A 72,089-nucleotide genomic window follows, 5' to 3' on the forward strand; every position below is an offset into this window, starting at 1 on the left:
CATTTGCCCTTACCTGGCTTTACCACTCCCTCCTTATCCTCTACAACACAGCAACTTGCAGTCCTCATGGATCATCCTTGTCTCCATGGCTGCTCATACTTAGAACATCAAACTCTCCTCCCCAGCCTACCCCCTGCTCCCCAGCACACCACCAGTTTGCCTGGCCAACTTTTACTAACACTCTGTGCCTCCATTCAGACACATCCTCCAGGAAGCCTCTCAGGAACATCTCTCTCTGTTGCCACAGTCCCTCTCTAGCCTGTGAGTAACTTGAGAGTACGGTTTACGTTTTATTCCTATCCCTGGCTTCTTTCACACATTTTTGCCAAGTAAATGAATCAATCAGTGTCCGTATCTAGTAGATTCTATCTTAGCAGAATCTTTTATATCCATTTCCACAGTGCTATCTTGTAGGAAGTCCTTATATATGTCTGAAGGAATATAGTTCCTGATTACCTGCAATCACAGCTGTCCCAAAGTTCTCCTCATCTGTGTCCCTGTAGTTCAGGGACAACATACAGATGGCAAAATTCTGCCCTTCTCTATTTCTTTACCCATGGCCAAAACCACTCATCACAGGGTTGGGTCCATCCTCAGCCTCAGATTCCTTCGCAACACAGCTAACTGGTTAGGCAAATACTGCTAACACTGCTGCCACATTTTCCTGGAATGTAATTATGGTTAGATGCCTTGTCTGCTCAAAACCTTTGGCTCCTCACTTCCCTCCAGAGTAGGCACAGACTCTACAAGGTGCCCTCTGGCATCACTCCATCCTCATCTGCCACCATTTCTTTATGTGGATTCCTTGCCTTTTCCCGGCACATCCCCTCATGATTCTTTCCAGACCTTTGTTCATAACTTCAACTCTGCTGCCTTCACTTACCTATCTGCCAAATTTTAATCCTTTAATCCAAAACGCATTTTACCTTTTTTTTTTTTTTCACCTTCTAGCTCAACTCAAACAAGACTTCCCCTAAGTTAGTGGTTCTCCGTCAGTCCCAGACCAGACCAGCAGCATCAGCATCACCTGGGATGTTAAAGATGTAAATTCTCAGGCCCCATGCCAGGCCTACTGAATCCCAGACTCTGGAGTGGGGCCTTCCAGGTGATTGTGATGTGGGCTCACTTCTGAGAACCACCACCCTAAGAGGCACTTCCTGTTCTCCACAGCCCACTGTGTTCTTTACTTCCCACGGCCATTAGGGCTGCTCATGGCACTCTTCACATGCCGTTTTGGCACTGTCTTTTGTGACCTTGTCTGACTTGCCCCCTGCTCCCACCTGAGTTGGACTCTGAGCTCATGGAAAGGAAAAACTACATCCTGACTCAAGTCTGTGTCCTCTGCCACACCTAGCTCAGATTCTGGCACCAAGGACGTTCACAGTCAGTGTTGGCCAGACCCCGAGTTCTTGTTTCTGCTCTCACCAGGGTAGAAGGAACAAATTTAAGGTCATCTCACTTCACCATTAATGACTTCCTGAGAATTTCCTGGGGAAGCATGATTGTTGCAGGCCACGTCCTTGGAATTCAGATTAAAATAATCTTTTCTCTCCTAAACTATGCTACTGTTTCCATACAGTTTCTACCCTAGGCCTTAGTCCACATTTTTGTATAATAGCATTAAAGCCACCTGGTTGATAATAGCAAGGACAGGGGCAATGATTGGACACCTCCTTCATTAGAGCAAACCCGAGAGGCTTCCTAGTTAGTCAACTGGGCATACGCGGCTTTGTGTGCCTGGTTATGCTTCCCAGATCTGTAGTTGTGCAGAGGAAGTATTTGGGCCTAATAATGGACGCACAGAAAGGGGATTTTAAAAGTTGTTCTTTTTGTCTTTTTATCCCCAAGCCTGTGTTTCAAAGACGCAGTAATAACCATTAGGGCCAGGTTTTTAATAAAAATGTTTTCAAAAGGAAACAAAGTAGCAAACCAGAGGAATAACTTAGCACAAGATACTTCCTATGCTAGAACTCAATTCTGAGTGAAGACACCTACCTTAAGAGCAAGCTTTGTGATATTAACAGGCATATGTAATGCCAAAGCATGAAATTTAGAGAATTTCTAAGACATTTTCTGTAAGAGCTTACATGCCAAAGGTGCCAGGATGGATCACTAAACTGAGTGGAATCGAAAATACTAGAATTTTGCCATGCACAGTCAGCCTTCTACTTTCATGAGACATACAAATTATGGGAACGTAAATAAGGGGTTGTTTTCAAACTGATCTAACGCGGTACTGGGTTCAGTATACACATGACCAGAGTTTTTACACTTTCTCCACCTACAGTCCTCCAGTAAGATTTGGTACTTAATGACATAACGCTGTAGCTAAATTGTCCATCGTAAAAGTAACAGCAGGGAGAGTGAAGAGCAAACCTAAGGCATTAGGACATTCACTGAAACTCTTGTCTCCATCAATCAGAACGTTCAATGAATCAGAACCCTAATGAATCAGAACCTCTGACCACACCAGACACATGATTGCTAAATTTAGCTTTGCCTCAGCAAACGCTGAAGCTCAGAATAGTTTACAGAGCTCTCATCTTACCCTTAGACAGTGATTCTTCTAAGACTGTTTTTCCATGGCAGGCCAAGGCAAGGCAAGGGGCATTGCACATGCTCTCTCTCAATGGCCACTGTTCAAGAGACTGGCCCAAGGTTAAAGGAATCTGACAAGCCATGGCAAAAATGTTGATCTCCACCTCTCCACAGTGGCAGCAAGAAATTAGCCATATATCACATTTCACGTGTTAGGAGCAGTTTGCAGGAATGGCCTGACATGCTCTACGGCCCTTGAACCACATCCCATATTACTCAACCATCTAAGTCTAGCTTCCCTGAATCTCTAGCTTCTCTGAATGAGATGCGGCCAAGTTCTATAAATAGAGAGCAAGCAAACTGCTTCTGTCAGTCTACTCACACACTGGTAGGATGGCTTATTTTAAAATTATAAAAATATCTATGTCTTCATCACTCTAAAATTATTATATAACACATGTTTTCTCTGGGGCAAAATGTTTATTCTTCTCTTTACCTTCCAGCACTTATGTATGGATCTTCAAAATTGGCCATCATATTCATCAAACACAAACCATACTTTACAACCAAAATTAACAGCCTACTATATGCCAAACACTGTGTTATGCAAATACAGAAATGCTTCAGGAAAAAAACCACCAAAAACCCAGTCTCTTACTTTAAATTCCAGGTGGCAAGTCTGTAACAACTTGTGGTGGCGTGAACACAGGTCACTTTAGATAGACTGCAGCCATTACTGCAGTGTTAGCTCATGATCACTCTTCTAACATGGGCCTTTAGTAGATTTCACTAGAGACCTTCATCCCATGTGTTCCCTACAAGAGGCCAATATCCCTAGATAGCTGAGGTCTTAAAAACGTAATGACATTACATATGCAGGGTAAATTCCAAAATAGTGAGCTTGACAAACTCTTCCACTATTCACTATACGTGTCTAATCCAACAAAGGACATACAGCTTCCCTCGCCCCTAAGGAAAAATCACAAAATCATAATAATAACTATTAGTACCCTTTATAACTACATCACATTTTAATCATCTGGCTTTGTTTCATCTACAAAATCAACTTCACAGCTTTTTCTAGTCTGGTCTGTTTTTTCTAACCAGATGGCTAAAACCTTCCATGTTTTAAGGAAAAACATGTTCCACCTTTTTTTTTTTTGCAACCCCAGAGCCAACTTCCCTAATGCAATCACCTCAAAGAAACACTGATGGGATGGTGGTGAACCACAGACTCAAAGTCCTTCAGAAAAGTAAAAAAAATAAAAATAAAAATAAAAATAAAGGAAGGAACAAAAAAGGTCACTAAGCAATGTCCAGTGTTCCCTGGAAAGCCTCTTCCTGAATGCTCCAGTCACCGAGCTGTCTCCTCCCTGTGGTGACTTCGGCTGGCCGCTGCAGCATTCCATTCCTTCTGCCACGTTTCAGGTTCTGCAGTGCTTGTAAGGTGGTGTCTGGAGGGGTGTGAGCCTTATTTCTTTCTGCTCCTGAACCAACCTGTTTCTTTCATGCTGTGTAAATGGTTCTAGAGCCTACCTAGGCCAGAACCAGTTCTCAGCTGGTGTGTGGGCACCTTCCATCCAATGTACTGAGTGGCAGTTCAGAGCCAAGCCAGTCATGATCAGAATGAGGGCTAACGACAAGCATGACAAAGTCTACAAAAACAAATAAGGATTTTTATTTGCTGTACTTTCCACCCTTCCTTTAAAAACCTGCCATTTTCTTATCAGTTCCTCTGGGATTGACCCACTCAAAAAAGACAAAGGATAAAGAACAAAAGATAGTCCCCCAAGGTTACAGGCTTGGAAGGGCAGAGAGCAGCTATGAACCTGAGAAGTAGCTAATTTTCTCAAGACAGCTTAGGAATTCACTGCCTAACACTTCACTTCCCCACCCACCTCTTAGTGTTCCCACCTTAGCAGTGATCTCTGTTTGGCTTTAAAGAGACGGGGAAATGTCCCTTGTTTTGTGGGTATAAAGTATGACAACACACCTCTGGCATCTCAAGCAGAAGGGGAGAACTCTAAGGTAGAAGAGTTTCTTCATGAAAATCACAGTATATTATCACATACTGTCCATGGCCCATACAGGGCCTCCTTAAGGCTCTCTCTAACATACAACATATCCTTCACAACTCAGCAGAGGTTTTATTCCCACTGGAATAGAAATCCTTTGCCTTATTTATTACAGTCGAAAAATCCACACTGGCTTTTCGATTCTTTCTAGCATGAGCTCAGACACTATACTTCAAATGAATGCCCAGAGGCATTTTCTTAGGTAGAGGCTAAGCTGCAGGCTATAACTTTGGCTCCACCTTGATTATAGCTCACATCAGTTCTGCAGCTGCCTCCTTTCCTCCCAATAAAAGCATCGTACCTCAGAGCCACAAGCTCCTTGAATGCAGAAAATCCAAATCACCCAGGAAAGATGATATAACTCCTGATGTGCAGTATCAAATGTGAACGCTGGGAATGCTACTTAAAAGGGTGACCAGGAATGGCCTGGAGGTTGTCTTCAACTTGAGTAAATCACACAGACCTCTGAGGTTTATCCTACCCTCATTCCTAGAACAACAAAAAAAGTGTATTTAAGCAATCCTCACTCATTATCATCACTGTATTCCTCACTCTCTTACAATATACTGAGGGAGAAAAGATTTCTCCTTAACCTCCTATTAAAACTAAAATAAAGGGGACCCTACAAACAAGTCAGGCAGCTAACATGATAATGGCAATTTTGGCAAAACATGACTGGGCTGAGTAGAGAGGTATCTCAGACAGAGCTAGCATCTTTGTTAGTCAGACTCTAGTATGAATAATTTAGTGCTCTTCATCAGATGAAAGACCTTCAATTTCATCTCTGTCTCCCCCAATTGCCATCCAGAATGCTTTGGCCACCTGTAGAGAGAAGCATACAACAAATTTTAGGCAAGAACTACATTTCAGCTTATTTCATATGTCCTACCTTCAACTGACCGAGGCCTAAAATTCTGCACTTTTGCTCTCCAGTCCTCTGGCAACACATTATCAAAACCCTTGAATACCCTTTGACCCATGACTGCCACATCTAGAAATTTATACCACGGATATATTTAGAGTTGTATACAAAGGTGATGTTTAAGGATATGCACAGCTTCATTATTTATAGAAGCAAAAAATGCACGTGACCTAAATGTCCGAGAGGGAACAGGATGATGACACATTCCTGTCATGGATCACCATCAACCATACAAGTTTCCTGCCAACAACATGTGTTGTGTTGGTAATAACAAAACAACTAAGAGTTTTCTGGCCCAACAGTGAGAAAGGCAAACATTCTGAGTCTCAATGAAGGTTCCACGTCACCATACAGGTGGAATATCTTGGTTTGACTATGACTGTATAAATATTTAATTAGTTAGAATATTCAGCAAAAAGCTCACATTAAGACCCTTCAGAAGTACACAAGTATGATACATCATTAGAGTAGCACTGGACCTTTTATAGGTACCCAATAAATACCTGTCTCACCTTTTCTGCATGCAACTTTCTTTGCTCGTGAGGAAGTGTCGCAGCCTTGTCTAGGGGGAAAATACATCTTAAGAAGTTTTTCTAATAGCACAGGATAATCTAGAGTACACGAATATTCTAACATTAGAAGATGGGAGATAGGTTTCAAAGACATTTGTTTATGACGTAGTCATTCCAGCTATTAGGAAGTTTAAGTCTTCCAAATTTTCCAGATGGGAATGATGTGAGTAAATTGGTAGGGCTCTTACGGATCCCACCTTATCACGGAAAGAAACGGAGGAAGGCAAAAGCAGAAAAAGTAAAAGGAAAGATAATGAAGAAGGAAAACTTTTCCCCAGGGATTTTTTTTTTTTCTCCAACAGAGGGTGACACAGTCCCTCAAGTAGCTAAGTTTCTCAAAACAGCTGAGACCAAAACAAGGAATTCAATCCAGCAGTTAACGAAATCAAATGCTACTACATAAAATAGATGAGCATCAATATGGGAATGTGTTAGACACAAGGAATCTGATTACCTTTCATTTCCTTTAACTTTGAAAACAGTCTTTCAAAATTCTCCACATCTCCTCCTCCAGTAGTAAGACTGGCTAATTCTTGAATATCCAGATCTAACATGGGATCTGAAATAGGGAGTTGTCACGTTATCCGTCACATTATTTGCATATGCGCTACACTCAGAGAATTACAAGGCAAATAAATGCTGGCCTTGATGAAGTCACCAATAATCGAATGCCCAGTATATACCATCTTTCCAGCTCATGGTCCCTCACCCTGCTTGGCTGATAGTGGGCCCTCACAAATGAAGAGTCACTATTTATCCTCACAATATTGTAATGAAGTAAGGCATACTATTTCCATTTTAAAGATAAAAAAAAAAAAAAAACCACAGCTCAGAGCTGAAGTGACTTGCTAAAGTCACAGCTAGTAAGTGGATTCAGACATAGGTGTTTCCAGCTCCGAAAGCATACTCACTCCAAGGTACACTGATTCACCAATAAATGACTAAAGTTTATACCATATTTTACTGTACAACAAGTATTTTCACATCTATTACAAGAACTATACAAGGTGATCAGGGCAGATATCATTATCTAAGAATAACAGATAATGATATGGAAAAAAACCCTGTATTTAAAAATGAACTCATCTAAAATTATAGCTATTCAGAGGTAGAGCTGATTTAAATTCATATTTTCTTATTAGAAATCTTCTACTGTTTCTACCTCAGCATGCTGCTTCTTTATTAAAGTTTGTTTTTAATCAGAATTTTAACTCCTTCTCTACTCCAGGCCCACTACCTTTAAAATGTCTTCTCTCCCAGCCCAGTTCATAGGTTTCCTTTCTTGGAATTCTTTCTACACTTAATGTTTCTAGAACTGTCTTAGCACTTGCAAGCCACCTTGTATTCTAACATTGCTCCACCGCTACTTTAATAACTACTACCACCATACGAGAGAGAATGTGCTTTTTGTCTGTACCACTGAATGCTTTAACTTATCTGGTTCCATTTCATCTTTACAGCCCTACAAGGAAAGATTTGCCATCCTTATTTTACAGAAGAGGAAACCAACGCCAACAGAGGTTAATTTACTCAAGGTCAGGCCATTACTAGTGATAAAGCCATGATCTGAAGCCAGCTGTACAGGACTCCAATGCCTATAACTTTAACTATTACAGTAAAAGTCCTGATTGTATTTTTTAGGTTAAGCTCCATGAAGATAGGATAATGACTTATAATTATTTGCATCTATCACAATGCCATATAGACAATTTGAAGTAAAAAATGCATGTTGCTTAACATATTGCTTTCATTCAATGGACATGTCATGTAGGAAGTCGGTATACAGGGCTGAACATAAAAGTCTGCCATTTATCTGTGTATACATAGTAATTGCACTGTTAATGTAGATAGAATCACTCCAAGCCTAAATATAGATTTGGAAGAGGGTTTAAATGAAGCACTGAAGAAGGACAATATTTAAAGACTGGATAAAAGAGGGTAATCTACCAAAGAAAGAGAAGGAATAATCAGAGAAGTAGGAAGAAAACCAGAAGACACTGTTGGGTGAGGCAAGGGAAGATTTCAAAGAGGAACTGATCGTTAACACTGAATGCCACCACAAGGTCACAATGAGGACTGGATAATATCTACTAGATTTAGTGGCATGGAGGTCATTGTTGGCCTTTTCACAGAGCTGCTGTAGTGGCATACCAGGTGCAAAAATAGACGGAAGAGAACTGAGGAGCAAATGGGAGGAATGAAAACAAGTTTAGTAAAGAGATACGGAGGAAGACATGGGGTTGAGGAAGTGTTTCGTTTTTATTGGTTTGGTTTTGTTTTAAATTTTTTTTTTTTTTTTTTTTTTTTTTTTTGTTTAGTCTAAAAAAAAAACAAAAAACTTGCAAAAATAGAATACAGAGTTCCTATATGCTCTTCACCCACTTTCCCCTAGTGTTAACATCTTATATGACCATGGTACAATTATAAAAATCAAGAAGTTAATCTTGGTATAATGCCATTAACCACACCATAGACTTCATTGGTTTTTCTACTAATATCCTTTTTCTGTTCCAAGATCCTACATGTAATTTAGTTGTCAAATCTCCCCAGTCTTTGATCGTCTTTCATGGCTTTGACACTTTTTAGAAGAGTATGGTCAGTTGTTTTGTGTATGTCCCTTAACTGGGTTTGTCAGATGTTTTCTTAGGAGATTGCAGTTACACATTTTTGGTGAGACTACCTTCTCAGTGCATCCTATCGGGAGGGATATTATGTCAATATGTCTTATTACTGTGATGTTAACCTTCATTACATAATTAAAGTGGCTGGTATCTGATGGATTTCTCCAGTGTAAAGTTACTATTTTCCCCTTTGTGATAAATAAGTATCTTGGGAGAGATACTTTTTGGCTATGCAGATATACTACTTCTCCTCAAACTTTCTCCACTACTTTTTCACATTCACGAGTGGATCTTGCCTGCTACAACTATTACTGTTTGGTGCCTACGGGTGGTTTTCTATTTTCCTCGTGCCTTCTTCATTGATTAATTGGGATTCTTCTGTAAGAGATGCTGTCCTTTCCTTCTTATTTGTTTATTCAATTATTTATTTATATTAGTATGAATTCATGGATACTTAGCTTATTCTATGGGCTATAACCTAATACTATATTCATCTATTTTGCTGGTCAAATTGTTCCAGATTTAGCCACTAGAAGCTCTTTCAGGTTGGTCCCTATGCCCTTTCAACATGTCCCATTGTTTGAGAATTTTCTTAATTTCTGGTACCATGAGATGCTCCAGGGTCATGCTATATTTTTCCTGCCCAAACCCTGGAATCAACCCCTTCTCCAAGGAGCCCTAGTTCCTTTTATTGGAGAATGGTATTTAGAAAGCAAGATCTGGGTGCTAAGTGTATCCACTGCTATGGTTGTATTGCTGCTTCTAGGCCCTCTTCATGGACAGAAATAGGAAAAATATGTGTGTATACTAATACATGCATACACACACATCTGCATCTATTTTCTAACTGTAAATATATTTTTAAAACCATGCGTTCCTATCAATATTAGATTCCACTCCAGTACCAAAGGGTACATCTCAGCCTTCTCTTTTCCTTATTTGTAACCTTTTCCCTCTGGCACTGAAAAACCTAGCTCTCACTATGTATATTTTCTTATTTTCCATGTCAGTATATGTGTGGTATATAAAATATCTATATCTAAAAAAATTTATTAAGTAGAGTCCAGTATTTGTGTTCAATTCTTTTTGTTTTTTGCCTTATGGTATCTAGTCCAATTACTGTATTCTAAAGTTACTTAGGTTCGTGCTTGACTTCCCCACCCAGTGTAATTACTAGTTTGTTTTAATGGCAGAGACTTTGGCCGGTTAAAAGCTAATGGGAAGGAATCAATTGAGAAGATAAGGTTGAATAAACTGGAGAGAAAAAATATATATACATAATTTCTTCTTAATATATTTCTATAACCAATCACTTGAGTCTTCTACATGAATTATCTTATACTAAGAAAAAAATCTTTTAAAAAATTTATAATTGCACATAAGCCCTCTGTAGCATAAAGATAAAGTAGGAATATCAGTAGTTCCCCAGCAAAAGAAGACTTATAGTTATGTCAAGTAAGCGCCTTGGTTTTCTGGCTTTTGGACGGCATATTGGATTCCACTTTCAGCTCCAAGCCCTTCTTGCTAGATGTCCTTGAACAAGTTATTAAACTTCTCTGTGCTTTAGCTTCATCTCCATAAAATAACTTCTCTGCAGAACTTCATTACCAAATGGGAAAGGGCACATAAAATCATTTTAAAGGACGTGAAGCGGCTTATAAATACAAAGCTGTATTGTCTGCGTCACCATCAGTTCTGACTACTGCTCAATACTATGAAAACACTATGTGATACGGAGCTAGCTGTCTCGCCACCTGGTTCTGTCTGCCTTAGCTAAGGGTATCTGAATCAAGATCCTGCTAAGGGAATTACAGAGAAAATGGTGCCCACATATTGTTATGTATTTACTATTCTTCCTTTTTCTGATAGTCATTGGCAAGGCTCACATTCACGTGTGGTACACTATCAATTTTTTTCCCTTCTCTGTGTTTAAAGTCAATTTCCCTCTCAATGATTTCTGCCCAGATACCTATTCCAAGTTGCACAAAATTCTCCTGGTAGCCAAAGGAGGAACTTACCCACAATGCTATCAACCTGGGCATCTGCTGTGTTAGATGCGCCACCCAGATGGTCCGAGAGGGATGCAGTCCTATCTGCTGCTGGCAAGTGGGGTTGCTGTTGAGGAAAATACACACAAGCAACTATTTCTGAACTAAATCCAAAAAAGCTCACACTTTCAGTCCTTGGATGGCTTTAAAAACTAGTAATAGGAGCTAGAGGCAAGAAAAGAAGAGCAAGGTCACATTAAAAAATAAAAGGCTAAAAATTCACTAACCCAGGAGTACGTCCCCCAAGGAAGAACTAGAAAGCATTGGCTTTACTTTAGGCCATTAAAACATGTTTTTTGTTTGTCTAATTTAAGATCCATTTATCTCATTTAAGATTCAAAATGTGAAATGTAACACAAATAGCTCAGGGGCTGATGAAAAAGATCCCTGGAAAGATAATGTGGCACTGTGTAATTTGCTCTTGGCTCTAGCCGCTGACCAAGGTAAACTGGGAACGAAGTTCTTGAGGACACAGGGTTGAAGCTGGACTACAAGCTCACAGAGGGTAGGGACCTTGCCTCAGATTTGCCAAGGTCTTTCACACAGACAGTACTAAAAAAAAAAAGCACCATCAATTTTATTTTCTATTTAAAGATCTGGAGGCAAATTAATGCCTCAGGGAAATCCTAGCATATTTTAGAAAGCACCCTAGTAAAAATAAAACCCAAGCTGTAAACTTCTTGAAAGGGCTTACTGCTTTAGCAAGGGCTGTTTTAGACTCTCCTTTCCTCTATTTTTAACATTCTCTGTCACCTTTTAAATGGAAAGGAAAAAAAAATATGAATGTGTAAAGATTCATAATGACAAGGAGAAATTAAAGCCAAAGAGAAAAAAAGATCCAAGAAAAGCCTTTACCTCTGGGTGACAGGGATCTGCTGACCCAATGCTATGGTTTGTTCCAGTCAATGAGTTGAGAAGGCTAAAGCCTTGGTGCCTATCTGAAAAGGAAAAATAGAATCACTGAAATTTATCATTTACATTTTAAATTGTTCAAATGACTATGATAATGAAACAAAGGCTACTTCTTTGTTATCAAAGTTCTAACTACATATATATATATATTGAAACAGGGTCTCACTCTATTGGCCAGGCTGGAGTACAGTGGCACAATCACAACTCATTGCAACCTAGAACTCCTGGGCTCAAGTTGATCCTCCTGGCTCAGCCTCCTGAGTAGGTGGGAATATAGGTGTCATCCACTGCATATGGCTATTTTTGTCTGTTTTTTGTTGAGACAGTCTCTCACTATGTTGCCCAGGCTGGTCTTCAACTCCTGGCCTCAAGCAATCTCCTGAATCAGCCTCCCAAACTGCCAGAATTACAGGCCTGGACCACACCGCTGGTCCTGAACACATTTTAATTTTTATTTTACTTTTTTTTGAGACAGAGTCTCACTCTTGTTGCCCAGGCTGGAGTGCAATGGTGCCATCTCGGCTTACCACAACCTCCGCCTCCCAGGTTCAAGCAATTATCCTGTCTCAGCCTCCCAAGTAGCTAGGATTACAGGCATGCGCCACCTCACCCAGCTAATTTTTTATTTTTTGTAGAGATGGGGTTTCTCCAGGTTGGTCAGGCTGGTCTTGAACTCCTGACCTCAGGTGATCCATCTGCCTGACTCCCAAAGTGCTGGAATTATAGGCATGAGCCACCGAGCCCGGCCGAATACACTTTTTATAAGTACATTTAAAAAAAAAAAAAAAATCACAGACTATTAGTCCAGGTGGAAAATAATGGCAGGGCCATTATGACAAACAAAAGGCCAGTGGTTCTATTTGCAAAGATTAACAACACTAATGCTTTCATAGACACTATGAACTAATATTCCATTGTTAAATAATCAAAAACATTTTAAAAATTAACAAGGCATTCATATCAGGTGAAAAGGAATATGAATGCTTTCTGAAAAAAGCTCTAATTTAGATATGAGTAAGGCTTCTGCAGTTAAGGCTCCCAGTATGCTGTTTGTATTTACAATGGAGGACAAATCTGGAGCAAAACATCTAGAACTGCAGAAAGTATAAGGGCCTGCCTTGATGCAGCAGTGTTCCCCAGAATGACCTGGAACACTTAAACTATCCTAGTATTTTATTCAAGGACTCTGAGGTTCACTGAGTCAACATCTTTAGGACAGAGACCCTAGAATCTCAACTTTTAGCAAGTACTCCAGGAGGGTCTTATGCTCAAAGTAGTTGAAAAACACTGCCTTAGAGTAAAACATGAGACTATAATCCAAGAGTAACAATACAGAGACAAAGAATTTCTCTCTCAAAAAGACAACTTTCTCCCACCTTGCCTTTCCTCTCCCCATCTCTTCCCTCACCCACTGTCATCTCTCTTTCTCTAAACCACCTATAAACTTCCTACACCCTTTCCCCTGCCAGATAGTTGGTCACACAGAGATAACAAAAAAGAGAAACTCCGCAGTGTCCTTCCTTCTTCCTTTCACTTGGGAAAATCTGCCTTTTAAACTGCGATGAAGCCTCAAATCGGGCCTGCTAGGCTGTAGCCTGCAGCTTTTTGGAGCCTGACTGTGGCCACGGAGGGAGTCACATGCAGCTATCAACCCAGCACCTCTGCATTAAAGGCTACCATGGTTTGGGCAAAACTATAAGGCTGCCCTACACTTTTCATTCTGTACAACCTTAACAGCGGCGGCATGGTCAGAGGTTCATGTGTGTACTGCCGGAACCCCTTTACCTCCTCATCCAAATGCCTGGGTGCACCCAATCAAAGACAGGGGACTAAGCTTTCATCAGGGTAGGACATGGAGGCTCAGAGGCCTGAGAGAAGCAGATCCATGCAGTGTCCTACAATGACAGTTTCAGAGCCTAACGATGTTTATTCAAACATCAGCATGGTTCTTTGTTTTGGCCAATGTGCTACTGATTTTAAAGTAGTTGTATGCAGTTATGTGATACTCAGACAGGGATTTTTACCTGTCATGAAAATACATGAGCGCGCTTATAATATGCTTTAAGCTATTTGTACAAAAAGCAGTATCTGAGTAATAAACTACTTCTGTAAGAGAGCCCTCACTTCTATTACTGGAAATAACCTGGACCTTGGGTAACTTCCAAATCCAGTTCATAAATCTCTCCATATTCTAATTCAACAGCTTGTATTTTTTCTCTGTTAGGCATCCCCTCAACTCGGTAAGCCAGACTGCAACTCATACAGAATAATGCAATACAATGTCAGTTTATGCACATTATTAAATCAAAGCAGTCTATTTTAAATGCCTCATTCTTTACAGTGGCTGCCTACAAGGAGGGGAACTGGAATGGACAAGAGTTAGGAGTAGGGGCTAGACCCGCCACTGTATACTATGCGCCTTTAATTTTTGTTACATGTTCATGTATTATTTACCTACTCAAAGAGTTTTTTTTTAATTTAATAATTTAAGCTGTGTATTTTATTGCAATAAAAAAATTTAATGCCCTAATTCGAATGGATAAAATTATGAAAAAGTGAAAATAGTACGAAGAAAATTCAGCTAGTGATCAGAAAACCTGGCTTTCATTCTTGGCTCTGCCTCCCTGTATGATCTCAGACAAATTAATCAGGTTCACAATTGACTCAGGAGTTTATAATCAGGTTTCAGGTTAATTACAATAAGCTGGAAGGACTTTTGCTCATATTATAAACAATAGAGAACTTAGTCAACTAACAAGAGAGTTCATTATGTTCCGCTGCTTATATTTTAAGGAATTTAGAAACATACAAATTGACACGAGAAAAACAATTCATTTTTGTTTATCCAAAGTAGACTGCTTGCACATTAACACTAGTCAAAAAAATTAGATGGTATTTTATATACCTATGGCTTTTTTTAAAAAACTGTTTTTCCTGGTTCAATGTTTATTAAAATTCTGTCCGTATGCACTCACTGTACAACTATTCTTCTCATAAAAAAAGAATTACATAAATCTTTTCTTGCTTGCTACATTTTTCTCCCCAGGATTCAGAGCATGGAAATATCATCCCTATTAAGAAGGATTTATTCCTTTAGCAGGTAGTTGCTGAAACTGGCTCTAACATCTATGGTTTTATTGATGCCACAAAACTCTAGGAAGGAATAAATTAATTTACCTCCTCAGCTGATTCTGATGGAACTTGCAGAAAGGGGAAGCTGTTAAGTGATGTAAAATAAATTATTTTGGAAGGCATAATAAGTATATTAAACTCTGGTCCTAAAAACATCTGATTCAGTTTTAGTAGTCTAGTACATTGACACCAGCGGATGTGTGGATAAAAATGAAAATATCATGACAAAATCTGACAGTGTTGGTCATTAGCATGGAGTCTTCCAGAAAGTGTCGGAAACTTTAGTCTCTAGAATAAAGATTTTTAAAATAAAAATGGAAAATTCTTAAGCCTTGGGATGATTTAAAAAAAAAAATAATAAGGTTAAGAAAACTTGAAATACGTGACGTTGTTTGGCTACCTCTTTATAAATCTAAGGGCACATTGTTATTTCAGAAGTATAAAATGCACTTCTCATAGCAATTTTGACTTACATGAAACATTTCGAGAATTTAAAACCTAGGCAAAGGGGGAGATTTCAGTATGGGGGAAGGGGAAAAGTCGCTTTTTAGAAAGTATTTTTTTTTTCCATTTAATTTTTCTGATCTTTTCCCTTCTCCATTATTTATCAAGGCAATATGACAAGCACATAAATTTGAAGATAAAGGCATGGATATGAATCCTACTTCTACTATGTACTGTGTGGTTTTATACAAGCTATGCCTTCTCTGTACCTCAGCTGCTGCATTTATGCAGTGGGTGTAACAGTATTTACCTTGCAAAATTTTCCTAAGGGTTTAGTAATAGATAACATTTACCAAGTGCTAAATATATACAAGGTAATATTTTAGGTACTTACAATGTTTCTTTAATCCTTACAACAATCAAAGTATGCCTTCTACACACAATAAACATATATCTTCTTTATTGTATTATCCTCTCTTACAGAAGATTTATTTTATTATTCTCTTTTATAGAACAAACTATAACTCAGACAGGTTAGGTAACATATCCAAAGTCACATAGCTGGAACCAGAACTTGAAATCTCGGATTCTAAAGTCTATACTTTTTCCATTCAGGCCAAAGGTCTTGATAACATGTAAAAAGCTGAGATGTAGATGATGTCTTATATAATATCTTGATGCACAACTACCAGCTTACTGAATACAATACAAATTTAGGTCAAGTGCAAAAAGATGATTTTTATTTACATATAGTTCTGTCAGTAATCCTTCATTAAATCCCTGGTTTAGACTGAGATTTTCACTGAAGTAAGCTGAGTAACTCAGGACTGAATAATCCAAGGCCACTTACTAACTGTATCACAGCCCAGCCCAATAACTCCTTGAGGCATTGGTCATATAAAGCATGGGAGACAGGTGGCTAGGCCCCATTATCTCTTCAATGTCCCTCAAGCAGATGTAGACCAGGGGTTTTCAATCTCACTATTATTGACATTTCCAGCTGGAGAATTCTTTGGTGTGTGGGCAGGTGTGAAAGAGGGGTGTCCTGTGCATCCCCTGCCTTTACCCACCAGATGCCTATTAAGACGGCCACATGTCCACTGGCGGACAAAATCACTTCCAATTGAGAACCACTGATACAGGTCTAATTAGAACAAGAAAATTCTGGCTAAAAAACTTCAGGTTTTTAAGTCCTTACTTAAAAGTAAGGACCGTAACAAACATTTTCAATGAAAAAAAAAATATTTAAAAGATTCAATCATTCCCTCTTGTTAGCACTGAAAATATCCTCCCTCTACTCTGAGAAAGTTCTCTAGATGATTTCAGCCCCTAATTACCTCTCCCTCTGTGCCATCTGCCCTTGTTGTCCTTAGTAATCAAGTGACCCCTGGGAGAACCTGCTAGTATTAATACTTATCTCGAGTCAAAATGCCATCCTCAACTATACTATAAACTCTTTCCAGATGTGGACAATCACTAATGGTTCTTCTACACTACTCCACAGCCTCCAGTATAGTGCTAAGTGTACAGGAGAGATGCTGAAACAGCCATGAACGCCTAACAGAACTGTCAGGCAGCGGCTGCAAGCATTAGCCATATAAAGAAGTTTTTATTTTACATTTTTAGATACAACTCAAATATCAAGAATTTCCAGGCCAGGCGCGGTGGCTCAAGCCTGTAATCCCAGCACTTTGGGAGGCCGAGGCGGGTGGATCACGAGGTCAAGAGATCGAGACCATCCTGGTCAACATGGTGAAACCCTGTCTCTACTAAAAATACAAAAACATTAGCTGGGCATGGTGGCGCATGCCTGTAATCCCAGCTACTCAGGAGGCTGAGGCAGGAGAATTGCCTGAACCCAGGAGGCGGAGGTTGCGGTGAGCCGAGATCGCGCCACTGCACTCCAGCCTGGGTAACGAGAGTGAAACTCCGTCTCAAAAAAAAAAAAAAAGAATTTCCATCACACCTCTCAACATGCCTTACAGACCTCCTAAATATTTTGTGTTCATATTTCAATTTTTATTTCCTTAATGTGGCAATTGCTTGGCATCATCTTAAGTTTTTTTCCATATTTAAAGTTGTCTTTACATCCCCTTCCTCTGCACAAAATATTTTTCCTTTATTATAAACATGTTCTTTTCCATCTGAGTGATAAACATGACCAAGCTTACTATAACTAAGATATTTTAATCTGCATAGAGAAGTTGTACCTATTTTTGACTGATAAACCACACCGTTTGAATAAAAAATTCTTTTAAGAAAGAAATGATTTCACTAGCACCAGAGAAATCAACTTACACTTTGATATTACAATCCACTTCTTGGCAAATTGAAATAAAATGTTTTTTGAAATCATAAAATATTGACAAGAATCAACTTATTCTTTTTTACCAAACGACTGCTTGAAAAGGGCAAACTTTGAAATCCATTATTAAAAACAGTACTTATTAGGGAGACGGGCCTAAGCACCACACCTGGTTGTACCTGGTTCTACCACCTGACTTTAGATTCAGGAAAGTGAATCTGCTCTCCCTATGACACCTGGGACACCTGCTCACATGTCAAGAACAGTTTCTACTAATACTTGAACATATAATGAACATGACCAGAAAGTAATAATACTATTTTTTTCTCTTTTTCCTGGTCATAAATATGTTCATTGTAGAAAATTTGGAAAAAAGAGAAAAGTATAAAGAAGAAAATTAAATCACCAAAGATACCAGTGAAAACTTTCACATTATGTCTTCCTTTTTTTTTTTTTTTTTGCTATGTACACATACACACAAATTCTAAATAAACTGAACTAAACATCAGAGTGACTACTAACTTTTCCAAAGTTGTAATGGAAAGCTTTAGTCTAATTCCAATAATGGAATTTCCATTGTAAAGTACCATCTCCAGAACCTGAAGCACATTCCTGAAAACCCTAAAAAGAATGTTCAGAATCAAGTAAAACATCATTCACAACCGATACAAGACTTTACCATGACAAAAAAGTAAAGAGGACTTAAGTGGTTCATACCCACCCCTAAAAATAATTCCAAAGAAAGCACTAAAAATATTTTTGCAAGGTGGTAGCAGAAGAGCAGTGCCTCCAGAGTAACTAATTTGAAGAGATTTCCCATGATTCATTTGCTTACAGTTAATTTTAAGGGTCAACTTTTAAAACAAAGTCTCATCAATTTTACTCATTTACTTATTCCCTCTTATTTTTCTCTTCCCCTTTTTTGCTTACAATACAATCTCCATCAAATTATGCCTTCTACACACACACACACACACACACACACACACACACACACAAATCAACATATATTTAATTTTTGACCACAACATTCACATTTAGACAACTGTCAGAGAATATCCAATTCATTTTTTGTGGCTGCACAATATTAGATGCTGAGTTAAAAAGAGAAGCAACTAAGTCTGACTTAAGGAATTCAATTTCATAGAAAGTGATGTTAATATAATTCTACATTATCCTAGCATTCTAAACATACTAAAGGTTAGGAAACTGGGATCCAGAGACAAGAAACCATTTTCCAAGAGCACACAGGCAAAGACAGACCTGACTAGAACTGTCTTAATTAACCATCCTTCCTCCAACTAATTCGATACGGTTTTATTTTCTGTAACATTAGAGTCAAATTTGTATTTAATCATCAGTTACTTTAGAAAAATAATTTTATTTAAGGGATTAGCCATCTATTTTCTCAGGAGAGCAGCCCAGGTATCACAGATAGACCTTGTGTTTTGGTACACATTTCTTACCCGTGCTCTGTACAACATTGCGAATGATTCCTTGAACCGGAATCTGCGATTTCTGCCATGGAATCTTGTTACAAGTAAATTCAGGGGATACACATTAATAAATGATCAATTCTTTACATTTATAATGGGAAAACAGAAAACTGCCATATGAAAGAATTGTTGTTTCTACTATTAAAATTCCACTAATCCTCCTCCACCTGCATTACTGGGGATTCAACTATAATAGATTGAAAGTAAATTCTCAGGACTTTTGAAATCCAGTCTCTACAATTATTGCTTACCACTGGGGGGATCAAAGTCACAACTCTGTAACATTTGTTTAATCCCTCTTTCACTAATTAGAAACCGGGAAAGATCACAGCATTTCTCTTCCTTGCCCTCTATTCCATGGTGGTAATTGTTAAAAGACCCAAGAATACTCAAGAGTTACCAGTGCAGACTAAACTCCACACAGCACTTGTTAGTGCTCAGGTGGCAAAGCTGGGGCAGGGCCTTAGTTGTAACATTAAACTGACACTTTAAACAAGGATACTGTACATAATGCTACCTTCTCATGTGAAACAGCGACAACCTAGTCTGAAACAAACAAAAAACAACTCATCAGGCTTCTACTTACCATCTTCTTTTCCTTGCCCTTAAAACCAACTCTTACCAGCTGCCTCTCAATTTAAGGCACGGTACTGAGCATGCTGCCTAGATCACCTAGGCTTGCAATTATGTTATTTGATGTACCAGACAAATTGAGAGAAGACAATCTCACTGGAGACCAAGGAGGGGGTGTGGCAGGAGCAATCAACCTTTTTTTTTTTTTTTGAGATGGAGTTTTGCTCTTGTTGCCCAGGCTGGAGTGCAATGGCGCCATCTCAGCTCACTGCAACCTCCACCACCTCCTGGGTACAAGCAATTCTCTTGTCTCAACCTCCTGAGTAGATGGGATTACAGGCGTTATAGGCGCGTGCCACCATGCCTGGCTAATTTTGTATTTTTAGTAGAGATGGGGTTTTTCCATGTTGGTCAGGCTGATCTCGAACTCTCAACCTCAGGTGATCTGCCCGCCTCGGCCTCCCAAAGTGCTGTGATTATAGGCATAAGCCACTGCGCCGGGCCTAGGAGCAATTAACTTTTAAAATTTGTCACATTTGGCAAAAAGCACTGACCCATGGTTTCTCCTTTCATGATGACAATAAAACAACATTATCAAATTATAAATGACAGATCCAAATGGCTGATTTCCATAGCCACAAACCAGACTCTGACAGAACTATAGGTAATACAACTAAGCAGCTGAGACTTTTATCTACATCCCTTTCCTTGAGCTACAGCCAAACTTTGAGGTTAAGGAAATTTAAGAAAAGACAGTATAGAAAAGGAAAATTTATATGACTGGAGATATCTAAAAAGCACTGCCCAAATATAAAGGCAATCCTAACTACTTCATTTCCTGGCCCATGAGAAGTCGTCCCTTTAACCCATAGTGGAAACTCTGACTTCCCTAAAAGTCGGACCTTCACAATGAATCCAATGGTATCTGGGAATTTCCTCTAAGGTAGAGCCTAGCACATGCAACCAGATCCTTCAACTCAGTGTTTCTCAATCATTTTCATTATGGCCACCCCCACCAGGAACATTTTAAGACATTTTCCCCCTAATTTTGACACACCCTCCCACTGAAATATTAACACCACAAATACACTGTATATGTGTTTATGTATTGCACATTTATCGGTGCTTCATAGATAAAATGAGTACAGAGTTTTGCCCCTCAAGAATCAATTATTGCTTTGGAGCAATAATGCTCCTGTTAAGAATGCATGCTTTGCACCACTCACAAAAACAAAGCTGGGGAATCAACGCAGGTGCCTATCAACGGTGGATGGACAAAGAAAATGTGGTAAATGTACACCATGGAATACTACAGAGCCATAAAAAGAACAAAATCATGTCCTTTACAGCACCATGGGTGCAGTGGGAGGCCATTATCCTAAGTGAATTGAGGTATGAACAGAAAACCAAACACTGTATGTTCTCACTTACAAGTGGGAACTAAACACTGAGTGCACATGGACAAGAAGATGGGAACAGCAGACACTGGAGACTCCAAGTGGGAGGGAGGGGGCAGGGTCTGAAACATTACCTATTGGGAATTATGTTCACTACCTGGGCAACGGAATAATCAGAATTCTTGTACATGTACCCCCTGATTCTAAAATAAAAAAAAAATTTTAATGCACGCTTTGGCTAATGAAACAAGACACTGGTGGAACTTGTTTGCTCTTAAATCTGATATTATGCAACAAAAGACGTTAACAGCACTTACTATATACAAATAAGAATTACAGCTCACACCGAAGAGAATAACCTGTTGTGACTCTAAGTAAAATAATTAAAAATAAACTATCCTTCACTTACAAGAAACGCATGAGTATTAAATTAACTATCCTTAGCTGTACTTTGGATTAAGTACAAAGACAGTAGGACAAAGCATCTCCATCATTCCAGACAGCCTACTTAAAAGGATCTATTTAAAAGAAATAAGCCAAAAAGCCCAAAATCTCGGCTATCATCATTTCCACTCAGTCTCATTAAAATCTTACTCATGTCAGAGAGCACCTAGGCTAAGGGAGTTCTGTAGCCTATGAACTCGTGGCTTGGCTAGTGATTTCCCATGCCACTTAGGTAAATTATTTAACTACTCTGTGATCATTTCTCCAACTGCCCAATAACATAAACACATTGTCATGGAAAAACATGTAATACTCTTAATCAGGAGACCTGCCACGTGGTCTCATGCTGGCTACGAACTCACTGTGAATATGAGTATGTCACCCTTCTCCCTGGGCCCTGTTTTTCCCTACCTGTAAAAGGAAGAAGCCATATCAGATGCATGCATGGAGATTCTATGTTCTAAATGCTTTCATCAGGCTAACTCACATACACTATCATGCAAAAAGAAACAATGCTCCTTATGAGGTTTCATAAAACACAAGAACATGTAATCTGGGTGAACCTAATTAGTAGAGGCCCTAGTAAAAAAAAATATTGCATACATAAATATTGGGAAGAAAAACATGATTGCTCTTCAAGACGACAGCCTCAAAAGTTCAGGCCAAGTACTTCTCAACTTGAATTAGGTACACCTGTCATTCATGAGAATTCACTGTGGGCTCTTTTTGAACCATATCTACTTTTTGCCTAGATCATCTCTTAATACAAAGAGCTCCATAAATTACTGCCTGCTGTGTTCCAGGAAGGCCTTCATTTTATTTGTAATTGGTAAACCATTTTAAGATTTAGGGAAGGTCCCTGCATTACAGCAATCTGGAATTTGGGAAATCAAGTCTGTATCTGCCTTATATATGTCCTATAATACAGATTCCAATTAAAAATGTCTTCTCAGCTTTGGTTTATCCACACATTATATTAAACAATTCCCATTCTTCCCATCTCCTTGGTCAGTTCGGTCTCCCTGAGTTAAATCTTTTCCAATTCTGTTGGCACCTTCTTCGCCTCCCAAGGAGACTAGGAAAAAGAGTCATCAAAATGAAAGCTAGTAACAAGGTAGAAGCAAGGGAAAATACATCATTGACAGATAAAATTTTCACCACTGTTCTCAGCATTATGACACAAAGTAAAATACATATCCTTTCCTTGCTTAAGTGCTTAGGCTACCAGCATAAAAAGATATTCTATCTGCTGAGAATAAACAAAACAGTTCTTGGATTTCTCTACGCAATTAATTGCTTTTAGGACTGCTTCACAAGGTGCTGTTATTTATGATCCTGGCAAGGATGCTACAGAAGCCATTCCTGTACTGGATGAACAGACTAGCTCAAAAGTTCCGAACAGTTTCTACCCAATGCAGTTAAGGGCATAACCTATCGACCACTTAGTAATAGCGCTTAATAGTTAAGTGATTCTCAATGGGAGTCAGGCAATCAACATCTTCAGAGGGCTTGTGTAGTATGTGATATGTATTTCCATACCCCCACTGGGTCTCAGTGGAGAATCACTGGATTAAATCATTCCTAAAATCTCTGAATAGAGAAGCCTACTGAGATTCTCACATAGACTCTTTGAAGGCAAGTGTCTTAATTTTTAGTAAGTTCAATATATAGACAATCATTCCAGCCATCTGAGTCTGTTTATTGAATTCCTCCATTTCATGGATGTTGTCCTCTACACTACTGCAGCCATGTATTCCCAGGCTCATACCCAATACCTTATTATTACCAATAACTACAACCCCTCCATAATCTCAACTTCATGCATCACCTATTTTTCCAGGTCCCTCCTTCTCCCTATAGTACCTTAACCCAATTATCCTTCAACTGCACCAGGACTCAAAACTACTATCTTTTCACTGACCCACTCCAATTGATTTCCACTCTTTCCTTCTTAAATTCCACAATCAATCATCATAATTAATCTCTTATATATACACTACTAAATCCCTCACCTCTCTCTTGCTGTGATACATTTGCTTAGCAGAACTGATTACTGCATGCACACATACACACACATGTATACACACATGCACATACACACCCATGCTGCCTGACTTTAGTTTTATAATATCAAATTTCAAGTTGGGTCCCTTAATGCTGCCTGACAAATCATACTTCACATCCCTAGGTTCATTTACTCTCTCAATCTCCCAAATGACTATTTCACATTTTCTCCTCTCTCTTCAAATCCTAATGCTACCTCCTCCCTTCCGCCCTCTTAAATGATAACCTGGCCACCTACTTCCCTGAGAAAACTGATGCAATCGAAGAAAATTCCAGATTCTCATGCCACATCTCCCCACCGAGCCACATTTGCATCCACATAACCCCTTTCCCATGTCTTTCTAGATTTACTTTCCTCTTCCTGTGCAAAGCCAGTCCCTCCACTTGTACACTGGAGCTCCTCCCTTCTACCTCCTCAAGAACATCACTCCAGCAAGTCTCCCTTCTCTCTCCTACTTCATCCATTTTTTTCACCTCTATTAGATCTTTTCCATCAGCGTATGAATACGCTGCGCTTGTTCTCATCTCAAAAATTAAAAACCTCAACCACATTTTTCTCTCCCGCTCTCACCTATTTCTTTGCTCCCCTTTCCTGCAAAAATTTTCAAGAGTCTTTTAGAGTCACTATCTCCAATTTTTCTCCTTTAACCTATCTGACCAAAACTGCTCTTCAAGGTCACTAATGCTAAATAGCCAAGTGTCAGCTCTCTGTTCTCATCCTACTTGACCTATTAGCAGCATTTGGTCTCCACCTTGAAACACTCTTCACTTTTGCTTCCAGAGTAAGACTCCACTCTCTTGGTTTTCCTACCTCACTGACCATTTTTCCCCAGTCTCCTTTACTGGTTCGTCTTCTCCCTATCTCTTGATGTTGCAATGTCCCTGGGCTAAGTCCTTGGTCTTCTTTTATGTACTTCATTCACTCCCTTGGTGATCTCATCAAGGCTCAAGGTTTTTTGTTTTTGCTCAAGGTTTTAAATGCCTTTCTCCCCAAACTCCACACATCTCTCTCCAGCTGGCTACCGGATATCTCCACTTGGAGGTCTAGCAGCAGGTCAAACTCAACATGTCCAAAACTGAACTACTGACCTGTGACCCTGTTTGCTTCATCTTGCAGCGGACTCATTTCAGTGGATGGCAACTAATGTTTAAAATTGTTCAGGCCCAAATTCTGTCATCTTCCTTGACTGCTCTCTTTCTCTCATACCTCATATCTAAACCATCAGGAAAGCATGCTGGCTCTACCTCACAATATATCCAGAATTTGACCTTTTCTTGTACCTTTCATTGCTACAGCCCCAATCTGAGTCATCCCTCTCTCTCATTTGGAACGCTGCAATAGTCCCCTAAGAGATCTTGGTTGCTTCTCACCCACAGAGCAGCCAGCATGATCTTTTTAGACCTTGTCAGATCATGTCAATCTCCAACTCAACACCTGGCAACAGCCTCCTAGTTTACTCTGAGTAAATGTCAAAGTTACTATGGTGGCCTTCAAAGCCCCAGATAATCTAGCCATTCATTACCTCTCTGACCTTCCTGCTTAGCCAGTGAGCGTCCTGCTATCTTTCAAACACACCAGGCATGCTCTCACCTTAGGGCTTTTGCTATAGCTGTTCCTTGTCCCTGGTATGTTCTTCTCCCAGATATCCATATGGTGAAACACCTCATCTCCTTGCTCAAATCTCAAGAAGACCTACCTTGAACCACCTTATTTAATATTGCAATCTACACAGCAATCTCAATGTCCCTAACTCTGCTGTATTATTTTCCCCCATCCCTTATCTAATATACTAATTGCTTGTATTGTTTATTGACTGTAGCCTCCTACCAGAATGAAAGCTTCTAACGGCAGATATTTTTAATTTGCTCACTGATATATCCCAAACACACAGACCAATGCTTGGCATGCAGCAAGTACTCAATAAATGTTCTTTGTATGAATGAATGAACACTTGAAACCAGTCTAAATTATAGACTAGAGAGGTCTGAGGCCAGCAGAAGAAAACTCAAATGGCCCAGATATCCTCAGTGCCTAAAGTATGCTCTCAGACAATTAGCTTCTTATAAAAGCTGTTATTTCTTCATATCTCAAAAAGGACTGTCACAGCACTGGTGTCCGGTGAATGATACTTAACCATACTAGAAACAAGTACAGAGGAAGTACGAAAGGAATGTCCTCTATTTCCACCTTTCCCTATAGATGACTCCATATGAAACACAGTCCTGTCTTCCTTCTCTGACTTGAAAAGTCACTTTTTTTTTTTTTTTTTTTTTTTTTTGAGCAGTCTCACTCTGGTGAGATCTCGTCTCACTGCAACTTCTGCCTCCCAAGTTGAAGTGACTCTCGTGCTTCGGCCTCCCAAGCAGCTAGCATTACGCGCACGTGTCTCCACGCCTGGCTAACTTTTGTATTTTTTGCAGAGGTGTTTCACCATGTTGGCCAGGCTGGTCTCGAACTCCTGGCCTCAACTGATCTGCCTGCCTTGGCCTCCCGAAGTGCTGGGATTATATACATGAGCCACCGCGCCTGGCCAAAAGTCACTTTTCAATACTACATAATTCAGGAATTAGAGAACGCAGGTCAGGCAAGGAGCTCATGTGGCTTTCAAAATGCTGAATTTATTCCCATGGATTAAGTACAGACTCTTACAAGTTAGAACTAGACGACTATCATTTATGTCAGCGGTTCTCAACTATGGCTGCATATTTGAGTCCTGGAGGCAGTTAAAAAACACTGCAACTGCACCTCCCTTGGGTGAGGCTCAGACAGCATACGTTTTAAAAGATTCCCAGGTGATTAAAGTTCCCAGGTGATTCCAAAGTGCAAACAAGTCTGAGAAGTGATGAGCTCTATGACCTTGGGGAAATTTCTTGGCTTCTCAGAGCCTAACACATATAGCTATTGTGAGGATCAAATAAGAGTTTGCATCAGCTGCTATTAATTAGTATCACTGCCACTTCTTTTTCTAACATCACCACCTTTCTACTATTACATTATCATTGGTAGCATCATTTCCTTCTTTCTATTGAGATTTAATTTACATATCATTAAATCCAGCCTTTTAAAAATATATGATTCAATGGTTTTCAGTATATTCATAAAGTTATGCAACCATCATCACCATTTAATTCTGGAACATTTTCATCACCCCAGAAAGAAATTCCATACCCATGAGCAACCTCTTCTCCCAGCCCCCGGGAACCACCAATCTACTTTCTATCTTTATGAATTTAACTACTCTGGATACTTCATGTAAATGAAATCCTATAACATGTAGCCTTTTGTGTCGGGCTTTTTTCACTTAGCATAATGTTTTTGAAGTTCACTCACATTGTAGCATATATTCATGCTTCATTTTTATAATTGAATAACAGTCTGTTGTATGGATATGCCACGTTTTGTTTTCAGCAGTTTTTCTCACTTTTTGGCAATTATGAATAATACTGCTATGAACACTCATTCACACTATTTTGTGTGCCCACGTTTCCAGTTCTCTTGGGTAAATAACCAGGAGTGGAACTGTTGGGTCATATCGTATTCTATGTTTAACTTTTTGAGCAACTACTACAAGCACCATTTTATATTTCCACCGTCAGTGTCTAAGGGTTCTAATTTCTCCACATCCTAACATCTGTTGTTATCTTTCTGACCCTAGCCATCCTAGTAAGTGCGAAGTGGTATTTCACTGTTGTGATTTGCATTTTCCTGATGACTAATAATGTTAAGCTTTTTTTTTTTTCTTCCAATACTGAACTGGGGTCTCTAGCTCTGTTGCCCAGGCTGGAGTACAGTGGCACAATCTTAGCTCACCACAGCACTGAACTCTAGGTTCAAGTGATCCTTCCTGCCTCAGCCTCTGCGGTAGCTGGGACTACAGATGCATGCCACCATGCCTGGCTGATTTTAAAATTTTTTTTGTAGAGACAAAGTTCTCACAATGTTGCCCAGGCTGGTCTTGAACGTCTGACCTCATGCAATCCTCCTGCCTCAACCTTAAGTGCTGGGATTTCAGGCATGACTCACCATCGCCAGCTGACGTTAAGCATCTTTTCATGTTCTTACTGACCATTTGTATATCTTCTTGCCTATCCAAATTCTTTGCCATTTTTATACTGGATTAGCTGTCTTTTTATTATTGAGTTGTAAGAGTTCTTTATACATTCAGACATATTCTGCTGATTCTTGTTAAGATATATGTTTTACAAATATTTTCTCTCATTTTGAGAGTTCTGTTTCACTTTCCTGACAGTGTCCTTTGAAGTATAAACATTTTAAATTTTGATGAAGTCCAATTTATGTATTTTTTCTTTGGTTGCTGTGTATTAGTAACTTTTAAGAAGAGACTAAAGGAAAAAGTTATGAAGAGATCCCATAACCAAGTAAATTGTTCAGACTTATAATAATCACTCATTAAATCATGAATTCCCATATAGAAAGCACATCTACTTTATCTGAATGGAGGGCAGGAAGGAATGCACTTCATCTCTTAGGCTTTTAATTAACTAGATTTTCAGATTAAATATTTGACCTTTGAATGTCAAATGTCCAAGAAACTGCAAAGAAATAAAAACTAAGTTAGATTTGTGTGTTTTCAGGGCTATTTGTTGCAACAGCTAGATGTTCATAATCCTTACACTAACTGGAATTGTTTTTTGAAATTAAGCATATTTAAATGATATTTTTAAGAGTTTCAAACAAATATTTTTTCTGCAACTGTACAAAACTAGTGGCATGGCATAACCTAAAACATTCTATTACTGCTCAATAAATATTAAATAGACAATATAATCCCAAATAATCAATTAGCATTATGTAATTTTCCAGTGTAATAATCCCAAAGTATCAATTGTGACTATAGTAATTTTTCTAACCAAAACGACAAAAATTGGTCATTATTAATCACTTGAAAAAGGTAACCAATACCTCTATTATGCTTTTTTACTTTGACAATCAACTTTTTTATTTAAAAAACTTTTTGGTTTAAAATTGTTAGTGGCACTAGTTGTATAACAATGTGAATGCACTTACTGCCACCGAAATGCACATTTCAAATGCTAAATCTTATGTACATTTAACCACAATTTTTTTTTTTTTTTTTTTTTTTTGAGATGGAGTCTCACTCTGTTGCCCAGGCTGGAGTGCAGTAGCACTACCTCGGCTCACTGCAACCTCCGCCTCCCAGGATCAAGCGATTCTCCTGCCTAGCCTCCTGGGTAGCTGGGATTACAGGCGTGCACAACCACACCCGGCTAATTTTTGTGTTTTTTGCAGAGATGGAGTTTCACCATGTTGGTCAGGCTGGTCTCAAACTCCTGACCTTGAGATCCGCCTGCCTCAGCTTCCCAAAGTTCTGGGATTACAGGTGTGAGCCACCGTGCCCAGTCTTAACCACAATTGAAAAAAGAGAAAAGGGAGGAAAATGAATGAGAAAAAAAAGAATAGGAAAAGCAGAGACCCCCTAAAACAAACCAGTCTGAGCACCTGCTGGCAGATAACACTTGGACATTCAAGAAAAGCAGGCTGAGGAAGGCACAGTTCACTGGGCACACAGACAGATCCCCAGCAAAGCAGGCTCTACAAACAACACGGAGGTAGGCTGCCCCTGAAAAGTAATATGACCGACCATATATCCACAGAGAACTTTGTCTCTAAAGTAAGATGCAGGGCTCTAGAAGGATGTCCTTCACACTTCCTAAGACCTGGATTGCATCAAAATGTCATTTACCATATCTTCATATTCAGGGATTCTCTAGAGAGAAGATAGTTAAGTTTCCTTCATACCACATACGACAGGATCCTCTTAAACAGGGAATTAAGTTAATTAATGGCAATATTTTGGCCTTTGGTTAACAGGAAACTAATATACTAGTATTGTCAAGGAAAAAAAAAAGCGATGAAACTTCAGGGCAAAGAACCATGAAAAATCCACAATGTACCTCTTTGTTTTGCATTTCTTTTAAGAACATTGTTTAGTGTCTAAAACAAGTAAAATGGCATTTTTTCAGAAAATACCTTTGACCATACTTCCAAAGTAATAAAGCATGTTAGTCCAGCTTCTCAATTTATAGCCACACGTGTACATTACAAGGCAATAGTTCTTTAATATATGAACTTGGGACACAGATTTTTCAAAAGGTAAAGGAAGCCAATGAAGATTTTGTGAAAATAGTTCTCATAAATATAGCAAGCACAACTGAATATAATTTTATTCTAAATTGATCCAATTATGTTCTAAATCTTAAACTTATTTTTATAGCGTAAATAGTCATGCCTTCCTATGGTAAATGCTCAACAAAGATCTGCTGAATAGATGAATGAGAAGGACCAAATCTTAATTTGAATTTGTTCTGGTAACAGAGAGAGACCCACATACATGAAAATCTCATTATTCTGGCTATTTAAAAATCAGAAAATAACAGATGTTGGTGATGTTGCAGAGGAAAGAGAAGTATGTATACACTGCTGGTGGGACTGTAAATTAGTTCAGCCACTGAGGAAAGCAATTTGGAGATTTCTCAAAGAACTTAAAACAGAATTACCATTCAACCCAGCAATCCCATTACTGAGTATACCCCCAAAGGAATGTAAATCATTCTACTAAAAAGGCACATGAATGTGTAGGTTCATCACAGCACGATTCACAATAGCAAAGACAGAATCAACCTAGATGCCCAACAGCAGTGGACTGAATTTAAAAAATGTGGCACACATACACCATGGAATACTACACAGCCATAAAAACGAAGAAAGTCATGGCCTTTGCAGCAACATGGACAGAGCTGGAGGCCATAATCCTAAGTGAATTAAAAGCAGCAACAACAACAAAAAAATAAATACCTCATGTTCCCATGTATAAGTGGGAGCTAAACATTGAATACACGTGGAGATAAAAAAGAGGACCAACAGACACTGGGGCTTACCTGAGGGTAGAGAGTAAGTGGGTGAGGGCTGAAAAACTACATGTCAGGTACTATGCTCACTACCTGTGACCTGGGTGACAAAATCATTTGCACACCAAACCCCAGCAACACACAATTTGCCCATGTAACAAACTTGCACATGTATTCCTTGAACCTAAAATAAAAGATGGAGAAGGAAAAAAAAAAAAACAAAAAACTGCTTAATCTTTCTAGGTCTATCTAGATTGCTTTAGTAATAAAATAGAATCTAGTATCCTTGCAATTCAATGTAACAGACACTTAAGATTCCTCCTAGAAAAAGGAGGAAGGAAGATGGAGAGAGGGGAAGAAATGGGGAGGAAGGAGTACCTTATTATGCTAAAGGAGCTTCTCTAATGATGACAAGGGTTAGATCAGACCTCAGGAAAGCTAAAGGGTGCCAATCTCACTTGACACTGAAGAATCTACCAAAAATTGAAGTGAAATATTCTATTTTCATAAAACTGGTCTTCTACTTGACCTTTATTGGGGAAGATGGGGTAAGCTCACCGTAAAATATGATTTTTCTCACTCCCTTCTGTAGTGTCTCATTCAGCATACTTGTTGAGGTAGCCAAGAGCTGTTAAGACAGAAAAACCCTACACAGGTAGCAAGTGTTAAAAGGCTATGTTATGGACTGAATTGTATCCCCCACCAAATTCTTATGCTGAAGTCCTAGCCTCCAGTATCTCAGAATGTGGCCCTACTTGGAGACAGGTCGACTGCAGAAACAGTAAGAGGAGGTCATACTGCAGTAGGTAGACCCCTACTCGACGTCACTGTTTTGCTTATACAAAGGGGAAATGGCACACAGGGAAAATGCCATGCGAAGGCCGGAGTTATGCTGCCCCAAGCTAAGGAACCACGGGAAGCTGGAAGAGAGGCCTGAAACAGCCCCTTCCTCAACACCTTCAGAGGGAGCACGGCCCTGCCAATACCCTGATTTTGGACTTCTGGCTTCCAGAACGATGAGACAATGCATTCATGCTGTTCTATGTCATATGGTTTGTGGTACTTTGTTACCATCACCCTAGGGAACTAATGCAGACCGTAAGAGGCCAGTGTGCCCTAGCCTACCCTTTTCAGATTGCACTTCAGATCCAGCCTTCTGCCTCACAGCCACTGCACTACACTATCCCCAGAACCAGTACCTCACTCTGTGAACTGCTGCAAAAGCACTGGTCTCCCTTATTTCAGACTTTATCTTGACTTTCTTCAACTGCCAAACCTCCCTGCACACCACTATGACATTAACAAAGATGCCTACTTCTTTGCATCAACCCCTTATTTAAAAACCTCGAGTGACTCACCAATTGTTATAGGAAAAAGACAAAATTCTCCTGACTGGCATTCAGGCCTCTCTCTAAGCGAGCTCCAAATGTTAGGTGATATTCTCTTAGTAACCCTGGAACGTACAACAGTGAAAGACCCTGTCTTCCTCTGTTGCCCAGGCTGGTGTGCCATGGCGTGACCATAGCTCACTGCAGCCTTGACTTCTTGGGCTCGAGTGATTCTCCCACCTCAGCTTCCCAAGTAGCAGGGACCACAGGCGCATGCCACCACAGCCTGCTGGTTTGTAACATTTCTGCAGAGATGGGTTCTCAACATGTTGCCTGGGCTGGTCAGAACACACAACTATTATTCTCTATGCTGTGCTTCCTTCTCCACTTGCCGCCCTCCCCTTTCAACAGTCCAAATCTTGACCTTGCTGTGAAAACTACTGTCAGGACACATTTTCTCCTTGAAGCTCTCTCTCTGTACTTAAGCATAATACCACAGCCATATTTCTGATTCTATGTACTTTACTGCCTGCATCGGTCATCTGTACTCATCACAGACTGCCTTGTGTACCCGGCATTTGAAAAGTACATGCAGGCCGGGCGCGGTGGCTCACGCCTGTAATCCCAGCACTTTGGGAGGTTGAGGCGGGTGGATCATGAGGTCAAGAGATCGAGACCATCCTGGTCAACATGGTGAAACCCCGTCTCTACTAAAAATACAAAAAATTAGCTGGGCATGGTGGCACGTGCCTGTAATCCCAGCTACTCAGGAGGCTGAGGCAGGAGAATTGCCTGAACCCAGGAGGCGGAGGTTGCGGTGAGCCGAGATCGCGCCATTGCACTCCAGCCTGGGTAACAAGAGCGAAACTCCGTCTCAAAAAAAAAAAAAAAAAAAAAAAAAGAAAAGTACATGCTTGGATTTCACAGCTGGACTAGGAGTTCCTTAATAATAGGGTCTATGTCTTATAATTTTGGAGATACTTCTCAAAGACAAAGACAATGCTGGGCCTGTTATAGGCAACCTCTAAATTCTTACTGAATTAACTATTAAACGTACATGAAAAATTCCTAGAAATGCTACTTTTGGCTTTTCTATCAATCAGGGAATTGAAATTGGAACACATCTACAGATTTCACATAATACTAATGGTTCCACATATATCTGAATAATTTAAAACTTAAAAGGAACAAGGTGGGAAAAATGAGTTTAGTCCCAAGTTACTTACCATTCTTCATCACTACATTGGACCACACATTGGCATTCAGGGCTTGGACAATTCGCTTTACTCCTGTAGATTCTGGGAAGTCATCTAATCAGGGAGAGGAAATATATATATATTTATATACAACACTGACACATATATACATATACATTCATAAAAATGCCTGTATATATCCCCTGAGCTATATTTTCAAATGATTGTGGTTTTGTTATCTTGTTTAGCTGTATGTTCACATCATACAAGGAAAAAAATAAAACAAATACAGAGCTTGGAGCTCGTGATAAGAATATTCTAGAAAAACTCTTTTCCCCTCTGGCTGTCTGAGGACTGACCACCATCCTGAACGACACGGTAACTGTTCAAACTGGAAAGTTCATGACCAACCAACTACATCAGAGAAAACAAATGGTCATTGATGTCCTTCACCCCGGGAAGGCAACACTACCTAACACAGAAATTTGGGAAAAAGTAGACACTGTGTACAAGACCACACCAGACGTCATCTTTGTATTTGAATTCAGAACTCATTTTGGTGGTGGCAAGACAACTGGCTTTGGCATAATTTATGATTCCTTGGACTGTGCAAACGAAAGCGAACACAAACATAGATTTACAAGACATGGCCTATGTAAGAAGAAAAAGAGCTCAAGAAGGCAATGAAAGGAACGCAAGAACGGCATGAGGAAAGTCAGGCGGGCTGCAAAGGCCAGTGTTAGTGCTGGCAAAAAGCCCAAGGAGTAAAGGTGCCGCAATGATGTTATCTGAGGCCGTTACAGATTTTTTTTATGAGAAGATTAGTGAGCTAAAAACGTTCCTGTGGAAAAAAAAGAATGTTCTAGAAACTAAAACAGATAAACATAAAATATAAGGCAGTTATATAATGAAGTTATCCCCACCAATGGAATCTATTTATATTCTGAAAATGTAAGATTCCACTTGTTACACACATTCCTAGCATAGTACTAGAGATACCAATCTATACAGAATGAGTCTCCTGAAGGCAAGAAGAGTCTTCGTGTTAATAGCAAGCCATAAAATCATGTAAATGCACTATCCTCTGCCTGAAGCCACAGAATAATAAGTGTTATTTGTGATCAAGAAAGGTAGATTGAGTGAGAAGTGAAATGACTACAAGTGTACGAGACAGGCAAAGGGTCATTACAACAACTCAGTTTAGTTTATTATTAGTATCATCCTGCTTCTGGAATTTGACTGACACTACTCAAAATAACAGGGTTGTAATCCCATAGTGTACCAAAAAGGTGGTATTCTTAGCCACAACATAGGAATGTTTGTGTAAAAATGAAATGGAGACCTTGCAGATGTTGAGGATTATAAGGCTGCATCTGCAAAATAATGACAGAAATAGCTTTCATGTGGTTAAAAAAGAAAAGTCTCCTAAGAGTTTACAGAACATATCCACACAGAACCTGCCTCTAGGGGCCAGCCTTGCCCTGGGTGGTTTAACAAGAAGAACACAGTTAGATGTCAGAATATCTGAATCTGAACCCAGGCTCAGCCACTTATTAGCTATTTGATCAAGGGCTCACTTGTCCCATTCTCAAAGACAGTGGAAACACCACCACACTACGCACATCTCTCCTACAGGAAAGATGCACTGGAAGTGATGAGTTACTGGTGTAACCTTCCCCCTGCACTGTGACCGCAGGAATCTTGTCTAACTGAGCTCATATGCCCATTGCCTAGCAGTGCCTGAAAAACAGTAAGCACTCGGCAACTGTAATGGGCTGATGAGCCATTTAAAGAATATCAACCCATCAACCTAACAGAAATATAGTCATTAAATTGAAAATACTCTACCAAGGTAAGTTTATCACCACCAATGTTTGGATGAAGACCTAAAAATCATGTTTATCTTAACTGTGAATGACTTAATTCTCAAAAGAATAATATTTTAGATGATATAACCAGGAATCAAAAATGTGGTCTGAAATGAAGAGCTAGTACCAATAAGATGAAAATTAATACAAACTACCATAAAGTCCTATATTCACATTTGAATAATACATGCAAGCAAAAGATGAGGAAGTATGGCTTAGGAATAGTTTGTATTTTAAAAGTCTAGGAAGGTTTTCATTACCTTACCTGAAGACGACATATCAAAACACCCATTTTAAGATTAAGCTGAATTGGGCCAGATGCAGTGGCTCACGCCTGTAATCCCAACACTTGGGGAGGCTGAGGTGGGCAGATCACGAGGTTAGGAGATCGAGACCATCCTGGCTAACACAGTGGAACCCATCTCTACTAGAAATACAAAAAATTAGCCAGATGGCCGGGCGCGGTGGCTCAAGCCTGTAATCCCAGCACTTTGGGAGGCCAAGGCGGGTGGATCACGACGTCAAGAGATCGAGACCATCCTGGTCAACATGGTGAAACCCCGTCTCTACTAAAAATACAAAAAATTAGCTGGGCATGGTGGCGCGTGCCTGTAATCCCAGCTACTCAGGAGGCTGAGGCAGGAGAATTGCCTGAACCCAGGAGGCGGAGGTTGCGGTGAGCCGAGATCGCGCCATTGCACTCCAGCCTGGGTAACATGAGTGAAACTCCGTCCAAAAAAAAAAAAAAAAAAGCCAGGCATTGTGGCACATGCCTATAGTCCCAGCTACTTGGGAGACTGAGGCAGGAAAATTGCTTGAACCTGGGAGGCGGAGGTTGCAGTGAGCTGAGATCACACCACTGCACTCCAGCCTGGGCGACAGAGCAAGGCTCCATCTCAAAAATAAAAAAGATTAAGCTGAATTAATACAAGAACATTATTCAGACAAAGGGCTATGAGAAACACAATGGTATGAAGGAGCAGAGATTCCAAAATGGTAATAGTCAAATACAGACTCGCAAGGACAAGACAAAGTAAATTCCAGTGCCAGAAATCACACAGGCTCACATACACAAAACAGGGCCTAAGTTTCAGGTGATCTAGAAAAACAAAGAAGAAGAAGATGTACTCGCTTATTTTCCACATTCTTTAAAATAGGCAAAGAGAAAAACCAACCTTTTTATTTCGGTTTTGTTCTCTTCTAGCAGGTTTTATTCTCAAACGTAATATTTTGGAAAAATTGTAAATAAAACCAGAATATAGAAAGATATTTCCTAATTCCTTAAAAAAAACAGGTTTCATGAAATGACTGCTTATGTCTTATCTATGTATTGTAATTCACGTTGGTTGCCCCTGCCCAGAATGCCTTTTGGAACAACTGGTATCTTCACAATGCCACCTCTACACGGGTCCTCTCACTAAAAGCCGAGGATTTTTTTCTAACTTCTTCCCCATGGAGCAGCTGACATGTGACAGTTCACAATGCTAACACCATCTCTGCACTTTTAAACACAAATAAGCTCTCCTGTCTCTAAAATACCACACCACCACTATTTCTTCTATAATATTTATGACATTCCACTTGGTAATTGAATTATCTGCATGTAAGTTTCATCTCTTGTACCAGATTATAATGTTTTGGTGAACCAAAAACTGTCTTATCCTGGTAGATCCCACAACAGGTGTACTTCAAACGAAAAGGATGAGAAAAGAAACGGGGAAGGGAAGTAGAAGAGGGGAAGAAATAGAAGGTCCAGCAATAGCGCTGGACAGCAATTGCAGAGCTACATGGGGTGGAAGTAGGGAGTCAAATGTGGGTCTGTTTTTGGCTTCGAATGTCCCAAAACCATTCAAAGAGATCTGAAATGTCCCCTGGGATTCCTGGGAATTCAGCCTTAGGTTACTGTGAATTCAAAATAAGAAACATCAACTTTAACTACCAAGAAGGTCTAACCCTCCTTCTTGGTTAGGAAAGGATAAAGAATTGCGGAAATGACAAAGATTTTAGAGAGCAGCCCTATACCTTTATCCGTAAGAAAAACAGACATTTTCAAAAGTCCTAAAATAGGTGGTAAAACCAAATAAATGAATTATTATACTAAGTGTAATACTACGTCGATGGATTTTGCTTAAATCTTTCAAACAGCTAGGGGAAAAAAGTTTCTTAAATTTTGCTGTGATTCTTCTTCTCTGAATTAAAATCATCTCTCATATCTGAATCTAAGTGCCATGTTTTCTGCTAACACATAAACACTTACCATCCTCCTCAGGCAACTCCTCTGGACTAAGTTCTACCAATTCAAAGCCATGTTTGATGCACCATTCTTGAGCTTTTTGTCGGTTTACACCTAAAATAATATGCAACAGAATCTTCATAAGTAAAAAGAAAATAAAATGTGACTACTCCTGCAATATTCTTCACAAATCTCAATGTGTTTCCCTTAATGTCAATGTTATTCTAAAGGCATCTAAAATAATAAAATGATTTCTCAGCCCTGAAGTATCCACTCTTTAAAGAAAAAAACTAAATATTACAAGATTCCAAAGAAAAATAGCTGAAAATACTTTCATAAAGCAATAAAGTCACATGGAATGTACTGTCCTAAGTTAAGGAAACAGATGTACTCTGTCTACCAAGGAATGGCAAATGCATGTACCAACTACTATCCCATCCATATGCCTTACCATCTTCTGACACTCTATCACAGACCAAGATCATCACCTCAGGTAACCATGCTTCTGCCAGTGGAAGCCATGAGGAGACACTATCAAGACCTGATTTCTAGAGGGAACAAAAAATATAAACAAAAACAGAAAAGAGATAGTAAGATAAATTGTAGGGGGGCTGGAAAATGAATGCAATAATTTATTATTCAAGTCTTCATAGAAAACAAATTCTTACTTGTGTGCTGTCAAAGTAAACCACAAATGCTTGGACAGATTCTGCAATCTCTGCAGTAACAAGAAATTTGTTTGGTACCACACATAGATTGATGTCCGCTGAATAGTATTTATTATCAATGGTCCAGGGATAGAATCTCACAGCATCATTGGAAGTCACTTCCACAGTAAGATCTTCTGTTCCAAGGATATCTAAAAATAAATGACAAAATTATCGATGCATATTGGTTTTGTAAAGTGCTGGTACTTTTGCTGTTTCCTTTTATGTGAGGATTTCAAAGGACCCTGCATTTCTTAGCTTTAATCCTATCTTCTCTGATCATCTGATTATAAAAGTTATGGTGATATAATTTAAGTCATTGACTTTTTCTCTTTAAGAACACAAAAATCATTGTGAACTAGGTTAGACAGCAGTAGAGGAAAAAACAGTCATAACTAAATATCCAGAAAAAAGCAAGTAGAAGACAAAGAATGACAACAGTATTAATTGTATTGCTTAAGTACTTCATGGGAGGTAGATTATAACGATCTTCCAGAGTTTGTAACTATTTTGTACTTATTGCAAACTAAAAGGAAGATAGGATTAAGGCTAAATCATTATTAAAATAGAAGAGCTAAATATATTTCTTATACTGAATGCTTACACATTAATGCAGCTAATGAAATAAAAGAATGGATACTGATATATGACCCCAATTCTATTTATATTCAGCCCTGCTCACATTCTTTGAAAGCCAACCCAAATTCTTTTTTGATCAAGACAATTCTGGTAAATTTTAAATGTGTAATAGCCAAGCAAATTACTGTAAATATTCTAGATTATAACTAAATCTTTCAGAAATCTATGTGCAGCATATATACACTAGGAAATTCTCATAGTATGAGACAAATCAATGATGAACAACTAAATAGAGACATGGTTATGTAGCCATGGAAGCATTTTGCTTCCATTATGTTATATAATATTTACAACTGAAAGAGAAATTAGAAATTGTTCTAACCTAAACTCCCATCTCTCACACCCATAACCACAACCTTTACTTTATACAAACGTGGAAAATGAGCTTACAGAAGTAAAATGACATGCCATTCATTGACTTATCAGAAGACTACAGTCACAAACTCCTCATCAATGCAACCTAAGATGAACGTATAATGAAATGTGCCTCAAACTCATAATTAGCAAGACACTGAAAACTAGAAATTAAATTTTAAATCCCAGAGCTAACATTATATGTTTGAAAAGCTGCCATCATTTTTGCTCAACATAAAGATAATGGGGAAATTATTTAGTCCAAAAGACTGCTAGGAATTATGTATCAAGTATGTGTGTATACACACATGCATTCTTCATTAGTAAAGTTTCATCACGTGGTTAAGAAGAACTAATCTTCTGAAAAATGAAAGGCTGGCCTTTTTTTAACAAAAAAATAAATAAACTTAAAGCTTTATCTTTGATGTAAAACATATCATGAAACTAACTTAAAAATTTTTTTCACCAAAAACAGAATTGTTACTCTTAAATTAATAGAAGCTCTATGTCAATATTTGAAAATCTGAGTGTATCCCATCTCTTTAAGAAATCAGCAGGTCTTTCTACTTAATTTCTACCTGAAGTCATAATCTTTTACAGTACTTAGTGTCAGTCAGTTCCATAGCAACCAGCTGCTAAGTCCCTTATGGAACATTAAGTCAATTTCAGGTGGGAAATAGGAGAAATAGGTAAGTTATTAAAATCAAAGACATTGTTTTTATGTAAATCTTTCACAGAAAAACAAAAACTATCAGGCCGGGCGCGGTGGCTCATGCCTGTAATCCCAGCACTTTGGGAGGCTGAGGCGGGTGGATCACGAGCTCAAGAGATGGAGACCATCCTGGCCAACGTGGTGAAACGCCGTCTCTACTAAAAATACAAAAAATTAGCCGGGCGTGGTCGTGCGTGCCTGTAGTCCCAGCTACTTGGGAGGCTGAGGCAGGAGAATTGCTTGAAACCGGAAGTTGCAGTGAGCCTGGATTGTGCCACTGCACTACAGCCTGGCGATAGAGTGAGACTCTGTCTCAAAAAAAAAAAAAGGAAAAGAAAAAAACAAAAACAAAAACTAGATCAAAGTCTACATTGCATTCAAATCTAACACTCCAAACTTCAAGAAGTTGGCATAGCAACACGTGGCTGTGTTTCTAAGAGCTCAATACTGGCACAGCACACATGCCACAATATGCTGGTAAATACACATAGAAAGAAAGTAAACCAAGGAGAAAAGCAAAAAAAAAAGTATGAACTAATTTTTTAACGGTAAATTTCATTCACAGGTAATTTTTTAAAATAGCAAAATGAGTATTTTTCAAAGGAGGGAAACACAAAGAATAAAATACAGTAATGAATTCGCCTGTTGCTAAGGGGCAAAGTACAAAGGCAGGGGGACTAATATTCCTATCGTGGCTACAGTCGGTTCTTGATTATTTCCTAAATTGGTTGTTAAAAACTGGAATAAAAAAAACTGAGGTTATGCTTTCTTTGCTCTTCAACATGAGAAATAAAAAATCAATTAAAATGGCATCACTAACTGCAATTTAAAATTACTAACTGCAATTTAAAATATTTAGATCCATTAATGATGGCTCGTTTTATTAATGTTAAGAACACAAAAGAACATACCAATGTTTGTTTCTCGAAGTGCTTACAATTTCAATTTTATACTTTCATTTTCAAATGATTAAGATACTTATTTAACACAGATGAAGTTTTTCCTTCTCTTTTCTCCAAACCTAGATAGGAATGGAACCATTAAGTTGGGAATATAAATTTCACATTTCAGTGTTTCAGGAGCTAGTGGGCTTTGGTTTTTGTTTTATTCTCTGTGCTGCCTAAAACAAGTTGGTAGCTCAATTTACTTATCAGGTTTGTTTTTGGTAACATTTTATGTGTAATCGGATGCTTTCTTCAAGGTTACATATGGACTTTATTATCACATCTGTGCCATCTTAGAACTAAGGATAGAACAGTGAAGACTGTTTCATTCCAACTCTTATGATCGATATCATAATGTAGAGTTTAATTTAAAAAATATAAATGTCTACACTGAATATAGCTTTCTTCCCTCATGTTTTCTATTTGATTTTCAAATGCTTAACAAGTTTATTTTTTTCAAATTAAAACAAAATCATTGAAATTGTGTACATGGCTAAAGGTTTCTGGAGATCAGCTAATATAATTCACTCATTTTACAGATAAGAAAACTGAAGCCCAGGAAAAAAAGAAGCCACTTGCCTAATAGGAGCAGAGGCTAAAACTGGATTCAAGTCACCAACATTCTTTTCTACTACACGGTGATGTACAATGGATCCTACTTGAGTCTCCAGTAGTCACAAGCCAAAACTAACCTATGGACCTAAAGTATGCTCTGTCCTTTTAGGAACACCAAAAATAATAGCCAGAATGAGGGCACAACTATATATGGATCTGTAGCACAATTAACCCAACAGAAAGCTGTCTATGGCATTTAGGTATTTCTATGTCAAAAATGAGTCAAGTGATCTTGAGGTGGGTGGGTGGGTGTGTGTGTGTGTGTGTGTGTGTTTTGCCAGACTTCCTAGAAAAATGTGCAGTGGGCTCACTCCTTTGTCCTTCACTAAATTATTATGTTGTAGACTCCAATATGCACAAAGAAAATCAAGAGCAGCTTTCCCCTCCTCCTGGTGGATGTCAGCCTGTCTCATCCACAGTGTTGGCAGCCACCTGGTGGAGCTAAAATACATCATTTTTTAAGAGACAAACACTAGGTGATTACTTGCCAGGTCTGTTACTATAAACTCCATTTCACAGCATAAAATAGTTAATTTGCTTTTACAATGGAAGTTAGATGCCAATCCAGTTCTAGTTGCAAGCATAAACCTTTCTTTCAGTGTTAAGTGCAAGCATAAACCTCTATTCCTATTTGAGAAACTTTTTACAAAGCCATCAATTCTTCAATAACTCCCATTTACTTTCTCACATCCTTGGTCAACTTATTTTCCCTATAATCCAATATGGTAAATTACAGAAAAGAAAGATTCAAGAGCTTTGAAGGAAGTTATGTGCCAAGACAACATTTCAGTTCAGTAATCCAACATCTTCCTCTTTTTATTCAGCTTTCTACTATTCCCTGTCTATCCTAATAATGATCCTTCGCTCAGAAAAAGTACAAATGTGGTAAGAAATCAAATGAAAGAAAAGAGGCAGCTAGCTTTCTATGGTTCAGAAATCAGTAAGAAGTGATACTCTTTTTAGCATGAATTAGAAACCAAATTGAAGTCCAAGGTGAATTCCCCGAACACCACAATATCTCTTCTCCTATATACACACACACACACACACACACAACTTTTATATATAAACATGCACACACATAACCCTTACCTTATGCCCTCAACTATCCACCTCAGCCAAAAATGACAAATGCTTTCTAAACTAGGCATGTTGATAATGTTGCGGATTTTTTGTGTCTCCTTCAGTAGGATAGTTAAGTACACTTTTAATATCAGTAGTACTAATGTGCACTTAACCAATCATGACATTCTTTGTGAAGCAAAGTTGTCCAGTGGTTAAATCATGTTTTCTATGCCTTGAGGGAAGTGACACCTGCCACCTCAAATTAAGATGATCCCTCTGGACACCAGCACTCTTCTTAAAATGCAAAGTTGGTTTTATTCTTTCTCATAAACTGAAACTGCCTTTACAGCCAGGTGTCATAACCTCTCACCCCAGATATGAGTGTCTTTCATGGGATCCACTCTTCTGGAGGCCCAAGGGTCTTCTTTCTTCCCTTTGTGAAAGCAGTTACTAATGAGAAGGGAGAAGGGCATGGAGAAGACAGACAGCACAGACCTGGGGTCGGACAGGCCTGCGTTTGCCATGCTGGCTCTCCGCAAGGCCGTGCGCAGATTAACCTCTCTGTGTCTCATTTCCTCACCTGCAAATGGGGATGAGAACACACCTCAAAAGGCTGAAATGAATTAAATGAAATTATGTCGAAGAAAGTACAAGCACTGGGCACAGAGTAGGCCCTTAGTAAATGTTCATTTGCTTCTTCCCAACTCACTTTTTTTCACATTTGTTACAGCACTCCTGACTAGACGTACGTGAGAGATGCACTGAGGATATTAAGAAACGTTACACTTAGGAAATAACCATCTCCTTTAAGCTGCTCTGGCCTTGCCCTTCTACCCCAGACCACCCCCTAAAATAAACTTGAAATTTTTCTTTTCCACTGCTAAGGCATATGCTGAGACAGAAGAGAAGGCAATTAGGAAAATTATAGGAGGCAGAAGAGTCTGACGTCAGCTGAAAGGAAAAGTAGCCATTATGAAAGAAAAAAAAAACAAGTAAAATGTGACTTGGGAAAAATACAAAACCTAGAGTTTTCATTAACCAGAATAGCAAAAGACACTTTTAAAAAATATATTAGATTCATACTGTTGCAACCAATTACAATTTCTTAGCCACAACTTCATGAGACTGTCACACAAGGTGGGTGCTGCTGTGAAATATTTTGTAGCAGTTGTGAAGAGGTTAGTCCCTAAATACTGAAAGTAGATTATACTGCTGCAGCGGAAAGGGCCTTTAGCGTGGTAGTACTTAAAGGTTAAAACTGCGCAACATGAGAGTTGGGACTTTACAGACAAGTGTCAGGAAACTCATATCTGAGATTCTGTGTAATTATACCCCAGACTCCTGATGCAAGTATATGAAGGATTTGTTGCAGTCTGTATGACAGGTCAGTCAATGGTGTACTATTTATTGACTTGCTGAGGAAAGAGTAATTGGGTTGAGTTAAAGCAACACACTGCTTTAACAATAGTACAGAGATTCTGGGTTGCTTACAACACTTAATTACCTCTCCCTGATACACCGCTTTTCTCTGCTTAAACTTAAAATTCCCATTTCCACATGCTTTTAAGCTTTTTATATCACAGCGGAAACATTTTAAAGCTGAAGCAGAGGAAATCCAACCCAGTTCTCCTCTTTTTCCTCAAGTTTACTTTCTCCCATTAGTCATCTGGAATTGGTCACCACAGCTTCATCTTAAAATAATTGGGGCAAGTGGGGGGTAGGGGAGGGAATGGTGTCTGCTTGCCTTTAGAAGACCTTACAATGCAGTCAGAGACAAACACATACAAGAACATAAAGAAGCCATCAGGAAAGGGAGGAAGAACATGGAAAAGGGTTTTACAAAAATCAACCAGGAAACATCAGCCTAAGTTTTATGGGCTGCATGCAAAGACCACTTTGTCAATCCTAGTGGCACAGCTGATGGACAATTCTTACCCATATTTTAGAGGTGTTGGACACTTCCCTGAATTCCATTACCAGTTCTAAATACACCCCTAAAGCAGTGGTTCTCTATGAGGATGTGATTCTCCCCAACCTTGCCAAGGGTACATAGGTCAACACCTGGGGACATTTTTGGTCATCACAACAGTGAGTAGAGGTCAAAAATACTGCTGAACATCCATCCTACAATGCACAAGACACCCCCACAAGACAAGAAATTATCTGGCCCAAAAGATCAACAGTGCCAAAGCTGAGGTAATCTAAAGCAAAGAAACCTTGTGGAATTTACTTAGCTGTATTCATGAAAACAAAATAAAACTTCTGGAATGCAAAATTGGTTTTATTCTTTCTTGAGGAGCTGAAATTAGTCATTACAGCCAGGCATCACAATCTTCTAACCCAGATAAAAAAATATCTTCTATTTATATCTAATAAAATCCATCTCTGATAAAGTCTATCTCAAGTGTCTTCTTTGATTATTAACTGTAAAAATTATTTGGCAATTATCCTTAGAAGCTTTGAAAATAATCTATGAATGGTAGATTTCTAGAAGAATTCATAAGCCTAAACAGGACAATTACGAGATAAAAATAATTTTCTGGCTGGGCACGGTAGCTCACGCATGTAATCCCAGCACTCTGGGAGACCGAGGAGCGCAGATCACAAGGTCAGGAGTTTGAGACCAACCTGGCCAACATAGCAAAGCCTTATCTCTACTAAAAATACAAAAATTAGCCAGGCATGGTGGCACACGCTTGTAGTCCCAACTGTTCGGGAGGCTGAGGCAGGAGACTCACCTGAACCTGGGAGGCAGAGGATGTGGTGAGCTGAGATTACACCATTGCACTCCAGCCCGTGCAACAGAGTTAAGACTCTGTCTCAAAAAAAAATTCATATTCAAGCGGTAATTTCTCATAAACAAATCAGCATCAAGTAATAAAGCCTTACAAGAAATGTCAATTTTTCATAAACAAATCAGCATCAACTAATAAAATCTTACAAGAAATGCTCAGGATGCCAACATCTGCAGTAGATGCTAATTTACTCTAAAAAAAAAAGAGAAACATGTTTGAGATGAGATGAAATTTCCAAAACACAGTAAGTTTAATGAATAATGAAGAACATTCATTCTGTAGCCCCTGCACTCAAATACTGAAAATAAGCTTGATCCATTAGAAAATGTCAGAAACCTAACAGATCCAATGTCCCAGCATCCAAAAGGTCCCTCTAAAAGGGTAAAATCATTATTGGGCAACAGATGGTCACGAATCATGGAAAACAAAACACTAATAAATAAGGCATTACTGAAAGTAAAAACTGTGTTTCAAGACACCACCAGGAAAACCAAACCCAAGCCACAAAATAGAAGAAAATGTTTGCAAATTATATGTCAAAAAGCGACTTGTAAGCAGAATATGTAAAGAACTTTTTCATTAATAAGAAGACCAAAAAAAAAAAATTAAAAGCGGGAAGAAAAGGGCCAGGCATGGTGGCTCACACCTATAATCCCAGCACTCTGAGAGGCTGAAGTGGGCAGATTGCATGAGTCCAGGAATCCAAGATCAGGCTGCCCAACATGGCGAAACCCCATCTCTATCAAAAATACAAAAAATTAGCCAGGCAGGGTGGCACACACCTGTCATGCCAGCTTCTTGGGAGGCTGAGACACAAGAATTGCTTTAACCCCAGACGCGGAGACTGCAGTGAGCCGAGATCACACCACTGCACTCCAGCCTGGGCAAAAAAGTGAGACTCCGTCTTAAAAGAATAAGTTTAAAAAAAAAAAAAAAAAAAAAAAAGTGGGCAAAACAGATTTGAATAGACATTTCACCAAAGGAGACATTAAAATGGACTATATGCACATGAAAAGATTCTCAACATCATGAGTTATTAAGAAAATGCAAGTCACAACCACAATGAGATACTACTTCACATCCATTAGAATGGCTATAACAAAAATACAGACAATAACAAGTATTGCCAAAGATATGGAGAAATTAGAATCCTCATTCATTGCTGATGGGAATATAAAATGCTGCAGCCGCTCTGGAAGAAAACAGTTTGGCAGTTTCTTAAAATACTGAATATAAATTTACCATATGACCCAGCAATTCCACTCCTAGGCATCTACCCAAGAGAAAAGAAAACAGATGTCCACATGAAAACTTGCACAAGAATGTTCATAACAACATTATTCACAACAGCCAAAAAGTGGAAACAATCCAAACGTCCATCAACTGATGAACGGGTAAACAAAATGTGGTATATCCATACAATGGAATATGAAGTACATGTTACAATATAGATGAACTTCAAAAACATTATGCTACGTGAAAGAAGCTAGACACAAGACCACATATTATGATTCCATTCATATAAAATGTGCAGAAAAAGCAAATCTATGAAGACAAAAAGTACATTAGTGGTTGTGTGGAGCTGAGGAGTGACTGCAAATAGTCAACAAAGATTTTTCCAGGGTGATGGAAATGTTCTACAATCAGACTGTAATGATGGTTGCACAAATCTGTAAATATATTAAAAAACAACTCTACAATTAAAACAGGGAGATTTTATACCATTTAAATTATATTCCAAAAAGCTGCTGAAAAACACAGAAACTGGGAGATAAAGACCCCAATATTAACTGGGTAGGTGATTGAGACATATAATGTTTTAGGTGCTTAGAACAGTGGATGGCATATGTGAACACATCTGGTCAATATTTGCGGAATGAAGTTAACTTTTTAAAGTCAGATAGCTTAAAAAAAAAGGATAGAATTCAGTACTCAATCCACAGATTTTTTTTTTCACAGAAATCCTGTATAACCCCAGAAAAATTCAGACAGAATAGCCACCCTGTTACATCAAGATCAGTGTGTTGTTTACTACCAAATGATCAAACATTTTCCTGATCTGAGCAGGCTGGAGTTTGTTCCAAAAGCAGTGATACTTTTTTCCACTTCTGTGTCAAACCAGCCATCAGGTCTGTATGGAAAATTACACTCTAAATAGGCTTTTGTTACTGAACCTAAAATAACATAAAGCCTCTTTAATAGTTTCACAACAGGCCAGGCGTGTTGGCTCACACCTGTAGCCCCAGCACTTTGGGAAGCCAAGGTGAGCGGATTAACTAACTTCAGGAGTTCAAGACCAACCTGGGCAACACGGCAAAACCCCTTCTCTACAAATAATACAAATATTAGCCAGGTACAGTGCCATGCGCCTGTACTCCCAGCTACTTGGGGTGGGGAGGGGGCTGAGGCAGGAGAAATACTTGAGCCCGGGAGGTGGAGGTTGCACTAAGCCAAGATCACGCCACTGCACTCCAGTCTGGGCGACAGAGCGAGACCTTGTCTCAAAAAAAAAAAAACCTGAAAACACAGTTTCACAACTCTTCAGGTCAAGCTTAACCTATGTCAATATTGTTTCCTGAATAAGTAATTATTAGAGATGTATTTGTGGTATCTGTGTGTACTGGCTCCAGCATAAATACGATGTCCAAATTACCATTCCTGCCAGAAAATTTAAAATAATTTTCATACCTTAACCTTAAAAAAATGATTTTATATCAGACTGCATTATTTGTTCAAGTGTCATCATTTGCTGAGGAATTATTGGGACATACTCCATGAGGTAAAAGGCAGCAAGCTGTTTAAACCAAATGACCACCACATACTTTCTAGAGTTTTTAACCTTTTGCCATACAAAAACAAAGCAGTTAAGACGGTCCAGAAATAAACGTCCGACTCTCAACATGCTCAGAACCCTCCAGGATGATACAATATTCTCTGCATCGTAAGTGGTTTTGTACAATTTGGGCTGATGTGTAATATTGTTCCACTGGTATTTCTCCTCCTACTCTCCACCAGCCCCTCATTTATGGGTATGCCATTTAATGAAAGGACACCTTATAATCCTTTCATTCATCAAGAATAGCCAAAAGACTAGTCTAAAACCTCACATGAAAAGTCAAATTCTTTACTCCACAAAACAAACTGCACACCGATAGAGGCATTTTCATTTATTATTTAACTTATCCTACTTCACCTACTAAGGTTCCAACTACCGTCAAAGAATAAAATAATTGTAAACTGATTTTGAGAGCCATAAAAGTTTTCATTTTAATAGTAAAATTGTCTACTGCAATTCCTCTTACTTCTACCTGCACTTTGGATACAGTCTAGCTGCTAAGAAGTTAACCATATTTTACATGTTTAGAATTAAATCTTGGCTCCCCAGCTTTTAGGAACTCAACAACTTTGGGAAACCACGGCTTTACTGAGCTTTATAATTTCGCATACATACATACATACATACATGCATACTGGAATGTAACGTGGACTGTTTTTTAAGTCCCTTTGGGTCTGGAGAAAATATGAACATTTAAGCTTATCTTCCCCCTTAGATTGATGACAACCTCCCTCTTTTAATAAACATAAAAATCAGTCCTCCTTTTAGTGTTGGTTGAAAAAGTATAAATACATTAAGTATCACAGCTAAAAACAATCAGTTCCCTCACCTCAATCGGTTGAAATCACTGCCCTCGTCCGACCATCTACTGAATCACTCTGTGACGACAACTCCAGACCCTTGTGGTAGATCTTGCTGGCGCAATCTTCCATTCTTTGAAGAAATTAAAGACTTGGAAATATACAATCAAAGGCAGAGTCCTCTTACCACAACAAAATAAGTAACTTTGCTTAAGCAAAAATTACCTATTCCCAGAGTAAACCAAAGGGTACCTGAAGAAGCTACAGAAAAATGCACGTTGGAAGACTCAAGCCTTTATTCCCATTCTGTTCCTACACAATGGTGTCAAAGCAGCACAAGCCTCTCCCTTTGAAATTACGATGTTCTCTTTAGTAAATTACTTCAAGATACTTTTGCAAGTATAGGAGGGGTCTGACAGACCTAGAAACAAACTATCAACCTTGCGGAAGAATGCATGTTTTCCAAAGAAGCAATGTCATGAATACGGCTGGCTTTCTGTGTAATTCTCCAAAGCCGGGTTTACCAATTAAATAATTGAGCTTTCTGGTTCTGGAGTTTCAGAAACCTGAGGACCAGAGGGTTGTTTCTATGGGTAAATGCATCTGAATTTCAAACACAAAAGGTTAAATTTTCTATTCCACAAGTTATCTACTGCAACCTTAAAACAAGGCTTGATTCCTAAGTTTGCAAAAAAATAAAACACAAAGAAAAAAATCAAGTTAAGAAGCATTACATAAATTTTGCATAAAAATAAATAACATAACAACACAGAATCCTTTTTTTTGAGAAAGGGTCTCACTCTGTCACCCAGGCTGGAGTGCAGTGGCATGATCTCAGCTTACTACAACCTCCGCCTCCCGGGATCAAGCAATTCTCCTGCCTCAGTCTTCAGAGTACTGCGGATTACAGGCACCCACCACCATGCCCGGCTAATTTTTGTATTTTTAGTAGAGACGGGGTTTCAAACATGGACAGGCTGCTCTGGAATTCCTGACCTCAGGTGATCCACCTTCCTCAGCCTATCAAAGTACTGGGATTACAGGTGTGAGCCAACACCTGACCAATAACACAGAATTTTACATCTAGAAGAGATGTTACGTTAGAGATGATCTCAAACAACCCTTTATTTTTAACGTTAATCCTGTACAGTGAGAATCAGCAATACATGTCTGAGTTCAATCAACTGAGAAAATAAAAATCGAGACATTGTTAGACTACCTATCAGGTATAAATAATGCTCTTTTTTTTGTTTGTTTGAGACAGAGTCTTGATCTGTCGCCCAGACTGGAATGCAGTGGTGCAATCTTGCTTCACTGCAACCTCCTCCTCCCGGGTTCAAGCAATTCCCTGCCTTAGCCTTCAGAGTTACTGGGATTACAGGTGCGCACTACCACGCCCAGCTAATTTTTTTTGTATTTTAGTAAAGATGGGGTTTCGCCATCTTGGCCAGGCTGGTCTTGCACTCCTGACCTCGTGATCCACCAGTCTCGGCTTCCCAAAGTGCTAGGATTACAGGTGTGAAACTTTGTTTTTTTTAGACAGAGTCTTACTCTGTCACTAAGCTGGAGTGCAGTGGCATGATCTCAGTTCACTGCAACCTCCACCTCCCAAGTTCAAGCAATTCCCTTGCCTCAGCCTCCTAAGCAGCTGGGACTACAGGCGAGTACCAGCATGCCCAGCTAATTTTTTGTATTCTAAAAGAGATGGGGTTTTACCATGTTGGCCAGCATGGTCTGCATCTCCTGACCTTGTGATCCACCTGCCTCGGCCTCCCAAAGTGCCAGGATTATAGGCATGAGCCACCGTGCCCAGTCATAATGCTTTTTAATATATATTTAATATAATACACATATTAAATAATGCTCCATTTAATATAGGTCCTCTGGGCAACAGAGGATCTAAAAGGCAACAATTTTTTCCCCTCTATTCAGAATTAAGACTTCAATCATCCCAAATGGCAATGTGAGCATATTTTAAAACAGTTTAGAGGTGATCTTCTCTACCATTGCTTACATCAATGCCACCATCTTAAATTAAATAGTTCTCACTGCTAAGGAATCTCAACACATTACAGTCACACATTCCCATGCATACAAATCCTGAATTTGAACATATGCCCCAGCACTTGGGCAAGTCATTTTGTATTCCCAAAGCAGTTTCTTCATCTCTAAAATGGACATAGCCCATCTTCACAGGGATACAAAGTGAACTAAATGATGTGGAAAACATGCTTGAGAAAAGTACTGACACATATAAATGCTTGTTATGATTGCAGGAGCTCCAAATTCCTACATTTCACTAAAAGAATTTTGTTCCAGATGTTCCAGATGTTTGTTCAGATGTAGAAACTGGACTGCAGTTGCTGAGTTGGCATTACATACTTTAAAACCAAACAAGTTTCCAGGAAATTTTCTATCTAAAGTTCCCTCTAGGGAAGTATAATAAGATGTTAAAACTTAGGTATCTTCATTTTACCATTTTCACAGGTGGAACATACACTTTCTTTTCTTACCTTTCCTTTTTCTTGAGACTTTGAGACAGGGTCTCACTGTCACCCAGGCTGGTGTGCAGTGGCATGATCTTGGCTCACTGCAACCTCTGCCTGCTGTGTTTAAGAGATCCTCCTGCCTCAGCCACCTGAGTAGCTGTGTTTATAGGCATGCATGACCATGCCCAGTTAATTTTTGCATTTTTAGTAGAGATGGGATTTCTCCATGTTGGCCAGGCTGGTCTCAAACTCCTGAACTCAAGTGATTCACCCACCTTGGCTTCCCAAAGCGCTGGGATTAGAGACTACACCTGGCCTGTGGAGGATACACTTTCTCCATTCCTCTCAGGGGCAGGAATAGTATCTTAGCCATCATTTTAGCTACAGTAACTGAACAGAGACTGTCTATGTGTTTAATAAATATTCATCAGAATATACTTTTACAGAATAAAGTAAAACTTTTGTAAAATACATGTGAGGTGGAAAGACCTCTGGTAGCGGAGTAGACATTTGCTCTCATGCCATGTATTACAAGTTCCTCAAGCATCCTGAGGATGCTTTAAAAAATCTACCCTGTCAGTAATGCCCCTTTTATCTGATGTCAGACATCTACCCAGAATACTGCAAATAAGGCCTCTGACTAACAAAAAGAAAACAATTCTAATGAAGTCCATGCATGCACTTTACCCATAGTAGAGGCCTACTGATTCTTAAGTGTGTGTATTTGAGATAGGACATGCTCTGTCACCTAGGCTGGAGGGCAGTGGCGCAATCACAACTCACTGCAGCCTTGATCTTCCAGGCTCAACCAATCCTCCTACCTTAGCCTCCCAAGGAGCTAGGACAACAGGCACATACCACCATGCCTGGCTAATTTATTAACATTTTTATTTTGTAGAGACTGGGTCTCCCAGGCTGGTCTTGAATTCCTGGGCTCACGTGATCCTCCTGTGTTGGCCTCCCAAAGTGCTGGAATTACAGACACTGTGCTTGGACTGTTTTAAGAATGTTACTAATAAACTATTAATTGGTTATATTTCCCACTGATGGTTAAAAGCACTAAGATAAGATAGAGCAGACATCCAAGGAAAGAGAAACTAGAGACCCCTAAAGGTTTCTCTTGCTGATACAGGAAGTAGAACCAAACCCTTCCAAAAAGGTAGATCCGATTCAATCTAAAAAACACTTGGCAAAATATTATGCAGACTCTCTTATTTCAAAATTACAGTCAACCTGTGATTAATTTAATCCTATCTTTAATTACCGTCAAAGATTGAATGCTCAGCAAATACTTCATTTTAATGCTATCCACTGCTATCCTACTCGTAACACTGCAAGAAATGATAAGCTGATAAGCCCTCTTTTTTTTTTTTTTTTGTTTTGTTTTGTTTTGTTTTTTTTTTTTTGGAGACGGAGTTTTACTCGTTACCCAGGCTGGAGTGCAATGGCGCAATCTCGGCTCACCGCAACATCCGCCTCCTGGGCTCAGGCAATTCTCCTGCCTCAACCTCCTGAGTAGCTGGGATTACAGGCACGCGCCACCATGCCCAGCTAATGTTTTGTATTTTTAGTAGAGACGGGGTTTCATTATGTTGACCAGGATGGTCTCGATCTCTTGACCTCGTGATCCACCCGCCTCAGCCTCCCAAAGTGCTGGGATTACAGGCTTGAGCCACTGCGCCCGGCGATAAGCCCTCTTTCATGGTTCACTTTTCCTTATTCAAGTAATGTGCTAACTGTTCTTCCTTTATTTTTTACTATATGACAATAATGAGTTGCAATGGAAAAGTCATCCAATTTTAACCCAAATTGGAATTATCTAAAAGCATTTTACATAGAGATAAAATGGGGTATTTTACATAATTCATTTTACCCTCAATAATGCTAATACGCTTTACAGAAGGACAATGTTACTATTTGCTAACTACAGGTAATCAGCTACTTCAAGGTAGCGACCATGTTTGCTGATTATGATCATTAAAGCACACAACAGAACACCATAGCCATCAGAATAATTAATATTCCTGAGATTGGGCCTGGCGTGGTGGCTCATGCTTGGAATCCCAGCACTTTGGGAAGCCAAGGCAGGTGATCATGAGGTCAGGAGTTCGAGACCAGCCTGGCCAATATAGTGAAATCCCCATCTATACTAAAAATACAAAAATTAGCCAGGTGTGGTGGCAGGCACGTGTAATCCCAGCTACTTGGGAGACTGAGGCACAAGAATAGCTTGAACCAGGGAGGTGGAGGTTGCAGTAAGCCAAGACCCCGCCACTGCACTCCAGCCTGGGCAACATAGCAAGACAATGTCTCAAAAAAAATTTTTTCTAAGATTATCCTAAAAAGACTCTCATATATTGCTAATAGGAGTCCAAATGCAAATGCTTGTAAGTCTTTTGGAAAGTTATTTACATTTTTAAGAATCTTGAGCAAACCTGGTTTATGCACTAGATGGATATATGTGAGAAACTAATTTTTAATAAATCTCAGGATAAGAATTGTATATTTAAAAAATCAAAAACAGAACAAAAATAACTGTATCAAATGTGATTACAATTTCTTTTTAAGAAACTGCATTGGAAACAAAGGCTGGAAAGAAATGTTAGCAGTATTTGTAGTCGGGTAAGGAGGCTATGGCTGTTTTCTTTTCTCTGCATGGTAAATTTTAAGTATGCACTAGTTTTACAATGAAACACAGAAAGATGCAGGAAGAAAAGGAGGGAGGGAAGGGGAAGGAGGGCTGCATAAAGGTAAGAAAATAGCCTATTTAGACCAGCTGATTACCACTTAGTTAAAAGCTATAATTAAGCTTTTACCCTAGCAAGGAACTTTCTAAGTGATCACAAATGATAACGAAGTCATATATTTTCACTGAAGGGATATCTTACCTAATTGTCATTTGACAGGTGTAGCAAAGAAATTATAATTGTACAATGCTTTACAGTTTACAAAGTGCATTCAAAATGTTACATCATCTGTCCTTCAAATATTCCTGAAATTGGCTCATATGTCCCATTTTAAGATTCAGGTAATTGAGGGTTACGGAGAGAGTAATATGCCTTAATAATAATGTCTACCGTTTATCAAATGTTTACTATGTGCCAGACCCTGGGTTAAGTACAATCTTGTGAAAATTAGTCCTATGTTATAGACAGAAAAAGTGAAGGGGCCAGGCGCGGTGCTCACGCCTGGAATCCCAGCACTTTGGGAGGCCAAGGCAGGCAGATCACTTGAGCCCAGGAGTTGTAGATCAGCCTGGGCAACGTGGCCAAGTCCTGTAAGATGGGGAGAGGGGGCGGGCAATTAACCGGGAGTGGTGGCACCCGCCGGTAGTCCCAGCTACTTGGGAGGCTGAGATGAAAAGATGCCTTGAGCCCAGGAGGCAGAGGTTGTAGTGAGCTGAGATAACGCCAATGCACTGCAGTCTGGGCAGCACAGTGAGACCCTGTATTTAAAAAAAAAAAGAGTAAACAAAAAGAAAGTTAAGGGTAGCTAGGTAGGCACAGTGGCTCACACCTGTAATCTCAACACTTTGGAAGCCCAAGACGGGAGGATCGCTTGAAACCAAGAGTTGGAGACCAGCCTGAGCAACATAGCGAGACCTTGGCTGTACGAAAAAAAAAAAAAAAATTGGCCAAGCTTCTTGGCGTGAGCCTGTAGTCCCAGATACTTGGGAGGTTGACGCAGGAGGATCACTTGAGCCCAGGAGTTCGAGGCTGAAGTGAGCTATGATTGCATCGCTGCACTCCAGCCTGGGCGACAGAGCAAGATCCCGTCTCTTAAAAAGAAAAAAGGAAAGGCAGAGAGGTTAGGTGACTTGCTCAAGATCATATAGCTAAGTCACTGCTCTGATTCTAACCCTTACACTTAGAAGTCTTGGGTTACACATAACTCAACTTCACAGAGCCCTTTCGTGGTACAGTTGGCTTTTGATGCACTTCCATGTTCTCTCTTCAAAGCGTTACTAAGTCCGACAGCCATTATCAGGGTCTGTAAGCAAAGGCACGAGGCCCAATCACACCCAAAAACTCATGCTGGCAGAGAGCCCACGCCTCAGAAGAAAGGTGTGAAAAACTAGAGTGGAGAGGACAAAGCTAACGAGTCTTACAATGTACACACTAAGATTAGCCAAGAATTCGGAGGAAACACTCGACTGGAGCAGCAAGGACAGCAACAAACATCACGATATCAACAATTCCAGCACCTTACACTCCTGCAACCTAGAGCAATTTCCAGAGAGCCTTCGGGTTCGTCTCAACGGGTCCTCGCAAAAACCTGCGGGCTGGGCTGGGCAGAGCGGGAATCAGTCTCCCTTTACACAAGAAGCCGAAATGAACGCGGAAGAGGGCCGGGTGGGCAGAAAAGCACGTGTTTAAGAGCCGAGGGCAGCCATCTGGGGAGAGCGGGCGCCTGGACCGAGTGGAGGAAGGGCACTGGGTCCGCGGCGGCGACAAGGCCCACAGGGGCCGTGGTGCTGGGGCCGTCGTCCGCCGAGGCTCAGGGGCCCTGGAGGTCGGCCCAGGCGCCTATCTACTCACGTTGGGCCAGCCGGTCCCCAGAGAAGGTGGAGGAGCAGCTAGTGACCAACGCACAGGGCGCGCCCGCAGCCATTGCGGCGTTCGCGAGCCGGTTCCTTCAGGCAGCCGCTTCCGCCTTGAGCTGCACCACGGCCGCCGGCGCGAGGGGGAGACACGCCGGGGACGGCGTTCTCGGAATGACTAGGCGGGCCTGACCCCGCCCCCACCCCCCCTTCCGCTCCCAGCGTGGAACAGGCCAGGCAGCGCGTGCTGTTGCCATGGGGACCAGCGCCCGGGGCTGAAGGTTTCCGCGCTGGGACGCCGCGCCTGCGCGGAGGTAGCGCTTCCCCCTGCCCCAGCCATGGCTCAGAACATTGAAAACCACGACCCTGTCGGATCCATCTTAATCCAGGTGGGAAACGGGCCTTCCCCGGCTCTGCCCAGCGGTGCTACTTCCGAGCGGGGCCCCGCGCCCCACCCATTTGGGGCGCCATCCCTAGACTGCCTCCGACACGCGAGAGCCTCCCAAAAATGCCCACCCCGACCTTCCCCCATGGCCCCGCACACTCCCGGTGACTTACCCTGGGGGTAACGCCCCGGAAGCTCGATATTCTGCCTCTGGGAAAACTCTACAACCGTTCGCCCGGAACTTCTACTTCAGAAAAATTCACCTCACGCTGAGACACTTTTTTTTTTTTGAGACGGAGTTTCGCTCTTGTTGCCCAGGCTGGAGTGCAATGGCGCGATCTCGGCTCACCGCAACCTCCGCCTCCTGGGTTCAGGCAATTCTCCTGCCTCAGCCTCCTGAGTAGCTGGGATTACAGGCACGCGCCACCATGCCCAGCTGATTTTTTGTATTTTTAGTAGAGACGGGGTTTCACCATGTTGACCAAGATGGTCTCGATCTCTTGACCTCGTGATCCACCCGCCTCGGCCTCCCAAAGTGCTGGGATTACAGGCTTGAGCCACCGCGCCCGGCCGAGACACTTTTTTTTTTCTTTTTTTTGAGACGGAGTTTCGCTCTTGTTGCCCAGGCTGGCAACGGCGCGATCTGGGCTCACTGCCCCCTCCGCCTTCCAGGTTCAAGCGATTCTCCTGCCTCAGCCTCCGGAGGTATTGGGATTACAGGCGCCTGCTACCACACCCAGCTAATTTTTGTATTTTTAATAGAGAGAGGGTTTCACTGTGTTGGTCAGGCTAGTCTTGAGCTGACCTCGTGATCCACTCGCCTCGGCCTCCCAAAGGCACCATTTTTAAACGTTACCTTCTGAAAAATTTGAACTCACGATGTCGGTAGTGGAGGAGAGACAAATCGGACACTCTGGGAGGCGAAAATAAGTTTGGAGACATTGAAATATGTGAATTGCTTTTCTTAAACACTCCAGTTGTTTGGATTTAAATGTTCCTTGTTTAGGAACGCACACACACAAAAAAATAAGATAACTTGGAATGAAAAAATGTGACATTTAAAAATACTTTTTTTTGGAGACAGTTTCACTCCGTCGCCCAGGCTGGAGTGATCTCGGCTCACTGCAACCTCCGCCTCCCAGGTTCAAGCGATTCTCCTGCCTCAGCCTCCCGAGTAGCTGAGCACCACGCCCAGCTAAATTTTGTATTTTTTTAGTAGAGACAGGGTTTCACCATATTGGCCAGGCTGGTCTCGAACTCCGTACCCTCGTGATGCGCCCTCTTTGGCCTCCCAAAGTACTGGGGTTACAGGTGTGAGCCACTGCGCTCAACCGAAAGAGCTTTTTTAATTAGAGAGGGAAAATGTCAAGGAAGTCTTGACTTTACCAATATTGCTCAACAGTTGCACTCAGGTGTTTCTGAAATGATTATAGTATTTTGTTTTCACATTTACGTGTGGCAGCTTTAAGATATTTCCACATATATCATGAGTTTTCACTATCACATATAGCTGCATTTGACTAAGTTGTTGAGAAATGTTTATGAATATTAATGTTGAGAAATATTACGTTTATGAATATTGATGAATGCTGAGGGTGTGATAGAATACATTGTTTGCTAGGAAGAAAGATGGTAAGGAAAACCTAGCCACCCCCACCCCCAAGTAGAAAACTACTTGGGGCATTCCAAAGTGGCAGGACAATATATAAACATCATACACCTGTGGAAACAATTCTTTACGCTATCTGACCCTGCCCCCATGGCTCCCTTGTGGAGAATATTTTTTAGAATGTTTTTTGTTTGTGATCAATGGTAAGCGGGCACCAGCTGACTACTTGGCGTGTTTTGTGTTATGAGAAAATACCAAACACCTGTTGTTAATAATGATCACCTGTTCAGAGAGAATAAATGCATGGGGTCAGCGTCTACTTGGGACTTTCTGCTTGGAATGCTGTCAGCCCCTGAGGCTCTCAGTTTGGAAGGCTGCTGGCCCCTGGGATACACCCACTTGGCTGTTTTATCTGGGTGTCTGCCTCTCACTTCCTTCAATGCTACCTGGGTAGGGGTCTCTGCGAGCTGGACTCAGTACTAAGTCTTGAAGTCATTTGCCTGAGGTTACTCTATCAGAACTGTCACTCAGTACGTCCGAAGTGGATTTGCTCTTCTAACATCTAATTTTTCTGTCAGAATTTTTATCTCTTACCTCCCGTCTAGGAGAGACTTCCCCTAAATCTACCTTCTCCCAAATACAAGCCCCTGAACTCACCAATTTCATAGACTTCCCCGTTAAGAATCATGCCTAAATCTTTCCTGATCTTTTATCACCATCACCTGGCAATGATTTTAGCCAAAGTGCAAAGTCTGAGGGAACAGTCTCCACAGCACTGCCCCAACTTCAACACTACCTGCAAGTTCCAGGGTCCCCAGAACCACCTCACTTCAGACCAGCTTCGTACAAATTTAGAGGCCCCACCGCCACCCTCACATTCAGTGATTCACTAGAACTATTCATAGGACTCAGCAAAGTGCTGTGCTCACTCTTCCAGTTTTATTATAGTGAAAGGATACAAAGTAGCCAAGGGAAGAGATGCACAGCATGGGGTCCAGGAGGGGTCCAAACACAGAGCTTTTGGTCCTCTTCCCCCTGTGGAGTCATGGACATCTTTACCTGCATTACTTCCTCCCAGCCACAATATGTGGCAGTATGCATAGAATGTTGCAACTAGACAACTTATAAGATGCTTTGGTGTCCAGAGTTTTTACTGGGGCCCAATCTCACACTGCCCTCGTGGCTGACTGTTGATCTCCAGCCCTTCCTGGATACTTTTATTCTCCCATTGCTCCAGAGGTTTAAACTGATACAGCATGGATCAAAACACCCATTATAAATCATGTTGTTGGACTGTCTAGTGACCAAAGCCCACAAAGACCTTTCTATCAGGCAGGACATCCTGGGGCCTAGAGCTCACTGCCCAGTAGCCAAAGGCAAAGAATGGACCTCTCTTTTGCTAAGATTAAATCTTTGCTGCACATACCCCCTCTTTTTATAGATTCCAAATAATGAGAATAGTGGAGACCGCTACCTAGGATGCAACATTAGAGTAATAGACAGCTGTTGACACTGAATGGTGAAATGGGTCAGAAGACCTAATAGTCATATCCATGTTGATCTGCACCCCTACTTGTTTGAAAGGATTACAGTGGACATACTAAGTAAAGGGCTGTGTAGAGGAAGACAGCCTACATGTTAACCAGATTATTAAAGCTGATTTCTATATAGTATAAAATTCTATTCTCTACATGTAGAATATGTATAGTGAGGAAATTTGGAAGACTTTCCCTGCTTTCCCAGTGAATCCTGAGAATTCGTGAGTATGTAGCACCACCCAAATATGCCAACATGGATCCTACTTCTACTTGAGGCTATGTTTTATTTCCCTCAGACAGGCTACCAATAATTAGTATGTCTAGTGGAAAGCACTTGAGGGGAAGTCAGAATGCTGAGATCTGACCATGCCTTTGACATTCCCACAAGTAGTGACTTTGAGCTAGTTACTTCACCTCTCTGGACCTCACCTTCTTTCATAGGACATATAGTTTGGATTAGATCCACTTCTGACTCCAAATTATCCCAATTTCCCCAAAGCTACATAATTTAATGTAAAAGTAGACTTCCTTTGTGGTTAGCCTAAGCAATCAAATCATTTCTGGCAAGTCCGTGAGTGAATGTGTGTGCATGTGTGCGCGGGCAATAGACTGTAAAGCAGAGGTATTTTAAATTTCTACTTGTTTCACCCTAATATGGTCAGTTCGGTGTGTGTTTCAATCAGATATATGAAACAGCTTTTTAGACCAGTGGTTCTCAAAGGTGTTGTTGTAGGTATTATTTTTTAGCCCCAGTTTACAGAAGACACTAAGGTACAAAGAAGTAAAGCATCTTGCCCATGAATACATCCAGTATGTATTGATCCTTAAATAGGCTATGGCATGTTTATGATGTAATCTTGCAGAAGTGTGGTAGTGAGTCTGGCATGTTTCCAATAATGCTTTGTAACTCTTAGAAGCTTTATTTTTATGCTTCATTAAAATGTGGTGTCTTTTTAATATATCTTTATAAATGCTTGCTTGACTCAAATATTAAACAAGTTTGTGTAACAAGTATTACCTGATCTTATGATTCAAAATTAGCTTTTTAGTTAAAATCCGACAATTGTGTGTTAACCCAAAAATCCAGCACTTGTGTGTTCACCCTGATCTTGGAAACTGGGGAGCTCAATTGACAGTTTGCTATTTTCATTGTCTTTCTTATCAACCACTTTGATTTGTCAGGTGCATACAATATAAAAATGAATGAAGTTAGCCAGGTGTGGTGGCTCATGCCTGTATTCCCAGAACTTTGGGAGGCCAAGGTGGGCAGATCACCTGAGGTCAGGAGTTCAAGACCAGCCTGGCCAACATGGCAAAACCCCGTCTCTAGTAAAAAATATAAAAATTAGGCAGGCATGGCGGCAGGCTCCTGTAATCCCAGCTACTCGGGAGGCCGAGGCAGGGAGACTTGAACCCAGGAGGCTGAGGTTACAGTAAGCCAAGATTGCACCACTGTACTCCAGCGTGGGCGACACTGTGAGACTCCATGTCAAAAACAAAAAGAAATGAATTTAAAGATAATTGAGGTGATGAGAATAACTCAGCCAAACTCTAGCAGAGATGAAGCAAATGGAATTTTATATTGCTTTTGACAATATAGAGTCTGGTTTCATGGCTCTTGTAAATTCTAGAGCAAATCTTTGCTGCATTAAATCTTTCAAAGACTTCTCATTAAGTAGCTCTGTCCCCAAATTGTTAAAATAATAATCTTTCTCCTAGTAGAAAATTTACGGAAAGAATGGTGTTTGATGATCACAGAGATGATGGATGATATGTAAAATTTCAATATGGTAGATTGGATCTGTTTGAAGAAAGAACAGAAATTTAGAACTCAGTCTCTTTTTCTACCCAAGTCTAGTGTAACTTTATCTGTAGTACTTGTCTCTATTGCAATTATACAAACAGGTGGGTGGTTGTTAAGAGGGGAGGAGAGCCGGGCGCGGTGGCTCACGCCTGTAATCCCAGCACTTTGGGAGGCCAAGGCGGGTGGATCACGAGGTCAAGAGATCGAGACCATCCTGGTCAACATGGTGAAACCCCGTCTCTACTAAAAATACAAAACATTAGCTGGGCATGGTGGCACGTGCCTGTAATCCCAGCTACTCAGGAGGTTGAGGCAGGAGAATTACCTGAGCCCAGGAGGCAGAGGTTGCGGTGAGCCGAGATCGCGCCATTGCACTCCAGCCTGGGTAACAAGAGTGAAACTCCGTCTCAAAAAAAAAAAAAAAAAAAGAGGGGAGGAGAAAATATCTAGCAAGAAAAGGAAAAACTCTTGAGAAAGATTAGGGAGCAAGTCAATTCATTTAACATTTAAGGAGTATCAGCTATAGTGTGAGGAGATTCACTAGGTTTTACGCTTCAGAAGAGGAGAATTAACATTTGTTCATTGCCCCCCATGTGTTTAGCAGTGTATAAATACTTATATTTTTACTCATTTTACTCTTACCACTATTCAGAGTTAGCTATTATTATTCCCATTTTACAGATGAGAACACTAAGCCTCTAAGAGGTTAAGTAACTTTCCCAAGTTCAGTTTAGTGAACAAGACAGCAGGATTCCAGTTCTTACCTGACAGCACCAAAGCCTATATTGATCCATTTTCATACATATTACCTTGTTTTCATTCAACAATTTTAGGTAGGGTAATTCTTTTTTTCTTCTGGACAAAGAAATTAGAAATTCAGAAAATTTGGATATATGTGGAAATCATGTGACTAATAGGTGATAAAGCTAGGAATTATGTTCCCCTGCCTTTTATTGAGTTCTTGCTATGTACCAAGCCTATTACATACTATCTTAAAGTTTTATCTTAAATCTATTTCTAATGAATTTAAGAAGGAAAAACAGAAATAATATGAATGCATCATTTTTCACACTCTGAGAGACAGCTGTATGAAGAAGTGTCTCTTTGTCCACACAAGGCGGGTGGGGGGAAAAAAAACCTTTGGTACAGTTTTCTCTCCCTCTAGTAATTGATAGACGTAATTACAGAAAGATACATGGAGCTACAGATACTAGAAGAGGGAAAGTCAGTGGAAAGTCAGTACATTCAAAGGAGGAACCAAAAAAATGTAGGCTTAGAAAGGGCCTTGCCCTTGAATTGCCTCTCTGGACTTTCCAAATGTTTTCAAACACTAGATGGCAAATCAGCTTGCAGCAGTAATTTGGATAAAACAATAGAAAAAGTACTTCTTTATCCTTAGCGCTTACAAGCAAGCAGTAGATGTGTTCAAATTTCGATCTGTGAGTTCTGAAGGCCTTACATGACAATTTGTGCAGAGTTCAAATGACCAGATGTATCGGCCACACTGTGATGCCCATCAGTGAAAAGATGTAAATTCTGATCTTTTGAATACCTGGCTCCATGGGAACGTTTGAGACTAATCACTAACACGGGCTGGATCAGTGTTGAGTCCAGTTACACTAACAGAAAAAGTAACTTCTTCAAAATGCTTTGGCGGCCCAGGTTGCAGACTGTTATTGGTGTGACTGTTGCCGAAACAGGCGTCGGGTTCATAAGTTTGCATAGCAGTGTTGTTCTTGTGGCAGCAGCCCATACAACAATTGGTGCCATCTGTATTTAGCTGAAGTTTGGTCTCTAATATGAATGCAGAGAATCTTGTGCTTTCTAATTTCATAGTGCCCATTTTATTCTAAGGGTGCCTGATATTGGAAAGATGGTCATCATTTCCAAGGAAAATACAAATTGAAGGAAAAATGTTTAATAACATATATTCCTTTTTCTTCAGGGATAATTTTCATTTCTCACTACATAAACCAAAATCAAGGTCACAACACCTAACAAACTACTTCTTCAGAGCAGTAAGTGGGGAAGACCCAGCCTAGAATGGAAAACCAACAGGCACTGACAACGCATTTACAATACTTTTTTTGAAAGACATTGGTTCTGCTACAGCGTCTTTGCTGGCAGTTTGTTTTCTTTCCTCTTAACCAATTTGTAGAAATTGGAATTTGGCACAACCTCTTATTATCTCAGACTCAACTCTTTAACCACTTAATAAAGCAGAAACCAGGCTGGGTGCGGTGGCTCATGCCTATAATCCTAGCACGTTGGGAGGTCGAGGCGGGTGGATTGCGTGAGCTCAGGAGTTCGCAACCAGCCTGGGCAACACAGTGAAACTCTGTCTCTACTAAAATACAAAAAAATTAGCCGGGTGTGGCAGCATGTGCCTGTAATCCTAGCTAATTGGGAGGCTGAGGCAGGAGAATTACTTGAACCCAGGAGGTGGAGGTTGCAGTGAGCCGAAATCCCGCCACTGCACTCCAGCCTGGGCAACAGAGTGAGACTTCATCTCAAAAAAAAAAAAAAAGGAAAGTAGAAACCGTTTGAGTTGCAGTTTTATCTCAAATCTTTCTAATGGGAGAAGGAAAAACAGAAATAATATGAAAGCATCGTTTTTCACAATCTGAGAGACAATCACAGAGCATTCTCAATAAAAAATATCTTAGAAGCATAAAGGTGGTCCTTTTCAATGAATACCATAAAATCATAGAATCAGCTTTCTGGCTTTACCAATTCAAGTACATTACAAACCTAAATATCTGCTATAGATAGACTATGAATTCTTTCAATATTTTTCATTTTTATACCTATAGGTCCATGAAGACCTTTATCAGTTAAAGGAGAAATTAACAGAATTCTCACTTGAGGAAAAAGGAGAGACTCTAGACATTCAGAGTCTTGAAACAGCAATCAAAAGGACTGAAATGGGGTTAAGAGTAAGTAGAGCTTGAGATATTAAATAAAATACTGGAAAGAGACAAAGCATCCTCTAGAAGAAAAGAATTGTGGTTCTCATAGGACCCTGAGTAATTCTGTACAAAGCTGAATTTAGGATGGTCCTCAGCATTCTTATTTTGTTATTTGTTCTCATCGTAATTATTAACTGATTGATTTATGTTGTCATATTTGACAAAGAATTTAAGTAGGTTAAATGTAAGTTTATGCAGTGACAACTCCTAAAATGTGGTTTTATAAAAATAACTTGGAGTATGAAAAATAATTACTGTCACTTGATCTTAGCCAAAAGGCCAAGAAGTGATGAAAAATAATTACTGTCAACCCAACAATATGCCTGATTAAAATATTGTAGATTTTCTGGGATTTACTGGGATTCTAAAAGATAAGAGTTGGCTGGGCACAGTGGCACACGCCTGTAATCCCAGCACTTTGGGAGGACAAGGCGGACAGATCACTTGAGTCCAGGAGTTTGAGATCAGCCTGGGAAACATAGCAAAACCCCGTTGCTACAAAAAATTTTTTTTAAAAATTACCCAGGCATGGTGGCACATGCCTGTAGTCCCAGCTACTCAGGAGGCTGAGGTGGGAGGACCACATGAGCCCAGGAAGTTGAGACTGCAGTGATTGCCCCACTGCACTTTAGCCTGGGCTGCAGAGTAAGATGCTGTCTCAAAAAAAAGAAAAAAAGTAAATAAAAAAATAAGAGTTGACTTTCTCCTAATAGCCTAAATATTTTGAGCTATTTATTTTTATAATGTTATTATCAAGTGGGTAAAACTAAAGAAATATACCAGTATTTGACTAGAGAAATAAAGTAGATAGGAACTTCATCACTACACACAGATCTGAGGTCAGGGGAAAATCCAGTCTTCAGACCAGGATAAAGCAAGCTAATGGGTTATAAAGCAAGATGGTGGGTTCCATCTGCTAAATAAGGTCCATCTCCACCTTCCAGACTTCTTATTTCCAGCGTCTCTGCTCTTGATTCAGACTTTTACTCTGCTCTGTCGCTTCATCTCTCAGCTCCCAAGGCTGTGAGAAATGTAGTGTATTTCATAGCACGTCATTGTCATATTACCTGATGGTGAGAGGACTGGACCCAGATGGAGTCTTTGGATTGGCCCATTTAAATAATGTTACCTGAAGACCAAATGCTTTCCTTGGATTCTTGCTTGAAGTCCCTGTAAGAGAGACATTACTCCAAGTCTGTATTGCCTAGTAGATTTACCTGGCTAAAACTTTACTGATTATTGTGTGCAATTTTATTTGTAAAGAGTGCCATAGAGGCTGAGCAATATAGGGAGATCCTGTCTACAAAAAAATCAATTAGCCAGGCATGGTGGCGTGTGTCTGTGGTCCCAGCTGCTCAGGAGGCTGAGGTGGGAGGATTGCTTGAGCCCAGGAGGTCAAGGCTACACTGAGCCATTATCATACTACTGCCCTCTAGCCTGGGCAACAGAGCAAGACCCTGTCAAAAAAAAAAAAAAAAAAAAGTGTGCCACAGGTCACTCAAGCTTTGAGTCTCAGTTGTTTATTCTGCTTTTTGGGGTGGTTGAGGTAATTTGGCCTTGAGATGCCTAATAATACATTAGGCATATAATAATACATAGCATCTTGTGGTTTTGGCTTAATTACAGGATTCAGAGTGTTAACCTAATGAAATAAATTAGCCGAGTATCTTAATTCCACAATAATTGCTTAAACTTTGACATTTCTATAACAGATTCACATTGAGAAATATTTAAATGTTGTAAACCAGAATGTATTAACGACTTCTGCTAATGATGAGAGCTTCTGTACTCCCCAGACTTCCAAATGGTAAGTAAAATGGCCATTTAAAGCCCAAAGTAAATAAAATTGAGAAATAACTTTTCTCACTCGAGTGAGCTGACTGTAAATATAGGCAAAAATTTCTTGGCTTTGTTCACATCCTTTCTATTAATTTCAGTAGAGATTTTGCATAAGAAGTTAGTGGTAGATCAAGTACAGTGAACATTGTTGAGGTGGGGTATACATTAAAACTAAAACTTCACCACTAGCAGTATATACATGGAATAGAATTGTACTTATACCCCTCAATTTTATGCAAATTAAAAAAAATAAGTTAATGGTGGAATTTAGACTTCAATGAAGTGTATTATAGATTATTTTTATTGAGTTCTAATGCTTGACACTATAATAATTATTTCAGTGTCGTAGATTTTGCTGTTACTCTTTGTTGTTGTTGTTGTTGTTTTATAGTGAAAGGTATCTAAAATTTAACTTTTAAAGGAAACATTTTAATATAAATCAGTTTTCACACTATTTAGATCACATGGTACTTTATGGTTTCCAGAATGTCTTATGTGCTTGATTATACAGATAATTTTGGTATCCAGGGTAAATAAAACAAAAATAAAACTTGCTTGAAATATCTATTATGTGCATCCTGAAAGATGATTTATTAAAATTAGAATTGAGTTAAAAATAAATGGCCTTGCCTTACCTTCAGACTTTTTACGTTCAGGCCTGAATTTGAATGAATGTCAATTACGCTTTTGTACTAAGGTTAAAAATCCTCTAGCCCTTATTTGTGTTTTATGTATGTACTCAGAATAAATGAATAATATCAGGCAGTGAAGTAAAGTTTCATAAATAGTGCACGAGAAGCCAAGGAAAGCTGTAGACATAGCTAAGTCATGACTGGGGAGCAGAGCTTTGGGTGTACATTGGACCTGTCTCCCTTTCTCTACATGAAGGCAGTGCCATAGGCATCCATCATCCTTTGGTAGAGGCAGCCCTTTCCTGGTCTCCCTATTTTCACCTGGACCTCCTTGCAGACATAAACGTCTGTCATCTCTGTATTCATCACAGTTTCATCCCTACTGCCTACAAGACACTTGTATTAGTTATCTATTGTATAAGAAATCACTCATGTAATAGCTTAGGACAACAAATACTTTTCATGGGTCAGGAATCTGGGCACAGCGAGCTAAGTGCTTCTGGCTCAGCGTCTTTCACAAGGCTGCAATTTAAGTATTAACTGGACAATCTCATCTGAAAAGTTTGCTTCCAAGCTCACTCATATAGTTACTGGCAGGCCTTGGTTCCTCACTATGTGGGTCTCTCTTAGGCTGCCTGAGTGTTTCTACAACATGGCAGCAGGTAACCCAAAAGAGATCCAGAGAGTGGAAAAGAGTGCCCTAGATGGAAGCCACAATCCTTTTGTAACCAAATCTCATAAGTGGTATCACTTCTACTCTGTTCTGTTGTAAGAAGTGAGCCAGTAGGTTTAACCCACGTTCAAGGAAAAGGGATTATACAAGGGCATGAATATCAGGGAGTGGGGATCTTTGGGGGCCATCTAGGAGGCCAATACCACTGTACTCCTCTGTTTATTTTAATGATTCAGCTTTGGCCTTGGTCTCTCTCTCTCTTTCTCTCCCTCACTTATGTGTGCATATATATACGTGTATATATACACACACACACATACACACACGTATATATATATACACACACACACACGCATATATATATATATATATATATATATATATATATATATATATATATATGGGGGGGAGAGAGAGAGAGAGACAGACAGACAGACAGACAGAGAGAGATAGACATGATCTTACTCTGTTGACCAGGCTGGTCTTCAATGCCTGGACTCAAATGATCCTCCTGCTTGGGCCCCCCAAAGTGCTGGGATTATAGGTGTGAGCCACCGTGCCTGGCCCCTCTTCTTTATTAAGCTTTTCCTTAACTCTTCAAATGATTTCTGAATTTATGTAGTGTTCATACCATACAACTTATTTGGCATACATCATTTACTACCTTATATTAGTAGTTACTTCTTCATTGCTCTTGAGGACAGCGACAAAGCCTCATATATCTCAGTAGTCCCAGTTTACCATAGTGTCTTGTACATGGTAGGGCCTCAATAAATGTTTGTGATAATACTTTATCCTCTCCATGGTTAGTGTATAAAATATGTTTATATTATTTGATCTTTAAAATAAGTATGTCATTGGCTCAATAAGTGTTACCCTCATTTTATAAATATGTAAAAATGAGGTCATAGAAGTTAAAAGACTTGACTAAAATCTGAGAGTTGGTAAAGAGAATGAACATTAGAACCAAAATTTCCTCAGCTTGCAAAATTCTTTTCACTGATTGAAATCTTCTTTGTATATATTAGAATAATTAGCCTAAGTCAAAGCATTAAACACTGAGGTACAGGGATAGTAATGAACTATGTATAATTTAGTACTCTCATATTTCTTAAAATGCTGGAAAGAATTATAAGTAATTTCTGCCTTTCTGGCAGATTTTTGGCATGTGATCTCACGAAGGGAATAGGAGAAATGTCATTTCAGAATGCTGAGCTTGAGCTGGGACCTGGAGAAGCAGAAAGGTCTGAATATCCAAAAGATGTGGACATGATGATGCAGGAACACTATCTGTCATCATTACTTCTTTGTAGTATCAACACATTGACCCTCCACAACTCCACAAACTTCTGGGTGAATCTAAAAAACTATTATCTTCGCTTCTCCCGTATCCTTACTTTGGCATCCTGAATTAGACCATCTTTTCTGCCCACATTTAATTCCAGTCAAGAAGTATGAAATGAATTTGTACTATGTGCTAGCACCATGGCTAGTGCTCTTTGGAATTCAAAATAAGGTCGTTACCTTGAGACCTCTAGCGTCGAGTCAGACAAACTCCGTGCAAATTACGGTGCATGGTGGCAATGAGCAAAAGGTGATACAAGTATGTCAGGAGATCACCATGGCAGGTGTATACCTATGTAACAAACCTGCACGTTCTGCACATGAACCCCAGAACTTAAAGTATAATTTTCAAAAAGTGCTAGTTTATACTAATTAAACACTTTAGTTTGTGGTTATTTATATCTTTAATTTTTAAATTTAGAACTAAAACTATGACTCGAAAGTAGGTTAATATACATAATCTTTTAAAAGAATCCATAGGGAAAATAATAAAAGGGATTCTTGGAGAAGAAAGTGTTAGCGGTTACCTTACCAACTTAAAATATTGGCTCTTAGTTTGAATTCCAGAGAACCTAGCAAGGCAAAGTGCACTGCCTATAGTTGGCAGCCAAGAGAACTATAGCAGGTGGAGAAGGTGTGTCATCAAAGGATCAGGCATACAAGCAGCAAGAAAGCAAGCCTCAGAATGGAAGGGGTGGGGAAAAGCAAACGAGAAGAGCCATCTGTCACCAATGCTTGTGAAATAATCCAATACTCAAGTTCTACTGGCTCCTTCTTTCTCTTTATCCTCTCATCTTGACAGAGAACCAGGAGTCTGGACTGTAGATTTTCAAGTTATGATAGCTGAAAATAGCTACCTACGTAGCAATTGCAGCCACAGAGAACAATACAGAAAGTACCTGGCAGAAATCTTTTCTTAGACAGTTATCTTTTGCCGAGAAGTGCCCTTTCTCCTTACTAGTATCTGGAGGAGCGAAGGAAGACATTGACTGGGGCATGGAGTTAGTTCCCAGAGCTGGTATTTGGATCATATAATTCCTGTTCAATACAATAGTATAATCACTGGCCTTCTTACCAGGAAGATGGGGAGCTGTCGGGTTTGTATGGGCCCTACAAACCTGGAGGAGTGGCAAGAGCATCGGTTAGACCCAGCTGAGAATGTGTAGGGCAAAAGTAGCATGCCGTCAGAAATGAAATGAGATGAGACAAGGTTAAAAAAAAAACTCAGGAAAAGTCCACACTGAGTCTTCAAAGCAAACAAGCAGGTCCTGAGAGGCAAAATGAAAGTCATAGGGTGTGACCCAGGGAAGAAGAGAAGCAACAGCAGTAGATGGGAATAGATACAAACAAGAGAATCCCAGAGATGGGAGACTATCGCCCGTGGCTGACGTTTTCAGTGCTGCCAGTCATACCTGATTCTGTACTTGCACCAAGACACTGTCATGAATAGACTTGGCTTCAGAGTCTGGCATGGACTGCTAGGAGATTATATGCAAAGCAGGTTACAGCGCCCAGAATTTCTTCAAGTTCTCATGCCTACAAGGAGGAGATAGGACAATTCATTTTATTTTTCTTCTGTGGTTCCTTAGCAAAGTCCTTAGAATATCCAAGTAGGAAGGTGTTTTTCATTTACCGATGGAACGACTCACTGAAGAGCGGGCAGCTCAGTCGCAAGCTTGATCAGGGGATCAAACAGGAGACTTAACTTTCTCTTAAGTTTTAAATTGGGACAGAAGCAGGGCCTGGCCTTTTACTGCACAAAGCCATCAGTCAAATAATTTGGGCATATATTCATAATATGTATATATTTATTTATAAATTATATATTTTTATTATATATAGTGAATACATTATAAAATACCAACATATAAATTTTTTAGTAAGGTAAAGATGAAGAAAGTATTAAAAAAATTTTTTTTGAGATGGAATTTCACTCTCGTTGCCTGGGCTGGAATGCAATGGCACAATCTCGGCTCACTGCAACCTCCGCCTACCAGGTTCAAGCGATTCTCCTGCCTCAGCCTCCCAAGTAGCTGGGATTACAGGCATGTGCCACCATGCCCAGCTAATTTTGTATTTTTAGTAGAGATGGGGTTTCTCCATGTTGGTCAGGGTGGTCTCAAACTCTTGAACTCAAGTGATCCACCTGCCTCAGCCTCCCAAAGTGCTGGGATTACAGGCGTGAGCCACCATGCCCGGCCAAATTTTTTAAAAATTGTATGAACAGCACAAAACTTTGAATTCTTGCTAATAGTGTTCATTAATTATAATGTTCTGGTTGCTTATGATGGTTTTATACTGGCTATGATTAATGTCTTAAGGCATCTTACTCTAGACTTAGGTTCAGCATTGATGATAGGTATGTTCAGCATTGATGATAGGTATAAGTCCATCATTTCAGTTATTCTTCTGGATAACTTTTAAGTTTTGGGGTTTTCTTTGGCTGACTTTTCTTAAGTTGGATTGAATCATCATTTTTACTTTGTAATGTGGGTGAAGGAAAAAAGCTCATGCTAAGAGTAAAAATGTCAGCTCTGTCATTTTCTTGTTCATTGATGCTTATTATCTTCAAAATACATTGTGCTTTTTGCAGAAAGCCTTAAGATGCATCCATTTTTTCAGTCATAGCACACTTGAAATTAAATAACACAATTCATAAACCCACTGCGTGAGTAAACTGCAGTCCATTCTAATGCTCTGAGAGCAAATGCACCAGTGCTCGTCCATTGTTTTGTGATTTGGAGCTTCCACTCTCAGGATGCCTCCAGAGCTGCAAGGGACATTACCCCATGGGGGACTAAGTGACAAGCTGAATATTGAATGGTAGTACAAAGTAATTTCTTATTTATTTCTTTTTTAATTTAAATAGAAGTTCTTATACTTTCCTCACATGACCAATGGCATCATCTTATGTATCCCCTGGGTTGTGGGTACCATATTTGAGAGACAACAGGTCTAGAGTGATGGTTCTCAAACTTTTGTTTGCAGTTTTCTTTCCCTGGCCCCCAGGGGGGCGTCCTAGAACCTGCATTTTAATGGACATTCTTGATATTTCTAACGCAGATGATTTGTGCTCGGAATCTCTGGGATGAGTGTCACTGCCTGGAATTAATATTTTTTGGCCACATAGAGGGCCTAACTCTGTATATGATCAAGAGCTTGGTCCTGGACATTCTGCTACCCGGTTGCTATGAAGGACTGGAGTGCCGATTGAACCAGGACTGGGACCTGACACTCAGGCTAGCAGGAACTGCCAATGCCTGCTCAAACTCTGAGGCTGATGGAGTGTCAGAGGCCAAAAGTCCTAGGGCAGTAGCTCCTTCTGAGAGGGAGACATATAATGACTGCAGATCTCTGTTTGTTCCTTTGACAGCAGAGTGCAGTTCCTATGAATAACTGAGAATCAACATTGTTCAGATATGGGGCTTCACTCTATGGAAACCCAGGAAATCGGGAGAGTTTATTCCAAATGAATACTATTCCTAGACACACCTTTAAAAAGAATTTAGAACAAATATGTGATAATGATCATCTTCATTATCATCCTTATGATCTTCATCATCATCAATATTTTCATGACACTTGACAGTTTACAAAGGACTTTCTTTAAACTTACAAGGTAAATATTTACTCTTTCGTTTTAAAGATGAGGTAACTGAGACTCAGAGAGGTTGTGTAAATCAGTCCTAGATCATATGCATAATCAATGATAAGGCTCAAGTCCTAATCAAGTATCTACAA

General features: G+C 39.8%; 1 protein-coding gene across 5 annotated transcripts; it reads right to left on the reverse strand.

Moving 5' to 3' along the window:
- Positions 1-3,555: 3,555 nt before the first annotated feature.
- AAGAB (alpha and gamma adaptin binding protein) lies at positions 3,556-55,731 on the reverse strand. Of its 5 annotated transcripts, none has more exons than XM_032244594.1 (10): positions 55,554-55,731; positions 37,728-37,918; positions 37,511-37,607; positions 37,084-37,173; positions 32,989-33,072; positions 11,632-11,714; positions 10,747-10,843; positions 6,562-6,666; positions 6,048-6,097; positions 3,556-5,435 (listed from the first exon to the last, which is right to left on the reverse strand). In XM_032244594.1, the coding sequence occupies exons 1-10, from the start codon at positions 55,624-55,626 to the stop codon at positions 5,358-5,360; spliced, it is 948 nt and encodes a 315-aa protein (XP_032100485.1). In that variant the 5' UTR covers positions 55,627-55,731; the 3' UTR covers positions 3,556-5,357. The 5 variants fall into 5 exon arrangements, with proteins under 5 accessions (XP_032100485.1, XP_032100488.1, XP_032100489.1 ...); XM_032244597.1 differs by having other exon boundaries at positions 55,220-55,647; XM_032244598.1 differs by lacking the exon at positions 55,554-55,731 and adding an exon at positions 55,409-55,518.
- Positions 55,732-72,089: the final 16,358 nt, after the last annotated feature.

The sequence above is a fragment of the Sapajus apella genome, unplaced genomic scaffold (assembly GCF_009761245.1).
Source record: "Sapajus apella isolate SASKATOON/1434 unplaced genomic scaffold, GSC_monkey_1.0 scaffold55, whole genome shotgun sequence".
In the NCBI taxonomy this organism is placed as follows: domain Eukaryota; kingdom Metazoa; phylum Chordata; class Mammalia; order Primates; family Cebidae; genus Sapajus; species Sapajus apella.

What these genes read in the sequence shown, in the direction of transcription:
- AAGAB (XM_032244594.1), bottom strand. Translation starts at nt 55,626, where the DNA reads ATGGCTGCGGGCGCGCCCTGTGCGTTGGTCACTAGCTGCTCCTCCACC. An exon ending in CAATGTAGTGATGAAGAATG is followed by an intron (nt 11,715 to 32,988) that starts GTAAGTAACTTG and finishes TTTCCTTTTCAG; the next exon opens with ATAGGCACCAAGGCTTTAGC. An exon ending in AAAGTTAAAGGAAATGAAAG is followed by an intron (nt 6,098 to 6,561) that starts GTAATCAGATTC and finishes TTTTCCCCCTAG; the next exon opens with ACAAGGCTGCGACACTTCCT.